This window comes from Numenius arquata, chromosome W (assembly GCF_964106895.1).
Source record: "Numenius arquata chromosome W, bNumArq3.hap1.1, whole genome shotgun sequence".
NCBI classification, from domain to species: domain Eukaryota; kingdom Metazoa; phylum Chordata; class Aves; order Charadriiformes; family Scolopacidae; genus Numenius; species Numenius arquata.
In genome coordinates, this window is record NC_133615.1 from 11,877,578 (window position 1) to 11,949,400 (window position 71,823).

The following is a 71,823-nucleotide window of genomic DNA, read 5'->3' on the forward strand; positions in this document are numbered from 1 at the left end:
GTACATGTGTACAATGTATGTGTTTCTCCCATAAACAGCCTAATTTTTGTTGTAAACGGTAGCAGTTGCAATTTCAGTCTGTGTTTTGTTAATATCTTATTACTGGCTGATGGATTTCCACAAACATATTTGTTAAATATTGTTGAATATTTGTGCTGCTTCTGCAAAAGCTAACATAAAGAAATTCAAGTTGCTCAATTTAGGTTTTTTATTTTTTTTCTCCGTTGTTTTTTTTTTTTATAGGGTGAATGCAATTATATGACATGGTGTTTTGCTTTCCACATGAACAATTTAAACTTTTATCTAGGTAGCTAAGGTACTATTAATAATATCCTTCAGGGTTCAATCACTTTACCATTATTTGTTAAACTTCACAGTTTCAAATTTATTTTGGATGTAAATGTGTCCCAGTTTGAAGTAAAACTGAACCAATTTTGTTCCGTAATTTTACATCCTAGCTAGGCCTCTTCTAACTCTCTGAAATTAACGGCATATTGTGGAGAAAACTGCTCGTTCTCAGAATGATAAGCCCAATGTTTGTGCTCCATGCCAAGGAATGGTATGCAGGGAGGCCCTTGCTTATACTTATTGCCATAACAACCAAGGGCAGCCAATTTCGTTATTTGCCCCCTTAGAGGGTCAGAAATGGAAAAAACGTAGAGGGGTCACATTGGTGGGAAGGAGTGGACAGGACAGGTGACCCAAACCTGACCAACTGGGCTATTCCATCCCATCTGCCCCATGCTCAGTATAAAAACTGAGGGATCAAAGGGTCAAGGCTCTTCCTGCGATGGCCGACGTCCAGAGAGGACTCTGTTCATCTGCCTTTGATCCCGATCCGTGTGTTCCTGACTCCAGAGCTGGAATCCAGTTCCCATTCGTCGCTGAGTCCAGTCTGGGACTTCCCCAGTGCCTGCCGGTGACGTGACTGTCATCCTGGGAGCTTGACACGGTTCTGTATATATTGTATCTATTTCATGATTTTCTTCTTTATTTTTATTTTAATATTAATTCTTCATTAAAGTAGTTTAGTTCATTCTAAACTTCTAAATCTCTTTATCTCTTTCTCTCCTCTCTCTCTCTTTTGAGGGGGGCGGAGAGGGGGGAAGGGCCATCTGTTGGTCTGGTTTTGGTAAATTCGGCCGAAACCATGACGAAATGACAACTCTCTGGTTGCACACTGTTGTAGGTTCAGTTAAAGTTCACTCACACAGCTAAGATTTATGTGCATCTGGAGCAACAGTGTGTGCCAGTAGCGACCTCGAGAGCAGGGGAGGATGAGAAACATAAGTTTCACATCCTGAAGCTCATCCTGACAAAAACAGAACACAGTCTGGGAACCAAAACTTGTCCTGGTAGCAGAGTACCTGTTATTGCGATAAGCTCAGTAGAAGGTAAAAAATATTTTTGTAAGTCCATGATTGGGCATTACGAGGGGAGTGGGTTTGTGTCTTAGTGTATATAAGTTTCTCTGTGTAGCAATAAAGGAGGGGATTTGGATTTGCTTACTGGATGACCTACGAGTCCATGATTTCTTCATACGCCACAAATGGCGCCCGAACAGGGTTAAAGATTCAGCAGGACGGTGATCAAGGACTGGTGGCGTACCCCCGTGAGCCAGACGGAAGACGTTGATCACCAAGGAGCTCCTATACACTCATCGCTGCACAATATAAGGTTAGCACAGCGAGGGGCCGGGGAAGGTATTATTATAATGGGGCAGTCTGCGCCGAAAGAGCAGCAGATACATAAAGCACTTTTAATGAGAATTGTTAAGGAACAAGGATTAAAGTTACAGCCTCTTAAGCTTGTACAGATTTTAGTATCGATTCGGGATCATTGTCCGTGGTATCCCTCCAATGGGTCTTATGATCCTTCTGACTGGCAGAAAGTGGGAGAATGCTTGCAAGTGTGACTAATTACTGATCATGATGTTAATCCCGATAATATCGTTACGTGGCATGTCATATATACAGCGTTAAGAACATTCCTCCCTACCGATAAAGTGTTTGCTAACTCAGATTTTCCGCCTCCGCCGGCTGATTTATTAACTTTAGAGGATACAGCTCCTGCTGGTTCAGACCCTGACGCTGAGCCTGTCTGTGATTCAGCTCAGCAGCCGCAATTGCCGGTAGCTGCTACAGTAGAAGCAGCCGACGACTCAGACTCACAGATACCTGAGGATCCCTTCGATCCAGGTCCTATTGACTCTGATCAAGAGCCTGATTTGTACCCGCCTTTAACTCCGGTTAAAGCTATGGTGGCTTCTGCGCCAACCGTGGAACAGATCTTACAAAATACTAAACGAATGACTATTAGTCGTGCCTCCGTTATGCGTCCGCCGCCTTATGCTCCTTCTCTAGACGTGCCTCGTAATGATTCTCACGATAAGGCAAGAAGGGAGTTCGTGGAAGAGTGTAGAAAAAGGGCTTTGCAAGAGGGTGATATTGAAATGCTTCAAGCTATGCCGGTCATCTATAGACCCCAACAGCTTCCTCACTATGAGACACTGACATATGAAGTTATCAAAGAGTTACGAAAATCCATTAAGGAAAATGGTTTACAAGCCTCCTTTACTATTAGTTTGCTGGAAGCGATATCGGAGTCGTATGTTATGGTTCCTGCAGATTGGAAAATGGTGTTAAAGTTGATGTTAACGGCAGGGCAATATTCCATCTGGTTAACAGAATATCATGAGTTGGTCGCTGCCCAAGCATTAGAAAATTTGACAGCTGGGCATCCTATTGGGGCTGATCACTTGATGGGAGAAGGGCAATACGCGACTTCAGCAGCGCAAGTTCAAATGAATAGATTAGCTTTCCAACAAGCATCTACGCTTGCCTTACGGGCTTTAAAGCGAGTTCCCGATGGTAAACGTACAGAACTGTCATTTGCGAGTATCCGACAGGGAGCGCAAGAGCCTTACATAGAATTCATAGACCGCTTGCAAACAGCTATTTCTCGACAGATTGAACTTCCAGCAGCTGCTGAACTTTTATTAATGCAATTAGCAGTGGAAAATGCTAACACTGAATGCCGCAGGGCTTTAGACCCTATACGTGGCAAGGCCACCACTTTGAATGAATTTATTAAAGCGTGTCAGCATGTAGGAACGGAAGAGCGCAGGTTTGAGATGTTAGTGACGGCATTGGCTCAACAACTAACCATGGCTCATGCTGCTATTAAATGTTTTTCGTGTGGGCAGGACGGACACATGAGAAAGGATTGCCCAAAACGAAGGGGAGAAAGGGATAAGACTCCGAATGAATTATGTCCTCGGTGCCAGAAAGGATATCATTGGAGCAATCAATGTCACTCTAAATATGATAAAAATGGTAATCCCTTACCCTCTCCGCGGTCGGGAAACGCCAGGAGGGGCGTGCGGTCCGGTGCCCCACGCAATCCCAACAGGGCCCAAGGGCAAACGCTGCAATTAGCACCACAGCAGGGGAATGGACAAGCAATGCAGGCATCATCCCCCGCTGTGCCACCCCCGGAAGTGCCGGGTTGGACGTGGCAACTGTCGCCACAACAAACGTAAATGATACTTCTGTGCACCTGATATCGACGGGACTGCAAGGGCCACTGCCTTTTAACGGACATGCTTTGTTACTGGGCCGGTCTTCTACTACAAAGATGGGTTTGTTTGTTTTACCTGGGATTATTGATAGTGACTATCGGGGAGAAATTAAAATCATGGTATGGACTCCGAATCCTCCCTGTACCATACCAGCAGGTGAACGCATTGCTCAATTAATGCCTCTCCCTGGTTTGTCTCCCTTAACAGACGACACTGCTGCATCGGCACCGATCCGTGGAGCTGGAGGTTTCGGGAGTACAGGATCCCCACAGATTTATTGGACTCAGCAGATCATGACCCAACAACCCTTTCTTACTTGTCGACTTAATGGTAAAGAATTTTCAGGGTTGGTAGATACTGGAGCGGATATTTCTATCATCCGTAAGTCTGACTGGCCGTCTGAATGGCCTGTTGTGGACACAGCTGCTTTAATTACTGGGGTGGGAGGAACTCAGCTTCCTCAAAAATCGCTACAATCCCTGCTGGTTGAAGGACCGGATGGGAAAATAGCTAAATTGAAACCATACATTCTACCAGTACCCTGTATGTTACGGGGCCGTGACTTGATTTCACAATGGGGTTTGCTTTTAACGACGCATTTTTGACTGGGGTTGCTGATGTCCAACCGCGGCTCAAACTTACGTGGTTAACCAATATCCCTGTTTGGGTTGATCAGTGGCCCCTCAGAGGTGAGCGGTTGGAGCGAGCACGAGAGCTGGTTGCAGAACAATTGCAGTTAGGACATATTGTCCCTTCTACAAGCCCATGGAATACTCCAATTTTTGTAATACCTAAGAAATCGGGCAAATGGCGATTATTGCAGGATTTACGGGCAGTTAATGCTGTTATGGCTCCAATGGGGGCACTGCAATCGGGACTGCCAAATCCTGCAATGATACCGCAATCTTGGAATCTTCTTGTCATTGATTTAAAGGATTGTTTCTTTATAATTTTTCTGCATCCTGATGATTGTCCACATTTTGCCTTTTCTGTACCTTCTATTAACAATGAAGGGCCTATGGAAAGATATCATTGGATGGTACTTCCTCAAGGCATGAAAAATAGTCCAACTATTTGTCAATTTGTTTTTTATTCTGCTTTGAAACCAGTGAAAACACAATTTCCTGCCCTGCTGTTTTATCATTATATCGATGATATTTTAATTGCTGCGCCTGATGAGTTTCAGTTACAATCTGCGTTTGCTGAGGTGAAATTGGCCATGGAACGCTACGGACTTTGAATTGCACCCGAGAAGGTACAGTCTATACCACCTTGGAAATATCTGGGTTGGCAAACCTTAGATAAAACCATTATTCCACAACCCATACGAATTGTCAATACAGTAACTACATTGAATGAGTTACAAAAATTATTGGGAACCATTAATTGGCTACAACCTTTGTTGGGGATTTCTACAGAATTATTATCTCCCCTGTTTGACCTTTTGAAAGGCGATTCTGATTTGTCATCCCCAAAGTTGATTACGGGGGAGGCTTTGCAAGCATTGCAGATTGTGGCAAACATGGTTAATACAGCCTTTGCATCCAGGTATGATGTAAATTTACCTTTCCGTCTGTTTTTAATCCCTAATTTTTTCCAGCCGTACACGCTTATTGGCCAATGGGATGAAAAGGAACAACAGCTATTTGTACTAGAATGGATTTTCCTTCCTCATTCATTTTCAAAAACTGTAACTACTTTGCTTGAGATGTTTGAGAGATTAATTTCTACAGGCCGATTGCGATGCCAGCAACTTCGAGGAACTGATCCGGATTTCATTCATATGTACATCACGAAGGAAGATTTTGCGGTAATGCTTCGTGAGAGTTTATCTCTACAGGCAGCCTTTGCAGATTACCTTGGCAAAATACTTTATACTCTGCCGAAGCACCGTCTGCTTAACTCCCTAAAAGATGTTCCTCTACAGCCTCTTTTTTTACAGCAATCTTCACCAATCCCTAATGCTCAAATGGCATTCATTGACGGCTCTGGAAGAACGGGCAAGGCTGCTGTTGTCTGGCAAGAGGCCACGTGGGTGGCAACACTGTTGTTTTTCAGTCGGGTTCTACTCAATTGGTTGAGCTTGCAGCTGCTATCCATGCATTCAGTTTATTTGCTGCTGGACCCCTTAATGTTGTCACTGACTCTGCCTATGTCTTCGGTATTATATGAAGATTAGAAAAATCCTTTTTAAAGGAAGTTGCAAATCAGGACTTGTTTGCTCTCCTCTCCAGACTGTATATATTGATTTCACGGAGAGCTCATTCTTATTTTGTGTCTCATTTACGCTCTCACACTACATTGCCTGGGCCTATGGTTGAAGGTAATGCTGTTGCCGATTCCTTTACTATGACTGTTGTGGTACCTAAGAAACTTCAACAGGCTCAACTCTCCCATGAATTTTATCATCAGAATGCCAAGGCACTCTCCAAGGATTTCCAGCTCACACTGCAGCAGGCACGAGAAATTGTCTCTGCCTGTCCAGATTGCCAGCGTCTCCTGCCGCTTCCTACACAGACTGGATCCAATCCTCGTGGATTGCAGCCCAATGAACTATGGCAAACTGATGTTACTCATATTTCTGCCTTTGGAGTTTTTCGCTTTGTACATGTTACTGTTGACACCTTTTCTGGGTTTATCGTTGCTTCTGCACACAGGGGCAAAAAGGCTAAAGATGTCTGTTGCCATTGGCTTTGTGCAATTGCTGTTTTAGGGATTCCACGGAAAATTAAGACTGATAATGGGCCAGGCTATGTCGCCAGATGGACAAAAACCTTTTTAGCTGAGTGGGGGATCTTGCACGTTATAGGTATTCCCCATTCTCCGACTGGTCAAGCAATTATAGAGCGTTCCCACCTTACTCTGAAAAACATGCTTCATAAACAAAAAAGGGGGAATCCCCTGGGTATCACACCTCAGGAACAATTAGATAAAGCCACTTATGTTCTAAATTTTTTGAATCTTACGCGTGCTGGCAATTTGACTGCTAATCGACGGCGATATGGTTTGCCGGACCAGACAAATATGAAGCCTACTGTATTTTATAAAGACTTACAATCAGGACAATGGATGGGTCCAGTACCCTTGTTGTCATGGGGATGTGGTTATGGTTGTGTTTCTTTATCCACAGGACCATACTGGTTACCTGCGAGAAATATCAAGCTTGCCAACACTATACAAAAAGACGCGGAATCTGTTGAAGACATCTCTCAAGGCGAAGATAAAAAGGAAGATTCTAATCTTCATCAGGTTTAATCATGTTGCATGTGTCTCGCATTATCATATGTATGTTGTGTAGCTCAGTAACTAGAGCTTATGTCTATTGGACGCATGTTTTAGACCTGCCTGTGTTTAGGCCTTTCACGTGGTGGGATCCAGTGCCACCTTTAAGTAATAATGACACGAGATGGATGGGAGGAATTTGGTTACCACCATCTTACGATGATCTTAACAATTCCTTTGAGACTAACCAGACATTTTATAGTGACTTACATGTGTGTCAAATGGGTCAATGTTACTAGGCCCGAGAATCAATCTCCTTATGTAAATTTTACTACTCAGTTACATCTTATTGGATTAAAACTAAATGGCAAAACTAATTACACTATGGTCACTCTGCCAAGTCCAAGCAATACCGACGAGGAAGGTATTATCCCATGTTTGTCCTCTTTTCCAGCATGCAACCTGCAAAATTGCAAGATCTACAACAATTGGCTCGGAGACTGTGTCTGAGGTTGTATCCTCAAAGACAAATTTTCTCATTTGGGTTCATTATTGACTGGGGTCCGCATGGCACCTTTTGGAATCAAAAATACAATTGTTTAGCATTATCTTTTAGTGAGGATAATGCGAGCCTAATTTGGCATGATGGGAAATGGCAGGACCTTTGATTCTAAGGACAGTCATTCTAGCATTAAAACAGATCTATGGAGATTAGTTTTGCCAGGTTTAACACGAACTGTATATCACTTGTATATGCAGAAAAATATTACCTTAATTAATCTGATGTGTTTTGCGTTGTGCTAACATAACTGTGTGCACTACTCACCCATATGTATTCGCATTAGCTTGTAATCTTAATGTAACCTTTAATGATAGTTTGTATTCATTAGAAGCACAATCCTTTTCTTTAAGAATTGTATTACACATGTTGATTTAGCATTAGGAAATTATATGACTATTGTTCTTTTAGAAGATGACCAGAAGTATGGATACCTGTTAATTTTACGCATGAATGGGAAGGGCAAGATGGTATAGGTTATTTAGTTAGACTTCTTAAGGATGAAGTTGAAAATACCAAAAAGAGGGTGTCCTGGGTCTGGCGGGGATAGGGTTAATTCTCCCCAGGACCTAGCAGGGACACAGGTATTCCATCCCATGTGAGCCATGCCCGGGGGTAACAGGAGCTAGCCGGGGAAGGGGAGGGGCAGGAAGTCGGGGGGGGGGGGGGGGAGGAAGTCATCCCCCAGGGGAGCGGAGCAGTCGGGGGGCGTCCCGGGTGCGATCGGCAAGCGGTGGTATCGTACTCGTGGCTGTGTATTCCTCTGTCGGTGTTATTATTGTTGTTGTTTCTTGCTCTCCTTGCTGTTCTGTTAAATTGCCTTTGTCTCAACCCACGAGTTTTTGCCTTTTTCTTCCGATTCTCCCCTCCCGGCCGCGCTGGCGGGGGGAGGGCCCCATCTGAGCGAGCGGCTGCCACGTGGTCCTTTGTTGCCGTCTGAGGCCAAACCACGACAGAGGGTTAAGTGCTTTCTTGAGTGATTAACTTTTGCTATAGTACATGATTACAGGCCCTTGAAGATGCTTTGCTTTTTTTGTTTAATTTTCTTTCTTTTTGGGTTCCTAGGTTCAGTTATTAATTAGACGCGTGGTATTCAGTGCCAGGTTGTGATGACCCTCGCTTTGATTTCTATTCTAACTAATAAAGGAGGGGGAGATGTAGGTTCAGTTAAAGTTCGCTCACACAGCTAAGATTTACATGCATCTGGAGCAACAGTGTGTGCCAGTAGCGACCTCGAGAGCAGGGGAGGATGAGAAACATAAGTTTCACATCCTGAAGCTCATCCTGACAAAAACAGAACACAGTCTGGGAACTGAAACTTGTCTTGGTAGCAGAGTACCTGTTGTTGTGATAAGCTCAGTAGAAGGTAAAAAATATTTTTGTAAGTCCATGATTGGGCATTACGAGGGGAGTGGGTTTGTGTCTTAGTGTATATAAGTTTCTCTGTGTAGCAATAAAGGAGGGGATTTGGATTCACTTACTGCATGACCTACGAGTCCATGATTTCTTCATACGCCACACACTGTCCCAGTTAAGATTACATGTACTTAATCATAACTGTCCCAGTTAATATTATACATACTTCACTTAAGCAGTGAAGCATTTTACTTGCAAATTTTACAGCACTGTACATGGAGTTTATGGTCATAGAGACAATAAAAAACTATCACCTCTGAAAAGATACCTCTATTGTGCTGAGAGGCAACCTTACAGAGAATGTTGATAGGATGTTAAGTATGGCTAATATTTTGCTATAATCTTGTAAAGTGGTTTTTTGAAGATATTTATGAATTAGCTGCTCATAAACCCATTTCAATGCCCTGTGTGCTTATGAGTGTAAGAGCCATTAGACCCTTTTTCACTTTTGTCTACTAGCCTTCTGTTAGCACATCCATCTTCACTTGCAAACTGTGACCAAATCGCCCTTGAAATTTGTATGATAAATTAAGGAGAATGAATATTAACCTTCCTTTTGTGGTATTTTACTGTTTCCCCAGTCTTTGTCATGTGCAAACTTGATCAGAAATTATTCTGTGGTTTGTTCCTTCACACAAGGTAGTTTGACAGTCTCTCTTTTCTCTACGTCCATAAATAGTAGAAATAAAATTTAAGTAATTTTTTCATGGTTCTTTGTTAATGGTTCTATTATTTTTGCTCAAGAACATTTTATCAATGTTAGGATTATAATTATCTGAGTTATATTTTCTCTTTATAAATAGTGATATAGCATTACGATTCCCCCCCTCCTCCTTTCTCCCTTACTTCTCTAGAATTTCCTTCCTGTTATTCACAACCAGTGTTCCCATGGTTCAGAAATCTCTTTAAGCTTCTTTTTAAAAATGTTTGGATGCAGATTGCCTAGCCCTGTTGCTTTTGGTTTTGGACTGCTTAATTTTTAGTAATCTTTCCACTTCGAGGGTAACTCAAGAAGACAGAAAAATATATCAACTTCAGACATCATATCTGGCTTTCTCAGAGAACAGAAAGAGCTATTGAATCTTTACAGCTATTTATTCTTTGTATTGCCCTGTACCTTGAATATAAAATTAAAGATGCTGGTAAAATCAAAGCATGAAGTATGTTTCTGTTGTATTCTAGTATGTTAAAAGGTAAAAAAAAAAAAGGTGTCTATAAATGAACACCTCACAGAAAACTGATTTTGTAAATTCACGTAGCTGCTGCTTCTTTTTCTGGTGAATACCATGATAAAATGGTCTTTGTCCCAAGCTACCCTTACTAATAACTAGACTAGGTACTGCCATCCTCTATAGAGAATGGCATGTTGTAGAGACTGCCTTTATTACCAAGAAAGTGTTAAAGGGATGGACTAATGCTACAGGATGGCTATCCAGTCAGCTTGTTACTCTCAGGGATATTAGGACATTAGAGCATCTCACATGAGGGAATGTGTTGGGTTGACCTTGGCTGGATGCCAGGTGCCCACTAAGCTGCTCTATCAGCTGGACAGGGGAGAGAAAAATATAATGAAAGGCTCATGGGTCGAGGTAAGGACAGGGACATCACTCAGCACTTACCGTCATGGACAAAAGAGACTTGCCTCAGGGAAATTAATTTAATTTATTGCCAATAAATCAGAGTAATGAGAAATAAAAACAAGTCTTAAAACATCTTCCCCCCCACCCTCCCTTTTTCCCAGGCTCGACTTCACTCCCAAATTCGCTACCTCCTCTCTCTGAGAGGCACAGGGGGATGGGGCATAGGGGTTGTAGTCAGTTCATCTCACATTGTCTCTGCTGCTCCTTCCTCCTCACACTCTTTCCCTGCTCCAGTGTGGGGTCCCTCCCATGGGAGACAGTCCTCCATGAACTTCTCCAATGTGGGTCCTTCCCACAGGCTGTAGTTCTTCATGAAGTGCTCCAGCGTGGCTCCTTTCCACGGGGTGCAGTCCTTCAGGAATAGACTGCTCCAGAATGGGTACCCCTGGGGGTCACCTCTCCCTGGGTTCACAGGTCCTGCCAGGAGCCTGCTCCAGCACAGGCTCTCCACAAGGTCACAGCTTCCTTTGGGTGCATCCACCTGCTCTGGTGTTGGGTCCTCCACAGGCTGTAGAGTGCGGTGCAGGGGGACAGCTTGCTTCACCACAAGCTGCAGGGGAATATCTGCTCTGGTGTCTGGAGCAGCTCAGAATCACAGAATATTTTTTTGGTTGGATGGGACCTTTGAGATCATTGAGTCCAACCAACACCAAAAAAAAAAAACCACAACACACACCCAAAAAAATCCCAGAACACCAACACCAAAACCAAACGCCCACAACCATACCCCACCCACAAACAGACACAATCAACAATCTCGGGCACTAGAGTATGCCCTGAAGTGCTATGTCTACATGTTTCTTAAATACCTTCTAGCCTTAATACCTTAAATACCTTCTAGCTCCTCCCCCTCCTTCTTCACTGACCTTGGTGTCTGCATCGGTTTTTCTCTCACATATTCTCACTCCTCTCTCCTGGCTGCTGTGGTGCAACAACATTTTCCCCTTCTTAAATATATTACCACCATTGCTGATGGGCTCAGTCTTGGCCAGCAGCAGGTCCGTCTTGGAGCTGGTTGGAACTGGCTCTATCTAAAATATATTTTATGCCAGCATTGATATTGACGCGCGGAAACAAACCTTACAACTCGCAGAGAGTTATAAAGCAGGTATGTTTATTGCAGCGCTGGGTGCAAGGGGAATCCAAACGTGCACAAACCGGTTTGTGAAGCAAGCGTCCATTTATGGTGAAAAGCATACATATTCATTAAGGTGGGCAGGTTATTATAATTAAAGGCGTTACTATTCTAATTATTTCTAAGAACTCATTATCATAAATCTCCTCCCCTTGCCGCATGCGCACTGCCTCCTGGTGGTCGTGGGCCGGGGTCTTCTGGAGGAAGGCTTGCAGTCTTCTTCACCGGGTACCTTCACCTTTGGCCCATATTTGCCGGGTTGGCCGGATCCCAAACCGCAAAGCCAGTCCTGACCAGATGGACACCTTTCCCAGACAGTTAGATTCCTCCTTAGCACCTCCTTAGCATGCAGCTGCTCCCGCTATCTTATACACAAGGCCATTTCTTTATCTTGGAATGCTGGGGCTCCAAGCTTTTGTTCTTTCCCAGGCTGTATTACATCCGCACTAACAATCTGTAACCGTTCGTTTTCTGAATCAATATAAAGAGTAAAAAAAAAACAAAACACACTTATTATTGCATTCTCAGGGATTTAGAATTAAATGAAGTAGGTTTTCCTTTGTATGAGAGGTTGTTTATATTTTTTGAAAAGAGAGGATTTTTTTTTTAAAAAAACCACACTTTTTTTTAAACATTAAAAATCAAGATGTAAAATACATGCAATTAAGTGAACTTCCCAATAGCATAAATGTCCTGGTTTGAGGTAAAACAGAACTAATTTTCTGTTAGGTAATTTTACCTTTTTAGCTGGGCCTCTTCTAACTAACTAAACTCTGAAATTAACAGCATGTTGTTCAGAAACTGTTCACTCTCACAGTGATAAGACCTGATAATACCAAGGGATGGTATGCAGAGAGGCCCTTGCTTATCCTTATTGCTATAACAACCAAGGTCAGCCCATTTTCGTTATTTGCCCCTTAGAAGGTCAGAAACAGAAAAGCGTAGAGGGTCACACCTGTAGGGAGGAGTGGACAGGACAGGTGACCCAAACCTGACCAACTGGGGTATTCCATCCCATCTGCCCCATGCTCAGTATAAAAGCTGAGGGATCAAAGGGTCAACCCCCTTCCTGCGATGGCTGACATCTGAGGAGGACCCTGTCTGTTCATCTGCCTTTGATCCTGATCCGAGCAATCCTGACTCCAGATCCGGAATCCAGCTCCTGTCCATCACCGAGTCCAGCCTGGGACTTTCCCCTGTGCCTGCTGGTGATGTGGTCATCACCCTGGGAGCTTGATACAGTTTTGTATATACTGTATACTTTTTCCCCCCTTTTTTTCCCCCCTTTTTAAATTTTTTATTATTTCATTATTTATTAATATTTTCATTAAAGTAGTTTAGTTTTTTCTAAACTCATAAATCTCTTTTATCTCTTCCTCTCCTCTCTTTTCCTTAGAGGGGGGAGGGAGGGGCCATCTGTCATTCTGATTGGTCAATCTGGTCAAAGCCACAACAATAAATTAATTATATAAGTATTAATCACATGTATTTTTTTATCTCTGACTTTTGTGGTTGTATGCTAAAAGGGTATGTTCCCTCAGTGTAGGTACACAGAAACAGATCAGGTAAAAAAATATGACAAATATCATAAACTAGCTATCTGGTGGTGAGGATTTAAACACTAACCCAAAAACCTAAACAATAGAGGGGTAACCAGATTACTCAGTGAATATGAAAATTTGTCAATTCCTTGTAAAATAAAGAGCAGGTCTGCAGTTTAATAGACAAGATTAATTTACCTAACTCTTTTTTAATTACTTTTTTCCCCTCTGTACTCCCAGGGAACAGTAGTGCAAGACCTTCCATTTTCAGTGTCAGCAGACTATTAAATCAGCTGAGCTGTTCATGAGACCTTCATCTATGCATATTGGTAAATCTCAAACAGTTTCTGTAGTATTTCATGATCTTGGTTTCCAGCTGTCAAATTGTATTGAAATGTATTCAATAATTTCCTATTTTCTTAACTTTAACTTTCCATTAAATCTTTGTTATAGTTACAGATGTAGATGTTATTTAACTGTGAGTGAGAAATGTGGACTGTTGTGATGTTATGACAGAAAATCTTTGTGGAAAAAATATGAAATAGTATAATTTCTGCAGAATTGTTTCTATTGGAACACTCACCCCAGAAAAGAGGAGGAATGCCAGGCAATTTATTTGATACAGAAATCCTGATTTAAGATCAGATATAGAATCATAGAATGGTTTGGGTTGGAAGGGACCTTAAAGATCATCGAGTTCCAACCCCCCTGCCATGGGCAGGGACACCTCCCACTAGAGCAGGTTGCTCAAAGCCCCATCCAACCTGGCTTTGAACACTGCCAGGGATGGGGCATCCACAACTTCCTGGGCAACCTGTTCCAGTGCCTCACCACCCTCACAATAAAGAATTTCTTCCTAATATCTAATCTAAATCTCCCTTCTTTCAATTTAAAACGGCTACCTCTCATCCTATCGCTACACTCCCTGATAAAGAGTCCCTCTCCACCTTTTTTTTGTAGGCTCCCTTTAAGTACTGAAAGGCTGCCATAAGGTCCTCCTCTGGACCCACTCCAACAGGTCCATGTCTTTCCTTCTTATGATGGGGACCCCAGAGCTGGATGCAGTACTCCAGGTGGGGTCTCACGAGAGCAGAGTAGAGGGGCAGAATCACCTCCCTCAACCTGCTGGCCATGCTTCTTTTGATGCAGCCCAGGATGCGGTTGGCTTTCTGGGCTGCCAGTGCACGTTGCCGGCTCATGTTGAGCTTCTCATCCACCAACACCCCCAAGTCCTTCTCCTTGGGGCTGCTTTCAATCCATTCTCCGCCCAGACTGTATTTGTGCCTGGGATTTCCCTGACACTCGTGCAGGACCTTGCACTTGGCCTGGTTGAACTTCATGAGGTTCACAGGGGTCTCACGTCTCGAGCCTATCAAGGTCCGTCTAGATGGCATCCCTTCCCTCCAGCATGTCAACTGCACCACATAGCTTAGTGTCATCATCAAACTTGCTCTCTGTGTGTGCCCAATCCCACTGTCCATGTCTTTGACAAAGATGTTAAACAGCGCCAGTTCAAATACCTACCCCTGAGGAACACCGTAGTTTTCTATCCCTACTACATCTGCCAGTCCTGCAATAGTAGGATGTAACTATGTCCAGGAGACCTCAGTTTATTAATAGAAGGGGGTGGGAGAATAGTATCTTTCATTTCTTTTAAAAATTATTTCTTTATTGTCATTAGAAATTGAGGGACGTTCTTGTAATAACCTGAGAGGCCTTTTATAACATGTTGCTGTCACCAAAATTTTCCAATTCAATACGAATGAAAGAGTACATCAGTGAAGCTTATATGGTCAAAGTTTTACCACTTCTGTACAGATCCTTTAATCCTTTTTTCATTAGTGAGGAGGATAGCCTGATGCAGAACAGCAAGTTTCTTCCCACTGCTTCCTCGGGAACTTCTTTTACTTGATTAATCCATCATGCTGAATTCAAATAAATCATCAGATGCTTTCTCTCCTTCAAATTTGTTTTCTAGGACTTACATGGTATTGGTTCTGCTCACTTTGTTGGGGTCAGGTAGACCCAAAATGAATTGAAGAGGGATCTCCCTCTCACCCCTAAAGTTTTTGAACAGAAAGCTAGACAATTTACTGATTACTTGAAAAGTGTTTTTTGCAGCATTACCTACTGCTGTAGTTTTGCTTTTTGTGCAATCTGCCACTGTGAGATCTTGTTATCTTGTTTTTCATATCTGCATAGTTCATTTCTCTGTCCCATTTTTTTCTCTTTCCTATTTAATTTTCGTTTGATTTACTTTGACCTCATGTTGAGCATTATCACAAATTAGATGATTTTTTTTTCTTTCTTTCTTCTGTTTCCTCCTGCTTCTGTCCAATTTGTGATAAGTTATATTATCCACTGTCTAGACTGATTTAAAAATTTAAATGTATGCTATCACAAATTCTAATTATTTTTTTGTTTTAATTTTATAGCTTTACTTTTTTATAGCAGGACATTTTAAAACCTGATTTCATATTGATTTCCTGAAAAATATGCCAAAATGGAATTCATGTAAATCCGATACTATTTTCAAGCTTTAAGTGCTTCTAACTAATAAAACAGAAAACATTTCCATGATGCAAAATGAACCATTCTATGCTCTCCAACTCACCCTCCACAGAAGAATCTAGGCTAAAGAACTATTTGCCGACCCATCAATAAAACTGCATTTTTGTCATGGCTGTCATAAGACTTATGGATTTCATGATTTTAATGTTTGTTTTAAAGTATCCATGACTCTTGACATTTTGGGGGTTTTGCATGTGTGTGGGAGGATGTGGTGGTAAACAGTTTGAACCATTTTCAGTGAGATCTTTCAGAGATGCCAAGTTAAGCTTTGAGCTCCATGGGAAGCAAGTGAAGAACAGGAGTTCAGCAGCAGTTCTGCAGTGACACACAGGATTAGGCACGCAAACTCTCAGTGAGAACTTCTAATTCTTCCAGAGGTAGTTATGCTTCCACTTCCTCAGGATGGTGGGTTTTTTTCATACTCTTACTTAGAAAGGTCAATAACTGTATAGTGATTTCTGTTTCAGATCAGGCTGTGGTTCTCGGAGCAAGCTCCACGTTGTTTTTTGGGTTTGGGGTGCAGTTTTTGTGTTGGGGGGGGCAGGAGGTGGTTGTTGGGGGGGTTTTTTTGGTGGAGTCAAGTACTTGAACTTCTTGGTATAAGAAACAATGGCTTACCACACTTTGCACTTTTTTTATCCTTTTACTCCAGCTTATAGTCTTAGTGTTTTAGCTTTTAAAAAATATCTAAGGAAGAGCCCTCACACATTTGTTGATTATAAATGCTTGAATCAATTTCAGTAAATGCTATTGTCTGTTCTGCTTTGAAAATATGATAAATTAAAATATCAAAACCACTCAGATTGTGGGTTTTGTGGTTCCTGAATTGGGCTGGAACTAAGGTTTGCAGATAACTTCAGGGACATAAATTAAAACTGTATTGGATTAAATAATGGTTTAGAAATTTAATCTGTTTTTACTTTAAATGCCTCCATCTTTCCCACTTATCTATATACATGTGACAGTGCTTCATAATTTGAAATCTAACAGATGTTTTGGATGACAGATTGGCTTTCAAAAGTGCACAAAAATAATATGCAATGAAGCTTTGTATTACAGATTGGTACTGAAGAGAGATATTTACATCCATGTATGAAATGCTTATGTTAAACTCTGCTCTTGATAATCTGTGGCATTTTGTGATCTCCGTCTCAAACGGTCACCCTTATGATTGAAGAGAGATTCAAAACTATTTATTCTTAATCAGGAAGTATTTTAACCCACCCATACCTTCTCTTATGAAGGTGTCTGTTTTAGTAGTTTTTCTGTCTGTCTAGGTGTATTGGGTTTGCGTGGCAAGCGGGGGCCAAAGGGGTGGTCTCTGTGAGAAGCTGCTAGAAGCTTCCCCTATGTTCAATAGAGCCAAGGGGTCACAAGTCCTGCCAGGAAACCTGCTCCAGAGTGGGCTCCTCTCTCCACGAGGCCACAGGTCCTGCCAGGAGCCTGCTCCAGCGTGGGCTCTCCACAGTGTCACAGCCTCCTTCAGGCATATCCACCTGCTCCAACGTGAAGTGTGGGACAGGATTTGGCTGGTCTCAGCAAAACCCCCAGCACTGCTCAGTTGATAAAAGAAAATGTGCTGGAACTTGTTGGCCACAGGCCCTGGGAAGGATAAGATAAAAACTTTCAGAATAGGGAGTACTGACTTCCTACAAGGACAGCTGATGAGACTGTAAAACAATTATCCTGTAAAAGAGAAACTATTGTCCTTGCTCAAGATAGATTGATACAATTAGAAGAAATAAGTGTTTAGAAAAATACTTTTCGCATTAGCATCAGCATTAGCCAATCTGTGAATGCCTAATGTGGAATGTGAACCAATTAGCTTAGAACACGCTACCTTAGGACTAGTATAAATGTATGTAAAGAATTATAATAAAATCGACATCTTGCTTGCATCAAGCTGTGTCCCGTCTCTCAATCGCGGCAAATTGGTGACCCCGACGTGATTCCAGGGCTCAGGAACTACCTATCCGCGTAGCATGCTGCGAGTCCCACAGAACTTTGAATGAGCTGCTGAAAGGAAGCAGGAGCCGGCCGGCCTGAAATCCCTCCGGAGTAGAGAGGTGAGCTGTGGGAAACATGGGAAATCAAGCGTCTTCCCCTGAAAGAGACGTATATGAGCTTATGAAAGCTCTCCTTCAAAAGCATGGAAAGAATATCTCTGGGCATGATCTTAAAACGATACTTAAATGGGTGCAAGTGAAAATACCCACTGTAACTGCATCTACTATTTTTACGCAGGAACTTTGGGATGATGTGGGGGTGAAACTATGGGATGCGGTGACTACGGGGAATGCTGAAGCACAGCATATGCTTCCGTGGTGGAGAGGTATTTTTGAGACTTTAAAAGCCCAGGAAAAAAGTCACAAAGATGAAGCAGAGAGAGAGGAAGACTCTCCTGCGATACCTCCGTTATCATCGGAGGGTAAAAAATCCATTGCACCACTAGAGGTGTGTGCCGCGGGGTATCCCCCAGAAGAGGATCACTTTGATCCGGGATCAGTGGACCCTGAAAAGGAGCCAGACCTCTACTCCCCCCGACCCACATGACGTGTGGGTTAACATAAGGCGCCAAGCCTTAAAGGAAGGAGAACTGGAAATTGCTAAAACGATAGTAGCCCCCGTGATTTATCAAGGTCGGGGGGCACAGTGGGAAGCTCTATCTTTTCCAGTAGTTAAGGAGTTGCGCCGTACTGTCACTGAACATGGACTTTCCTCGCCGTATTTTGCAAGCTTGTTATCCTCTGTTTTTGATACATATGTTATGACTCCGCATGATTTAAAATCCTTAGCGCGATTGCTATTGACGCCGACACAATACACTTTGTGGGAGGCTCATTGGAGAGGGGGACTCCAAGCACTCCTCTTAACTTACGTAGGTCACGGCGGCGCAGCTATCGCCGCGCTGACTATAGAGCACCTCACAGGTACAGGTCAGCACACCAATCCTGTGGATCAGGCTCGAATTCCACGGGAAGCCCTTGAGGCAACTCGTGAAGAAGCAAAAAAGGCCTTTTTTAAGGTTCCCGACTCTCAGAAGCCACAAAAGGCTTTTACTACTATTACCCAGGAACCCCGAGAGCCTTATATGCAGTTTATCACAGAATCACAGAATCACAGAATCACAGAGGTTGGAAGGGACCTTTTAAGATCATCTAGTCCAACCAATGAAAAAAAAAAAAAAAAAAAAAAAAAAAAAACCACAAAAAACCAAAAACAAAACCACCACACACGCAACCCACACACACACCACCACACCACCCAACACTAATCCATATTCCCAAGCACTATGTCAACTCCTCTCTTGAATACCTCCAGGGATGGTGCCTCAACCACCTCCCTGGGCAGCCCATTCCAATGCCTGACAACCCTTTCAGTAAAGAAATATTTCCTAATATCTAACCTGAACTTCCCCTGGCGCAACTTGAGGCCATTGCCTCTTGTCCTATCATCTGTAACTTGGGAGAAGAGACCGACCCCCGCCTCTCTACAGCCTCCTTTCAGGTAGTTGTAGAGAGCGATAAGGTCTCCCCTCAGTCTCCTTTTCCCCAGACTGAACAACCCCAGCTCCCTCAGCCTCTCTTCGTAAGACTTGTGCTCCAGACCCCTCACCAGCTTCGTTGCCCTTCTCTGGACCTGCTCCAGCACCTCAATGTCTTTCCTGTGGTAGGGGGCCCAAAACTGGACGCAGTACTTGAGGTGGGGTCTCACCAGTGCCGAGTACAGGGGGACGATCACCTCTCGGGTCCTACTCACTACACTGTTCTTGATACAGGCCAGGATGCTGTTGGCCTTTTTGGCCACCTGGGCACACTGCTGGCTCATGTTCAGCCGGCTGTCCACCAACACCCCCAGGTCCTTTTCTGCCAGGCAGCTCTCCAGCCATTCTTCCCCAAGCCTGTAGCGCTGCCTGGGGTTGCTGTGACCCAAGTGCAGGACCCGGCACTTGGCCTTATTGAACCTCATCCCGTTGGTCTCAGCCCATCGATCCAGCCTGTCTAGATCCCTCTGCAAAGCCTCTCTACCCTCCAGCAGATCAACACTGCCACCCAGCTTGGTGTCGTCTGCAAATTTGCTGAGGGTGCTTTCGATCCCCTCGTCCAGATCATTGATAAAGATGTTGAAGAGATGTTAAAGATGTTGTTATCGATAGACTAAAACAAGCTTTGGAGCGCCAAATAGATAATACAGAGGCATGGGAAATTTTGTTGCTAAAATTAGCCGTCGAGAATGCTAATGTGGATTGTAAAAAGTTGTTAAAGTCTCTCCCGAATCCGAACCCTACATTGGTTGAAATGGTGGAGGCTTGTAATAGAATTGGTACTATGGATCATGAATTTGAGGCCATGGCTGCTGCTTTCGCGGCCATGCGTGGTCCAACAGGACCGGGGAACTGTTATGGTTGTGGCAAACCCGGCCATCTGAAGAAAAATTGTCTAAATGCCAATGCCAGTGCTAGACCCCAAGCCCCTGGGATTTGTCCCAGGTGCCGAAAAGGGCATCATTATGCTAATCAATGTCGGTCTAAGTATGATTTTCAGGGACAACTGATACAGGGAAACCGATCACGGAGTGCGGGGCAGCGACGCGTGCAGACACAAATAGCGCAGCCGATGTTCCAACCCCCTCAGAGGGAAGCAGCAGTGCCTCAAGTCTTCGCCCAGCAACAACAGGCAGCGCCGGACTGGACCTGGCAACCTCTCACACAGTAACGTTACTTGATTCCTCGGTTCACCTATTGTCAACAAATGTCTCGGGACCTTTACCCCCTAGGACACAAGCGTTATTGTTAGGAAGATCATCTACAACATTGTCAGGACTTTTTGTGTTACCAGGGGTCATTGACTCTGACAGCATTGATGGAATTAAGATTATGGCATGGACCCCGTTTTCTCCCTGCACTGTACCGAAAGATAGCCGTATAGCGCAATTGATACTGATTCCCACGGGGATGGACTCCCCGGTTTCTAGTCAGCTCCAACAAAGGCGGGGAGGGTTCGGATCTACGGGGAACCCACAAATCTTATGGGTACAGTCTATCTCCCAGAAACGACCTATATGTCAATGCACCCTTATTCGCGGGGGACAGCAAGTAGTGTTAAATGGAATTATTGATACCGGAGCTGATGTTACAGTAATATCTCAGGCTAAATGGCCCCCACAGTGGCCTCTGGCTAACATTTCCCAGACGTTGGCAGGAATCGGTGGAACTGGCAGCAGTCACCAAAGTCTGGAATTAATCCAAATTCAAGGTCCAGAGGGGCATATAGCCTCTGTTAAGCCTTTTGTGCTGCCTGTTCCCATGATTTTGTGGGGGTGTGATGTGCTGTCCCAGTGGGGAATGTCCATTCGGACCCATTTTTAGGCAGGGCCATTGAAGTGCGCGACACCCTAAAATTAACCTGGAAAACCAATACCCCTATTTGGGTAGATCAATGGCCCCTACCACTGGAAAAGCTTCACGCCCTCCAAGAATTAGTTACGGAACAGTTAATGAAAGGACACATTGTGCCTTCTACTAGCCCCTGGAATTCACCTGTTTTTGTTATTAAAAAACAGGCTGGCAAGTGGCGCTTGCTCCATGACCTTAGAAAAATTAATGATGCTATGGAAGACATGGGAGCCCTACAACCCGGACTCCCGTCCCCTACTATGATTCCTCGAGATTGGCATTTGACTGTTATTGACCTCAAAGACTGTTTTTTTAATATCCCCCTGCATCCAAATGACGCTCCTAAATTTGCTTTTTCAGTTCCAAGCGTCAACATGCAAGCTCCGTTGCAAAGATACCAGTGGGTTGTGCTGCCACAAGGAATGAAAAATAGCCCCACGATATGCCAATGGTATGTAGCCAAAGTGCTTAGTCCTGTTAGGACTGCAATGTCTAGTGTCTTACTGTACCACTATATGGATGATATCCTGGTGGCTGTGCAACATCACGAGGTCATGGAGGAAGCTGTAGCCCTTGTCACGGCTGCCGTTAATTCGGCAGGCCTCTGTATCGCGCCGGAAAAAATTCAGAAAACACCGCCGTGGAAATATTTAGGCTGGCGCATAAGGGCTCAAACTATAGTTCCTCAACCTTTACAGATACAGACAGATATAAAAAACTTGCATGATGTGCAAAAATTGCTGGGAACAATCAATTGGGTCCGACCGCTGTTGGGAATTTCTAATGCAGACTTAGGTCCTTTATTCGAACTGCTTAAAGGAGATACTGACTTGCGTTCCCACCGCAGTCTTGATCCTGAGGCCATTGACTCTTTGCAAAAGGTTGCTACAGCAATCATTCTCAGACAAGTACACCGGTGGGCTCCCGAATTACCTTTTTATCTAATTATTTTAAACCCCGCTCGACAGCCTCATGCACTAATATTTCAATGGGACTCTCAAAAATCAGACCCACTGCTGATTATCGAATGGGTTTTCTTGCCGAATCAATCTACAAAAACCATTTCGACGCAGCATGAGATGTTTGCTTCTTTGATAATTAAGGCCCGGCAATGCTTATTAACATTATCAGGAGTAGACTTTGCTTGTATTTGCTTACCTGTGACGAACATGTATCTACAATGGCTTTATCAGCAGTCAGACACCTTTATTATGGCATTGGCAGACTATACAGGTCAACTCACATCCCACCCACCTTCGCATAAGCTGCTTAATGTTGATTTTCGCTTGATACCCAGGCCAAAAAGGAGTGATCAGCCATTACAAGCCCTTACTGTATTTACGGACGGGTCTGGAAAATCGCACAAATCAGTCATCTTATGGTGGGACGACCAGCATGGACGATGGGACTCGGACATAGAGACCGTTCCTGGTTCTCCCCAGATAGTGGAGCTAACTGCGGTTGTTCGAGTTTTTCGAAGGTGGTCCACACCGCTTAACCTCATCACTGATTCAGCCTATGTTGCAGGGATTGTTGAGCGAGCTGAAGCATCTGTATTACGTAACGTCTCACATTCTGACCTATTTGCTTTATTACAGGAACTTATCTTTCTCTTGGACTCTCGCTCTCACCCCTATTTTGTTATGCATGTCAGGTCACACACTTCTCTACCTGGTTTTATTGCAGAAGGGAACCAACGAGCTGATTTGTTGACGTTACCGGTACAGGTATTGCCGGATCGCGTAGCACAGGCTAAACTCAGCCATTCTTTTTTTCACCAGAATGCTGGAGGTCTCAAAAGGCAGTTTGGGCTTACCTCCCAACAAGCATCTAACATTATCGCTGTATGTCCTGACTGCCAAAGGCATTCTTTCCCGTCAATAGCAGGAGGGGTTAATCCCAGAGGGCTACAGAGCTTACAGCTATGGCAAACAGACGTTACGCATTATCCGGAGTTTGGTAAATTGAAATATGTCCATTCCTCTATTGACACCTTTTCAGGTGCTTTGTTTGCTTCTTGCCACACGGGGGAGAAGGCACGTGACGTCCGCAAACATTTGATGCGTGCTTTTGCCACCTTGGGCATACCCTCTCAAATAAAAACGGACAACGGCCCTGCATATGTCTCCACTGCAATGAAAGCATTTTTTGACTCCTGGGGTGTGACCCACATTACCGGTATTCCTTATTCCCCTACAGGTCAATCCCTGATTGAACGCTCTCACCAATCTTTGAAGCGTTTGTTACAACAACAAAAAGGGGGAGTAGGAACTGCTACTCCTGAGGAACGTCTGCGGAAAGCTTTGTATGTTTTTAATTTTTTGAATTGCTCTTTGTTAGATAGCAACCCTCCGATAGTCCGACATTTTAACACGAATGCTTCACTTGAGGTGCGAGTCAAAGCCCCCATGTTGGTTCGTGATCCGGAAACAGGTAAAGTCATGGGACCGTATCCCCTTATCACATGGGGCAGAGGCTATGCTTGTGTCTCCACAGAGAAAGGCCCCCAATGGATCCCGGCAAAGAGTGTACGACCTTTCCGTGAATCCCTACCACAATCATCCGGTGAAAACTCTAATCACCCTCAGGACCAGTCTTTCGAGCAACAAACTGGTGAATCTCCCGAGGAGGACCAGGATAACAGGGACTGAAAGCCGTAAGCGAGGAAGAACTGTATGAACCGGTGTAAAGAAACACCAGTCGCAAGAATCGCTTGTGCCTTATGTAAAATCTGTGAACCTAGTGCCCACTATATGGACTGTTCTTAAGCAGGATTGGAATCAAACGAAAGAGAAATGCAGAAAACGGTTCGCTTGGAAACTGGAGAAGGGTGGAAAGTTGCTTTTAAAATAATCTCTCTTATCATGATTACGTTAGAGGGCGTGCGAAGTCACCCACTTTTACCTGTGCTACCCAAGGTCAATGTATGGGTAACACTAGCAAATCTCACTGGGCAAGACACGTTGTGTCTTGCCACCGCCTCTCCTAGTAACCCCTTTTCTACATGCCTTGTGGGCTTGCCGCTGGACGAGCGGCCGATACCTACAGATCTCCGAGGTAACCCCCTATTCAAAAACGTGTCCCGGAATGTAACAGACTATTGGGACGCGTGGACCCCCCACCTTCCACTTGCTACCCTAGAACCACAAGAGATTGAACTCCTCGGATCAGTAAAAATGGATTTATGTGTCAGGTTTAACTATACAGGAAAAAATCAGTCTAAGGCATGGGATGTCTCTCCTGTTCATCCCGTTTTTAGAAATGCTACTGCTTGGTGCAATTACACAGCAACAAACTCGTCTAAACCTAGCAATGCTCCCCTTTTATTACCGTCAGGGATATTTCTTATTTGCGGGGACAGAGCATGGCCCATTATCCCTTCTCATATAAAAGGAGGCTCATGTAGCCTTGGACGCCTTTCTGTCCTGACTCCTAATACATCCATGATTTTACAACACCGTCTCTCTCACAGAGCGAGGCGTGGCGTCCATACATATACCCCCGATTCTGATGATAACGTGGAGTTTTGGTCTTTTAGCCAACGCTTTGCTGCCTCTCTCTTATTACCCGGGGTTGCTGCTGGAAGAGCATTAGCAACTTTGGATAAACTTGGCTGTTGGCTTGCTAAACAAACGAATGCTACTAGTGATGCGCTGTCTGGTCTTTTATTAGATGTAGATAGTGTGCGCCATGCTACCTTGCAAAATAGAGCTGCTATAGATTTTTTGCTTTTGGCACAAGGACATGGCTGTGAGGATTTTGAAGGTATGTGTTGCATGAATCTCTCAGACCATTCAGAATCTATTCATGCTAGCATCCAGCAGCTCAAAGCTGGGGTCTCTAAGCTTCGACAAAGCGACAGTTGGGATTGGTTAGATAAACTTTTTGAAGGATGGGGATTGTCAGGGTGGTTAAGGAGTCTTGTGAAAATGATTATGTATGCTTTGGCTGTCTTTGTTTTCTTGTTACTTTTTTTGCCGTGTTTGTTGCAATGCTTACAAGGATTGATAGCACGCTCCATAAAAAGAGTTCTTACTGTGCAACAAGAAGGGGGAGATGTGGGACAGGATTTGGCTGGTCTCAGCAAAACCCCCAGCACTGCTCAGTTGATAAAAGAAAATGTGCTGGAACTTGTTGGCCACAGGCCCTGGGAAGGATAAGATAAAAACTTTCAGAATAGGGAGTACTGACTTCCTACAAGGACAGCTGATGAGACTGTAAAACAATTATCCTGTAAAAGAGAAACTATTGTCCTTGCTCAAGATAGATTGATACAATTAGAAGAAATAAGTGTTTAGAAAAATACTTTTCGCATTAGCATCAGCATTAGCCAATCTGTGAATGCCTAATGTGGAATGTGAACCAATTAGCTTAGAACACGCTACCTTAGGACTAGTATAAATGTATGTAAAGAATTATAATAAAATCGACATCTTGCTTGCATCAAGCTGTGTCCCGTCTCTCAATCGCGGCAGTGGAGTCCTCCACGGACTGCAGGTGGATATCTACTCCATTGTGGACCTCCATGGGCTGCAGGAGGACAACCTGTCTCACCATGGTCTTTACCATGGGCTGCAGGAGAATCTCTGCTCCAGTGCCTGGAGCACCTCCTCCCCCTCCTTCTTCACTGACCTTGGTGTCTGCAGAGTTGTTTCTCTCACATATTCTCACTCCTGTCTTCTGGCTGCTGTTGCGCAGCAGTTTTTTCCCCTTCTTAAATATGTTTTCACTGAAGTGATACCACTGTCGCTGATTGGCTTCAGCTTTGACCAGCGGCAGGTCTGTCTTGGAGCTGGCTGGCATTGGCTCTATCGGACATGGGGGAAGCTTCTAGCAGCTTCTCACAGAAGCCACCCCATAGCCTCCCCGCTACCAAAACCTTGCCACACAAACCCAATATACTAGGTAAACTGAGTTTTGTAACCGTGTTGCACAGCAATGTACAGGGAGCTTAGGCCAGGCAAGCTTCTACTTGATGAATAGACCCAATATCATTGAGGCACCATGTCTATTCAGAGAAGACCACTGTTTTTGAATTTTAATTTTGGAAGTTCATCTTTTTCTGTTTGTTGTAATAAATTCATGGGTTTTTTTGCAACTTTCTATCAGTATATCATATATAGATAACATATGGGACTGTATTGTGCTAGCGTCAGAAAAATGGGAGATCCTCAGATACTAGTCACTTTTTATAAAGGGACATGAATTAATGTTTTTTTTCTTAGGTTTTGAGGGCCAGAATTATTAGATTATGTAATTTGACTTCTTTCATACCACTCATTTACTTTCACAGTTATCCCATACTGAAACTAATTATTTCCTGTTTTAGTCATTAAGCATTTTTTGTTAGTAAATTGTTACATCCAAAAATTGTTATATACCACAGCTAGAAGTTTCTAGTGAAAGATGTATCACCAGTACTCAAGCACATATTGTACTAGAGAAAATATTAAGATTTGCCTAATTTGGTGGGCAATCTGTAGCAAGGAGGACTGCCAAAATTTCATGTCAGTTGGACCGGTGGAGAAATTCCCTTATGATACCCAGTTAGACATTTTGAATCTTTATCTCAAGATTTGACAAAAATATGTTGGTTTTTTTTTTAATGCTGAGAAGAGTGACATAACCCCTCTGATACTTTTTCCTCCTTCTTTTTCAATCACTGATTGTATAAAGGAAAGAAAAGAACTCCAACAAAATGTATATAAGTGGGATAAAAATATTTCTTGTCCTTGTTTGTGTAGTATGATATTTGATTATTATTACTGTCTGTCCTGGTTCCAGCAGGGATAGGGTTAATTCTCCCCAGGCTCTGGCAGGGACACAGATATTCCATACCATGTGACACCATGCCCACTCTATAGCAGAGCTGGCCTGGGGAGAGGGCAGGAAGACACTGCTGCTTGGGAGAGGGCTGGGGCATCCCGGGTCCGGTCGGTGAGCGGTGGTGGTATCATAATCGTGTTTGTACATTCCTCTAACAGTGTTATTGTTGTTGTTTTCTTGTTCCCTTTGCTGTGCTGTTAAATTGCCTTTGTCTCAACCCACGAGTTTTGCCTTTTTCTTCCAATTCTCCCCTCACGGCGTGGGGGGGAGGTGCTGAGAGAGTGGCCGTGGTTCTTTGTCGCCATCTGAGGTCAAACCATGGACACTGTCTTAATTAAGAATTGCTAATGACATGACCATGTTAGAACTGCTTTTCATCATCGACTGTAAAACACGTGCAGGGAAAAGGGGGGACGTTTGTTTGTTAATGAGTAGTAAAAATAGATCAGAGGCAAATATTATATTCTTAAGATAGCAAAGTTTGTGCTTATTCTTTTGTCACGTGGGAAGTGTTTGTAATAAATATATGCTTACTGCCAGGAAATTCTTGTGTGAACAAAGGCCTATTTTATTCTGCTTGCAGGGGAGCATTTAGGAATCTAGGAACAGAGGTATAAAAGCGACCTTCAAGCGCACTCAGAACAGGCCCCTGCTATTGCAGGTACCAAATTATACTATCCCTTTCATGAATTTATCAAGATTTATTTTAAGTAAGACTGTGCTGAGTTTTTTCTTAATTTAGACAGGTACTGCCACATACATGTATTTTCACTGTTCTATCTGGATATTATTTGTCACGTCAGTTTTACCTGGATGTGATTTTTTTGGAAAACTGTTAGACTACTCTCAGAACCTAGGAAGGAGTGTTAGTCTCTGGTTTTTATCTGGGAATTTCAACCCAGACAAAACAGGCAGTAAAAGAGAAAGCAAAATACTATTTAGGGGAGGAGCTGACAAGTATTTATGTTCAGAGCTTGATACAGCTATTATGGGAAGTCTGAGAGAAAGGGGTTAACTGTATAATTTTAATACCATAGTAGGTACATGAAAGGCAATTGCCTGAAGTCATTTTACTTGTCTGCTAAAGCCCACTTAGAATTAAATCGGACCAGGGACATCAAGGATAACAAGAAAAACTTCTATAGGTATGTCAGGGATAAAGGCAAGCCTAGGGAAGATGTGAGCCCTCTCGGGAAGGAAACGGGAGACCTGGTCACCCAGGATATGGAAAAGGCTGAGTTACTGAATGATTTTTTTGCCTTAGTCTTCACTGGCAAGGGCTCTAACCACACCGCCCAACTTGCAGAAGGCAAAAACAGAGGCTATGAGAAAGAAGAACCGCCCACTGTAGGAGAAGACCAGGTTCGAGACCATCTAAGGAACCTGAAGGTGCATAAGTCCATGGACCTGATGAAATCCATCCATGGGTCCTGAGGGAGCTGGTGGATGAAGTTGCTAAGGGACTTGCCATTATATTTGAAAAGTTGTGGCAATCTGGTGCAGTAGTTCCCGCTGACTGGAAAAGGGGAAACATAACCCCCATTTTCAAAAAGGGAAAAACGGAAGACCCAGGGAACTACAGGCCGGTCAGTCTCACCTCTGTGCTTGGCATGATCATGGAGAAGATCCTCCTGGAACCTCTGCTAAGGCACATGGAAAATAAGGAGGTGACTGGTGACAGACAATATGGCTTCACCAAGGGCAAGTCATGCCTGACAAATTTGGTGGCCTTTTATGATATTGCCACAGCATTGGTAGATAAGGCCAAAGCAACAGACATCATCTACCTGGACTTATGCAAAGCATTTGACACTGTCCCACATGACATCCTGGACTCAAAATTGGAAAGTAATGGATTTGATGGATGGACCACTCGGTGGATAAGGAACTGGCTGAATGGCCGCACTCAAAGGGTTGCGGTCAACGGCTCAATGTCCAAGTGGAGAACAGTGACGAGTGGTGTTCCTCTGGGTTCAGTACTGGAACTGGCGCTGTTTAACATCTTTGTCGAAGACATGGACAGTGGGATAGAGTGCACCCTCAGCAAGTTTGATGATAACACCAAGCTATGTGGTGCAGTTGACATGCTGGAGGGAAGGGATGCCATCTAGAGGGACCTTGATAGGCTCGAGATGTGAGACCCCTGTGAACCTCATGAAGTTCAACCAGGCCAAGTGCAAGGTCCTGCACGAGTGTCAGGGAAATCCCAGGCACAAATACAGTCTGGGCGGAGAATGGATTGAAAGCAGCCCCAAGGAGAAGGACTTGGGGGTGTTGGTGGATGAGAAGCTCAACATGAGCCGGCAATGTGCACTGGCAGCCCAGAAAGCCAACCGCATCCTGGGCTGCATCAAAAGAAGCATGGCCAGCAGGTTGAGGGAGGTGATTCTGCCCCTCTACTCTGCTCTCGTGAGACCCCACCTGGAGTACTGCATCCAGCTCTGGGGTCCCCATCATAAGAAGGAAAGACATGGACCTGTTGGAACGGGTCCAGAGGAGGGTCGTGAAGATGATCAGATGGCTGGATTACCTCTCCTATGAGGACAGGCTGAGAGAGTTGGGGTTGTTCAGCCTGGAGAAGAGAAGGCTCTGGGGAGACCTTATAACAGCCTTCCAGTACCTGAAGGGGGTCTACAGGAGAGATGGGGAGGGACTCTGCCAGGAAGTGTAGCGATAGGACAAGGGGTAACGGTTTTAAATTGAAAGAAGGGAGATTTAGATTAGATATTAGGAAGAAATTCTTTATTGTGAGGATGGTGAGGCACTGGAACAGGTTGCCCAGGAAGTTGTGGATGCCCCATCACTGGAGGTGTTCAAGGCCAAGCTGGATGGGGCTTTGAGCAACCTGGTCTAGTGGGAGGTGTCCCTGCCCATGGCAGGGGGGGTGGAACTAGATGATCTTTAAGGTCCCTTCCAACTCTAACCATTCTATGATTCTATAAACCCAAATTTTCATCTTCTCGGTACTCATATGGTCTGATTTGAGCCAAAACACTGCAGTTGTGTAGGACTGATCTCCCATTGTACAAATGTAATCAACAGTGAACGTGTGCTGTTGCTATATTCAATTTGAGCACTGAAAAACTGCCAGGGCAGCATTTTGAGTTAGTGGTTTATATCACCTTGTTGCGTCAAGAGGCAAAATAGTTTTGGCAGAAAATAACCCCCCCGAGGTGGGAGGCTAGGGGCGGCTAGGTTTAAATTGAGTGATGCCCAATTCACCACGATCAGTCCAGTCGCGTTTAATATATTAAACTGTCATGATTCTGGATACACTAATAGTGGACTGCACCTTCAGTCTAGTCATGCTCACAAACTAGCACGGCCGCACTCTAGTGTTTGGTCGCGTTCAATGAGAAACCGAAATGGCTAGCTACTTAAGCAGTGCAGTTTATTTAAGCAACAGATATAAGGGTTCTTATGGTTTGCCGGTGATAAATACACTGTCTGCAAAGCACGTGCAAGTAAAAATATTGTTAATGGTACAAAGCGCATGACAAAGTTCCAAACAATACAGCCTGGCTATAAATGTAACAGGTAACCCTCTAGAGAGATTTCTAAGTTCCCCACGGAAGCACTCGATATAGTCTAAGTCTTACCCACAGGCGTCCCTATGGGGGAGAAGAAAGGCTCAGCCCCTCGACTGGTCCCGGGAGTCAAAGGCAGTCCGTGATGGGGTCCTCCCTGACTTGTTTACGATGGTGTCTTCCCCAGCATCCCCCCTTTCTCGGGCTATTTTTATATTATTTTTTTACCTTCAAGGTGGAGTTTGAGTGACTCTAGTCATAAATACCTTTATTATGATTGGTGTAAAATTCTCTCGCCTCGCATTTAAAGGTATAGTTTACGAAAAATTCAGGGCGCAGACTCAAGGAGGAGTGGTCGCACCTTGGAGGCGGGTAGCCTTCGGGCTGGAGGTGTGTTTTGGTATTATAATGACATTATAATGAGCAAAGTTCGCACAAAGGACAGCATTTCATCAAAATTTGACAGACTGTTGGCTCAGGGTAGCAAGCATGCCGCTTATCACTTCCATAGGATCACCTTGTTCCCATATCTGCTGTGTAATCACAGAGCTTGGCCGTGGAATCTTCACTCCACTCCATCCTCCGTGTTGCTTTTGCAAGCAATATTGTTCAGGGAGTCATAGATGTAGCGGATTCCTTGCATACCAGCTGCTGCTGTGTTCCACCCTGGAAACATTTCGATTTTATACCTTTCCTTAATGTGTGAACAATGCTATATTTTTAATATTCTTATTTTAGGAATTATTCCACACACCTATATCCAAGGCAACCTCTGTCTGTTTCTGTGATACCAGTTAGCACTTCCTCAGGAAGAACAGTAAGAACTGGCATTGTTTTCTCATTTCATATGTTGTCCTTTTTAAGGCAAAGATGACAAGATTTTAACACTTAGTGTAAACTTTCTTCTGCAATTGTTTTACTTCTTTCAAAACTAATTTCCGTATATCTCTGTAACTTAAAGGCATCAGTCCTCTTCAGAAGCAGTAAATTCCATTACTTCAAAAATACGATTGAAATCAATTTTCTGTTTTAAGAAGGCATCCCTGAATCTTACGTTACAAAAAAAAAAAAAAAATCAAATTCTAACATACCCACTCATCTGTGCTTTCCTAAATGCTTGAGAACATGTTTCTGGAGCGCTATGAACCTAGGCCCTATTTCTGCAGCAGATTATAAATAAAAATTCTACCGAACCTGAAGGTAGCACCTTACTGTATACTATCAGAGGTGTGAGATGCAATTAATACTTATGCATCTTTCCAAATGCATTCTCTGGCTTGTTTTGATTTTTCGATAGATTTGATACCTTATTTTAGTAGGATTTATATGACATCTGTTCTGGGTTTAGCCCTCACTAACTTCCTTTACTTGCTAGAGAAGCAAATAATATTTTTTTTCCTAAATGTTAAGTCAGTGTTCTCTGTTACTATTGAATCCTTTATCTAGAATCATAGAATGGTTAGAGTTGGAAGTGACCCCCCGGCTCCTGCTCGGGCCTGGGCCATCATGGCTATCACGGCCATCACATCAGTTCTGATAACTTGCACCTGGACTTTGGGGGATGGCTGCCAACACAGCCAAAACACTGTCTGGAGTGGGGACCTAAATATTGTGTTCCCATGAGAATATGACTATAGGTCAATTATCTTACTGTATAAATAGTGGACAGCCCAAGAGCCCTTTGAGCTCTCCTCTATGGCAGCGGGCTCCATGTCAGTACCTCCCCTTGAGTGGAGACGCCTCCTTAAGGTTCTACTCCTCGAGGTTGAGGGATTCCTTGCCACAACAGATTCTCGGCAAGTGACTAATAGCATGCTAAACTTTGAAATCTTAGCTAAGTAATATAAAGGGTTGATTGCACATATATAATTCTTTACACATAAACCGTTGACCAAGTCTGGGACTAGGATTGGATCCAGCCGCACCTAGACTCCTCTCTGAGAAGGAGTTTAGAAAGCAAGGGGGTCCTTTCTGAACCTTGTGACTCAATGGGAGGGTCTCCCTGACAGCTTGTCTGACCCTGTCCTCTGTGCAGTAAATAACAGAATGTACCTTGACATCGAAACTCTATCGCATTTACTACTGGTTTTATCACACTTAGTACTGATTTTGTTAAATCACTGTTTCACCTTAATAAATATTTCACTACTTCACTCTAACTAGTGAAGTTGATCACTCAGTCCGCGACATCATCGCACAGCCGTTGATAAAGCGCTCCAACGGGAGTTGGATGCTTCCAACACATTGCACTGTGCCGAAAGCACCCTTGTACGGCATGCCTGTAGCGTCACATACGGTATTTTCTACAGTTGTTGCAGCAGCAGCCTCCACTGGCTTTATGTACGTTTGCGTACCGCTCCCAAAGAGCGAAGAGTTTGCTTCCTACAAGAGGCAGGAGACTGCTAAGCGGTTCCAGCGTCACGCTTCAAATGACTGGCCAAATCACCGTCTATCTATAGAACGCTGCTAACAGACTGAAACACTCCACATACTTACACTCCGGGGAGACACCGTTTTAACTTGCAGAACTATTTCCCCTCAGTAAGACGCGCACAAGACAGAGATGATATCCCCATGATAAATCTTTATTTGTGCAACTGCTGCTCACAGCTTTTATTACCTTCCACAGACACACGTCACAAAAAATTCGACATCAACAGTGGCTAGATCGACGGGCAACAGGCGAGATCCATTCAGCGGCGATTTGTACACGTGCAGCAACTCTTGCGGTGCACAAATCTTAGCCAGGCGGCCAGCCCAACTGACGGCCACCCAGAATACGTAGATGTACGCGACACACAGGCTGCCCACCCTCGGGCCCTTCATCCACAACCATCCGGAATCCATTGGCCAGGCCCAGGTGAGCAGCACGCTTCTTGCCAACAGTCATTAAATGCCCAAGCAGCTGGAGAAGGAAGCACAAAACCATAAATAACTACAATAAAAAGCCACACACAAAGAGGGGAGAGGGCAGGGAGGGAAGGAATGAGAGCAGAGCGCCACCCAGAGAAACCAGTTAGCCAATTCCTAGCAATTCAACCACTGCGCTTCAAATTACTGTCTGTCCGCCTGCAACTGACATTTTCCAAGCAAAGCCACAAAGACCGATTACGCACACTATAGGGGGCAAAAAAAGGGCTATGCAATTGCTTGCAAGCTAGACGGGTAACGGACTACAAAACAGCCACAGAAGCTAAGTTTGTCTCCGGGTTAAAGCCCCCCATTACCTCTTCAGGCAACATAAGCAACTCGGGTGGAAAATAAGCTTCAGGCTGCCTTTTGCGTGGGTTTACAAAGTCTCCGAACTTGACTTTTATAGCTAAAAGTGAAGCACCCAGCACCCCTCAACCAGCTTCGCCCTTCCTCACCCCTGACCTGCCAAGAACCCCAAGCCCTCTTCTCCGTATTAGAAGAACTACTACTACTCTTACTCTAAACCGTGACAATAGGCATCAGACTGCGCTCCAAAACAACACTGCATTTTGCACCACAAGTACGTACCCAGGGGTGAGCATTGCTTTACGTCACTACTTTCAGTCAAAAAAGCTCAACTCCGTTACAAGCTAGAGGCAAAAGATTACAGCGCCAGAAAACCCAAAACAGCCTACCGCGCCCTATCGAGAGGAAAAGGGGGGATGGGAAAGAGTCTAGTAAATGAGGAACTAACGACAGGTACAGTCTAGCGTACAGAAAGCTCCCACAGTACTTACACATTCACCAGAATCTTCTGCTTCAGATAACCTGATAACTGGCTCCTTAGGCATGACTAGGAGAAGCGTCGGAGCTTGGGGGGAAAGATCACGGAACGCAAGGCACTGGAGGAAGAGTAAACAGTTAAAACGTAATTGGCTTCGGAGAAAGGTAATAACGGCTTAAGCAAATCAATGTGCCCCACTGAACTCCTACAGAAGCAGATTACCAGATCCCCCAAACACAAGCCGAAACGTTGAGTTTTCCTTACGCGACATTAAAGCTATCTGTACAAAAACACGCAACGTATTTACAGAGCCCCCTCCAGAGGTGGGATTCAGCACGCAGGACGACGGGGGCAAGGAGACGGGCCAGTACTTCAGATTAGCGACCTCCAGTATGTTTTAATCTGGGTCGATCGCTTCCTAAGCGGTTTGTCTCTTCGATGTGGTCCACACAGAGGCAGGAGACAAACGGCTTAACCGAACGGGCAAAGAATTTAGCAAAGTGGAACATCAGCGGCCATTCATTTTCCATGGTACAGGGAGCTCGAGCATTGAACAAAAGCATAAGCGCAGGCAGGAAGCCTGCAAGCGCGTAGTACGAGTCTGTCTTCTACATTGCACGTAAACCCTACCTTCAAAAGCAGAAGACATCCCTCACTGCTAGTCTTCGGCACTTGAACAACAAAATTATACGGGGTACTAACTGAAAGTTAACATCGTGTAGGCAAGGGCTGCATTCTTCCCCCCACAGGCCTAAGCGGCTCGCTCGAGTTCCTAGCACGTTGTGGAGCACCAGCATCCGTGAACCTCGCAAGCATGCTGTTATCACCGTCCCACTTCACCACAGAAACAAGATCTGGGAAGCTTTGGCAGCCTGCAGGATGACGGGTTTCTAGATTTTTATATTTACTTTTTTTTTTTTTTTTTGGAGAAAAATAAGAAGAGCTGTAATTCTTTGCTCCAATAATCCCGTTTGGGGGCTCAGCACCAAAGCCTAGCACAGCAGAGCTGCGAAATCTCGATAATGCTACTAGGAGGCGCATCAAGACCCGCATTTCTCCTGCGCGGAACTAACTCATTACGGTCACTACTCGGACGTTCACCGTTTACATACGTGCGCCTGGAATCCCCGAGGAGACTGACTGCGTGCGCTTAATCTAAGGTTTCAAGACTATCGTCCTACACGAGGTAGGACCGCTCCCATCCCTCGGCAGCAAACTTTGCACGACTTGCAGTGCCAAAGGGATATCACGCGGCAAACGTCTGCGGCTGCCACCAAGTGCGTTACCGTCAGAGGCCCTCCTCTACGCACGCGCGCACACGGCACGGCGAGGCTGGGAACCGAGGCGAGCCGGCCAGCTCCAGCAACCCAGTACGCGCCGCGGCAGCCGCGGGGGCACCGAAGAAGCGCGATGTTATAGGGATCGTGCAGTAGAGAGCGCCACAACCCAGAGAGGCCCCGTCCGTCCCCCGTCCCTCCACCCGCCCTGCCGCGCTCCCGGGCACCGCGTCCTCGGCTCAGGGTGCCTGCGAGCGCGGGGGGAGGGGAGGGGAGGGGGGAAGGGAAGAGGAACCGCGCACAGAGCAAAGCCGCGGCTACCTCCTCGTCCTCGTAGGCGACGTTGGCGGGGAAGCGCCTTGCCGATGATCTTTCCGAAGACAGCAGTGGCGCCACCGGGCCAGGCGGCCCGCGCCCCAATAAGCTCGTCAGCCACGACAACGCCCGTTGTCGCCCCCGCGCTTCCTCCGCTCGGCCAGGCCCTCCGCGGCGCCCATTGGGCCGCCAGATCGCCGCCGGCCGACCCCGCGTCTCGATTGGCTGTCTCGTCTGTCGTTTTCGCTTGTTCCCGTCCCCTTGGCGGGTCCGCCCTCGTCGACCCGGTGCTTACCGGGGCTCAGGGAGCTTGCGTGCCCTCGGGGCGCGGAGGGATCCGACCTGGGGGTGGAGGGAGAAGACGTTGGCGAGTCCGCGGAGGGATCCGCGCCGTGTAGTGCTGCGACCCTGTGGGCGGGCAACGAGGTCTCAGAAGAGGCTGTCGTAGCTAGAAGTACTATTGGTTGTTACTTATTACCGCATCAAGTCTACCCCAAACGTGCTTGTGGCTTTTTGGTGCAGTCAAAGGACTGCTTTTGCCAGGGCAGGCCAGGCCTTAACTTTTCAGAACACTCCGCAGAACCAACAGAAGTCGCTCTAAATTGTTCCCTGAAAGCCCCACTTTGATTGCAGACGTTTCTAAGCTGCACGCCTCCTGGGACAAAATAAAATACAAAGCGTGTCTTCAGCACTGGTGGCTTGAGGGCTGGGGGGCAGATCGAGATAGGATTTGCGCTAAGCTGGGTAGGAGGCTCGTAGAAAAACAGGCAGCGCCCCCAAAGCTGCCCAAGGGTGGTCTCTGGTGCCCTGCACCCCCGGGGATAGCGAGCAATTTGATTGGTCTACACAACTGTATCGTAACACACATAACCCCTGCTTTCCTCTGTATCGGGCTCAGGGTATCCTTAGCCTTCTTTGCGGCAAGGGCACGTTGTCGGCTCACGTTCAACTTGGTGTCCGCCAGGAGCCCCCCCCACATCCTTTTCTGCAAAGCTGCTTTCCAGCCAGTCGGCCTCCGGCATCTACTGGTGCATGGGGTTGTTCCTCCCCAGGTGCAGGACTTGCGTGTGTTCAGGTTCCTCGGGTGGTCTCGAACCGGTTCGTTTCCTACGATGGGAGGGACTTTGTTCCCCCAGTCCCTGCCTTGAGGTTCGGGGACTTGAGAGCTGTGGGAACAGTGATTGCCAGTGAAAACGGAGGAGAAAAATCGTTGAGTACCTCGGCCTTCTCCATGTCGGTTGGCGCTAGATCTCCTGTCTTATTTATCGGAGGGGGGGTGGTGTAGGTTTTCTTTAGTCTTCCTTTTCTGACCAACGCAACTGTAGAAGCCCTTCTTCTGATTCTTCACATCCCTTGCCAAATTCAGCTCCAGCTGTGCCTTACCTTTCCCGATCCCATCCCTACACACCCGGGCAGCATGCCTATATTCTTCCCAGGATGCGTGTCTCTGCTTCCACTGCCTATGCATTTCCTTCTTGCGCTTCAGCTCGACCAGAAGGTCCTTGCTCAGCCGTGCTGGGCTCCTGCCTTCCTTGCCCGATTTCATAGAATCATAGAATCGTCTAGGTTGGCAGGGACCTTGCAGATCATCGAGTCCAACCATTAACCTAACGCTACCCAAACCACCACGCCTACCCGTCTTTTAAATACCCCCAGGGATGGCGATTCAACCGCTTCCCCGGGCAGCCTGTTCCAATGTTTGGTAACCCTTTCTGCGAGGGAAATTTTCCTAATATCCGTCCTAAACCTGCCCTGGCGCAACTGGAGGCCGTTTCCTCTTGTCCTATCGCTTGTTGCTTGGGAGAAGAGACCAACCCCTGCCTCGCTACAGCCTCCTTGCAGGTAGTTGTAGAGGGCGATAAGGTCTCCCCTCAGCCTCCTTTTCTCCAGGCTAAACAACCCCAGTTCCCTCAGCCCCTCCTCATAAGACTTGTGCTCTAGACTCCTCACCAGCTTGGTTGCCCTTCTCTGGACACACTCCGGAATCTCAATGTCTTTCTTGTAGCGAGGGGCCCAAAACTGAACACAGTACTCAAAGTGGGGCCTCACCAGCGCCGAGTACAGCGGGACGATCGCTTCCCTAGTCCTGCTCACCACACTATTCCTGACACAGGCCAGGATGCCGTTGGCCGCCTTGGCCACCTGGGCACGCTGCTGGCTCATATTCAGCCGGCTGTCCACCAACACCCCCAGGTCCTTTTCTGCCGGGCAGCTTTCCGGCCACTCTTCCCCAAGCCTGTAGCATTGCCTGGGGTCGTTGTGACCCAAGTGCAGGACCCGGCACTTGGCCTTGTTGAACCTCATACCGCTGGCCTCGGCCCATCGATCCAGCCTGTCCAGATCCCTCTGTAGAGCCAGCCTACCCTCAAGCAGATCGACGCTCCCGCCCAACTTGGTGTCGGCTGCAAACTTACCGAGGGTGCACTCGATTCCCTCGTCCAGGTCGTTGATAAAGATATTAAACAGAACCGGCCCCAGTACTGAGCCCTGGGGAACACCGCTCGTGACCGGCCGCCAACTGGATTTAACTCCATTCACCACAACTCTTTGGGCCCGGCCATCCAGCCAGTTTTTTTACCCGGCGAAGAGTACGCCCGTCCAAACCATGGGCAGCCAGTTTCTCCAGGAGGATGCTGTGGGAAACGGTGTCAAAGGCTTTACTAAAGTCTAGGTAGACAAATTTCTATTTTCCCATGTCTTACGCATGGGAATCCAGAGCTCTTGTGCTCTAAGAAAAAAACGTGCTTAAAGAGCTGCCAGCTCCCTTCTGCTCCTTCTGCACAGGGGCTTCCAACTCCTCCTGTTTGTCGCCCGTGCTGCGCGCACTGGTATAGAGGCACTTCAGTTGGGCTGTCGACCGCGTCACCTTTTTGGAGGATCAAGCCCCAATTCCTTTGCGGCATTTCTCGGGTGTTCCCCTGTTGGTTCCTAACGCATCAGCAGCCCCTGGCTCTTCCCTGTTGCTCAGAACTCCATCCCCTTCTCCCGCTGAGTCTAGTTTAAAGCCCTCCTTGTAAGTCTGGCCGGCTTGTTGGCAAAGACCCTCTTGCCCTGCTTGGTCAGGTGAATCCCATCAGCTCCCAACAGACCCGGCTTCTCAAAGGTACATCCGTGATCATAGAAGCCAAAACCTTGAGTATGGCAGCAGCTACGCAGCCAGGCAGTCACCTGTTCAATTCGTCTCCTCTTTCCTGGACCCCTTCCTCTGACTGGGAGGATAGAGGAGACCACCACCTGTGCTCCTGATCCTTTCAACATCGCTCCGAGGGACATCACATAGTCTCTTTGGAGGGTTCTAAGTTGCCTCGTCAGACCCTACACGGAATAGTAGGAGCGGATGATAATCTGTAGGGATCACCAGGCTCGGCAGCCTCTCGGTGATGCCACGAATGCGAGCTCCTGGCAGGCAGCAGACTTCTCTAGAGAAATTGTCTGGACGGCAAACGGGTGCTTCGGTGCCTCTCAGTAGGGAATCTCCAATTGCTAATACCTTACGTGCTTTTCTGGTGGCACTGGTTCCCATGCGGGTGGATGGGTCCGCTTTGCGTGGTTGGCTTGGCCAAGTTAACCAAGCTCACACCTACTCCATGACCTCTTTACAGCTGTTCCAGTTCCTCGTCACTTTTATTACCAAGTGAGAAAAAAAATGGAGACTAGAGCCTTTTTCTCACGAGAGCCTCTTATTGCTCAGAAAGAAGGCTTTTTCCCTTGAAATTTCCCCCCCTCAAAGTGACTGGATCCCCAGCTATTTCCCGACTTTCCTATCTCCAAAGCGTCCTGTTCCTAGCCCAGTCACTATCATTCCTCAAACCACCAACCCCCTTCACTTCTACACGGAGGAACCTGCCTTTCAGGCTTTGTGATGGGTTCACCTTGGCCGGCTGCCAGGGGCCCGCCCAGCTGCTCTCTCACTGCCCCTCCTCAACAGGGCAGGGGGAGAAAACAGGATGACAAAGTTCCTTCCTTCAGGAAACATCCACCTGCCGGATCCACGGGCAGCAGGGAAATACCTGCCCCGGGCAGCGCTTTGCCCCTTCTTAGTTAAAAACTGGCTGGAGGGCCGGGCCCAGAGAGTGGTGGTGAATGGAGTTAAATCCAGTTGGCGGCCGGTCACGAGTGGTGTCCCCCAGGGCGCGGTACTGGGACCCGTTCTCTTTAACATCTTTATCAATGATCTGGACGAGGGGATTGAGTGCACCCTCAGTAAGTTCGCAGACGACACTAAGTTGGGTGGCAGTGTCGACCTGCTGGAGGGTAGAAAGGCTTTGCAGAGGGATCCGGACAGGTTGGATCGATGGGCTGAGACCAATGGGATGAGGTTCAACAAGGCGAAGTGCCGGGTCCTCCACTTGGGTCACAACGACCCCAGGCAGCGCTACAGGCTTGGGGAAGAGTGGCTGGAGAGCTGCCTGGCAGAAAAGGACCTGGGGGTGTTGGTGGACAGCCGGCTGAACATGAGCCAGCAGTGTGCCCAGGTGGCCAAGGCGGCCAACAGCATCCTGGCCTGTATCAGGAACAGTGTGGCGAGTAGGACTCGGGAGGTGATCGTCCCCCTGTACTCGGCATTGGTGAGGCCCCACCTCAAGTACTGTGTCCAGTTTTGGGCCCCCTACCACAAAAAAGACATCGAGGTGCTGGAGCGGGTCCAGAGAAGAGCAACAAGGCTGGTGAGGGGTCTGGAGCACAAGTCTTATGAGGAGAGGCTGAGGGAACTAGGGTTATTCAGCCTGGAGAAAAGGAGGCTGAGGGGAGACCTTATTGCTCTCTACAACTACCTGCAAGGAGGGTGTAGAGAGGCGGGGGTCGGTCTCTTCTCCCAAGTCACGGGCGACAGGACTAGAGGAAACGGCCTCAAGTTGCGCGGGGGGAGGTACAGGCTGGATATTAGGAAATTTTTTTTCACTGAAAGGGTTATCAGACATTGGAATGGGCTGCCCAGGGAGGTGGTTGAAGCACCATCCCTGGAAGTGTTCAAAAGACAGGTTGACGTGGTGCTGGGAGACATGGTTTAGTGATGGTGTTGCATTTTGTTGTTTTGTGGGTGTTTATTTTTGTCAGTTAGGTTGATGGTTGGACAAGATGATCTTGAAGGTCCCTTCCAACCTAGAAGATTCTGTGATTCTGTGAAATATGTTTGCACAGGGGCGCCACCAGCTTCGCTGAGCTGCTCGGCTTTGGCCCGCGGCGAGTCCGGTGCCTAGCTGGCTGGAACCAGCTGTGTCCGGCGCAGGGCAGACCCTGGCCTCTTCTCACGGAGGCCACCCCCGCAGGCCGCACCTGGAGCACCGCGTCCAGTTCTTGTCCCCACAATTCAAAAAAAGGTGCAGACAGACTGGAGAGGGTCCCAAGGAGGGCCACGAAGATGATCAAAGGGCTGGAGAACCTCCCCTACCAGGAAACACTGAAGGAGTTGGGTCTTTTCTCCCTTGGAAAAGAGAAGGCTCGGGGAGAGGGGGGGGACGGGGACCTCATCACAGTATTGCAGTACTGAAGGGGTGGCTACAAAGAAGAGGACGGAGGCTTTGCCACAAAAGGTCCGACCAGATGATCTTTCGAGGTCCCTTCCCACCTGGGCTGCTCTAGGATTCTACGATTCTTCGGTGGATCACTGTTCAATAACCCTTTGCTCTCTCGGGTCTGGAGCAAAGCATGGGCAGCGTCGCCTGCGAGGCGAGACATAAATCCCACCGGGCGCCAGAGACTTCCAAAACCTACGGTAATCACCCCATGCCTAGCTGCTTCAAAACTCCCCTGCCCCCAGAAGCGGGAACACCTTCTAGATACCTCGGGGAGTTTACACAGGCGGAACAAGGGATGTTACCTAGCTCAGTCATCCAGTAAGCAAACACTGCACCAGTGCAGTTTCAAGGAAACACCACATGTCAGTTTCCATAAACTGCAGGCAAATCATTTCCATCTCCTCCCTGGGAAGATTAAATAAAGGCAAAGTCCTCGGGTTACTTACACGCCCGTGTCACCAAACTTCACCTGATCGCTTGGGGATATAGAAGAGATGAAGACGCCTTCCAGTGGGCGTCTCGGATGTCTCAGCAACACAGCGTTCAAGGGCAACGAAGGATGGCCCCGCTTTCCCCTGCCCATCTCCCTTTTTTTAATAGCTGTTAAAGAAAGGTGGAGTTTGCCATCTCCCTGCGATGTACTTTTGGTTTGGGTCTGGCTGGGATGGAGGTAACTTTCCCCATAGCAGCCCTCATAGTGCTGTGCTTTGTAGTTGTAGCTAGGAGGGTGTTGATAGCGCACCAAGGTTTTGGCTACTTGTCCTGGGTTGAGAGACACAGGACTATCTTTTCTTCTAATGCTGGGGAAAATTACACTTTTAGAAGACTCTAGTGTCTGAATTTGTGAAAATATTTACTTTATAGCCAGCCAGGCTCTGTGGGATTCAAGGCTAGTGTTTTCGAGCCTTGCCAGGTGCAGGGACAAGGAGGAGCAAGGCCTGGGCATTTGACCCAGGCTGGCCAACAGGAGTATTTCATACCATGAACGTCACATCCAATATAAGTTAGAAAAGTTTGCTGCGTAGCTCGCTCTCTCCCTGATGGCGGCGGTCCAGACAACTCCTTGCCCCGGTGCCGGAGCCCTGAGGCCTTCCCTTCCTCCTGAAGCCATTGCGCTCGCAGTGTCCGATACTTGCTATCCACTGCTGGGAGTGCACCGCTTCCTACTGATATAGATGGCTGAGTATAATTTCTGTATATCTTATATCAGTATCGGGATTAATACTGGTTCTTTAGTATTATTGTTAATTATTTAGTCTTAGCCTATTAAATCTATTTATACTTCAACCCTTGTGTTTTCTTTGTGTTCCCCGATTCCCCTTTCCGGGTGGGGAGGGGTCATCGGGTGATAGAATAATTGTCTAACGACAATAGGTTGTTATGGGTTCTCTCAAACCATAACACTACTGCTGAGCAGCGCTCCCACAGCATGGAGGCTGTCTCTCCAACCACCCCCACCCCCCCAGTCCAGTAAGCTGGGGGTGGGCAAGAGGTTGGGAGGGGACAGAGCCAGGACAGCTGACCCAAATCGACAAAAAGAGATATTCCACTGTGCTATGGAAGCACCACAGCTGCCATTGGGACCGATTGTTTTCTCCCACCATATCCCTCCTCGGCAGAAAAGGGATATCAACGGGGCCTTATCATCGCACAGCCGTTGATAAAGCGCTCCAACGGGAGTTGGATGCTTCCAACACATTGCACTGTGCCGAAAGCACCCTTGTACGGCATGCCTGTAGCGTCACATACGGTATTTTCTACAGTTGTTGCAGCAGCAGCCTCCACTGGCTTTATGTACGTTTGCGTACCGCTCCCAAAGAGCGAAGAGTTTGCTTCCTACAAGAGGCAGGAGACTGCTAAGCGGTTCCAGCGTCACGCTTCAAATGACTGGCCAAATCACCGTCTATCTATAGAACGCTGCTAACAGACTGAAACACTCCACATACTTACACTCCGGGGAGACACCGTTTTAACTTGCAGAACTATTTCCCCTCAGTAAGACGCGCACAAGACAGAGATGATATCCCCATGATAAATCTTTATTTGTGCAACTGCTGCTCGCAGCTTTTATTACCTTCCACAGACACACGTCACAAAAAATTCGACATCAACAGTGGCTAGATCGACGGGCAACAGGCGAGATCCATTCAGCGGCGATTTGTACACGTGCAGCAACTCTTGCGGTGCACAAATCTTAGCCAGGCGGCCAGCCCAACTGACGGCCACCCAGAATACGTAGATGTACGCGACACACAGGCTGCCCACCCTCGGGCCCTTCATCCACAACCATCCGGAATCCATTGGCCAGGCCCAGGTGAGCAGCACGCTTCTTGCCAACAGTCATTAAATGCCCAAGCAGCTGGAGAAGGAAGCACAAAACCATAAATAACTACAATAAAAAGCCACACACAAAGAGGGGAGAGGGCAGGGAGGGAAGGAATGAGAGCAGAGCGCCACCCAGAGAAACCAGTTAGCCAATTCCTAGCAATTCAACCACTGCGCTTCAAATTACTGTCTGTCCGCCTGCAACTGACATTTTCCAAGCAAAGCCACAAAGACCGATTACGCACACTATAGGGGGCAAAAAAAGGGCTATGCAATTGCTTGCAAGCTAGACGGGTAACGGACTACAAAACAGCCACAGAAGCTAAGTTTGTCTCCGGGTTAAAGCCCCCCATTACCTCTTCAGGCAACATAAGCAACTCGGGTGGAAAATAAGCTTCAGGCTGCCTTTTGCGTGGGTTTACAAAGTCTCCGAACTTGACTTTTATAGCTAAAAGTGAAGCACCCAGCACCCCTCAACCAGCTTCGCCCTTCCTCACCCCTGACCTGCCAAGAACCCCAAGCCCTCTTCTCCGTATTAGAAGAACTACTACTACTCTTACTCTAAACCGTGACAATAGGCATCAGACTGCGCTCCAAAACAACACTGCATTTTGCACCACAAGTACGTACCCAGGGGTGAGCATTGCTTTACGTCACTACTTTCAGTCAAAAAAGCTCAACTCCGTTACAAGCTAGAGGCAAAAGATTACAGCGCCAGAAAACCCAAAACAGCCTACCGTGCCCTATCGAGAGGAAAAGGGGGGATGGGAAAGAGTCTAGTAAATGAGGAACTAACGACAGGTACAGTCTAGCGTACAGAAAGCTCCCACAGTACTTACGCATTCACCAGAATCTTCTGCTTCAGATAACCTGATAACTGGCTCCTTAGGCATGACTAGGAGAAGCGTCGGAGCTTGGGGGGAAAGATCACGGAACGCAAGGCACTGGAGGAAGAGTAAACAGTTAAAACGTAATTGGCTTCGGAGAAAGGTAATAACGGCTTAAGCAAATCAATGTGCCCCACTGAACTCCTACAGAAGCAGATTACCAGATCCCCCAAACACAAGCCGAAACGTTGAGTTTTCCTTATGCGACATTAAAGCTATCTGTACAAAAACACGCAACGTATTTACAGAGCCCCCTCCAGAGGTGGGATTCAGCACGCAGGACGACGGGGGCAAGGAGACGGGCCAGTACTTCAGATTAGCGACCTCCAGTATGTTTTAATCTGGGTCGATCGCTTCCTAAGCGGTTTGTCTCTTCGATGTGGTCCACACAGAGGCAGGAGACAAACGGCTTAACCGAACGGGCAAAGAATTTAGCAAAGTGGAACATCAGCGGCCATTCATTTTCCATGGTACAGGGAGCTCGAGCATTGAACAAAAGCATAAGCGCAGGCAGGAAGCCTGCAAGCGCGTAGTACGAGTCTGTCTTCTACATTGCACGTAAACCCTACCTTCAAAAGCAGAAGACATCCCTCACTGCTAGTCTTCGGCACTTGAACAACAAAATTATACGGGGTACTAACTGAAAGTTAACATCGTGTAGGCAAGGGCTGCATTCTTCCCCCCACAGGCCTAAGCGGCTCGCTCGAGTTCCTAGCACGTTGTGGAGCACCAGCATCCGTGAACCTCGCAAGCATGCTGTTATCACCGTCCCACTTCACCACAGAAACAAGATCTGGGAAGCTTTGGCAGCCTGCAGGATGACGGGTTTCTAGATTTTTATATTTACTTTTTTTTTTTTTTTTTGGAGAAAAATAAGAAGAGCTGTAATTCTTTGCTCCAATAATCCCGTTTGGGGGCTCAGCACCAAAGCCTAGCACAGCAGAGCTGCGAAATCTCGATAATGCTACTAGGAGGCGCATCAAGACCCGCATTTCTCCTGCGCGGAACTAACTCATTACGGTCACTACTCGGACGTTCACCGTTTACATACGTGCGCCTGGAATCCCCGAGGAGACTGACTGCGTGCGCTTAATCTAAGGTTTCAAGACTATCGTCCTACACGAGGTAGGACCGCTCCCATCCCTCGGCAGCAAACTTTGCACGACTTGCAGTGCCAAAGGGATATCACGCGGCAAACGTCTGCGGCTGCCACCAAGTGCGTTACCGTCAGAGGCCCTCCTCTACGCACGCGCGCACACGGCACGGCGAGGCTGGGAACCGAGGCGAGCCGGCCAGCTCCAGCAACCCAGTACGCGCCGCGGCAGCCGCGGGGGCACCGAAGAAGCGCGATGTTATAGGGATCGTGCAGTAGAGAGCGCCACAACCCAGAGAGGCCCCGTCCGTCCCCCGTCCCTCCACCCGCCCTGCCGCGCTCCCGGGCACCGCGTCCTCGGCTCAGGGTGCCTGCGAGCGCGGGGGGAGGGGAGGGGAGGGGGGAAGGGAAGAGGAACCGCGCACAGAGCAAAGCCGCGGCTACCTCCTCGTCCTCGTAGGCGACGTTGGCGGGGAAGCGCCTTGCCGATGATCTTTCCGAAGACAGCAGTGGCGCCACCGGGCCAGGCGGCCCGCGCCCCAATAAGCTCGTCAGCCACGACAACGCCCGTTGTCGCCCCCGCGCTTCCTCCGCTCGGCCAGGCCCTCCGCGGCGCCCATTGGGCCGCCAGATCGCCGCCGGCCGACCCCGCGTCTCGATTGGCTGTCTCGTCTGTCGTTTTCGCTTGTTCCCGTCCCCTTGGCGGGTCCGCCCTCGTCGACCCGGTGCTTACCGGGGCTCAGGGAGCTTGCGTGCCCTCGGGGCGCGGAGGGATCCGACCTGGGGGTGGAGGGAGAAGACGTTGGCGAGTCCGCGGAGGGATCCGCGCCGTGTAGTGCTGCGACCCTGTGGGCGGGCAACGAGGTCTCAGAAGAGGCTGTCGTAGCTAGAAGTACTATTGGTTGTTACTTATTACCGCATCAAGTCTACCCCAAACGTGCTTGTGGCTTTTTGGTGCAGTCAAAGGACTGCTTTTGCCAGGGCAGGCCAGGCCTTAACTTTTCAGAACACTCCGCAGAACCAACAGAAGTCGCTCTAAATTGTTCCCTGAAAGCCCCACTTTGATTGCAGACGTTTCTAAGCTGCACGCCTCCTGGGACAAAATAAAATACAAAGCGTGTCTTCAGCACTGGTGGCTTGAGGGCTGGGGGGCAGATCGAGATAGGATTTGCGCTAAGCTGGGTAGGAGGCTCGTAGAAAAACAGGCAGCGCCCCCAAAGCTGCCCAAGGGTGGTCTCTGGTGCCCTGCACCCCCGGGGATAGCGAGCAATTTGATTGGTCTACACAACTGTATCGTAACACACATAACCCCTGCTTTCCTCTGTATCGGGCTCAGGGTATCCTTAGCCTTCTTTGCGGCAAGGGCACGTTGTCGGCTCACGTTCAACTTGGTGTCCGCCAGGAGCCCCCCCCACATCCTTTTCTGCAAAGCTGCTTTCCAGCCAGTCGGCCTCCGGCATCTACTGGTGCATGGGGTTGTTCCTCCCCAGGTGCAGGACTTGCGTGTGTTCAGGTTCCTCGGGTGGTCTCGAACCGGTTCGTTTCCTACGATGGGAGGGACTTTGTTCCCCCAGTCCCTGCCTTGAGGTTCGGGGACTTGAGAGCTGTGGGAACAGTGATTGCCAGTGAAAACGGAGGAGAAAAATCGTTGAGTACCTCGGCCTTCTCCATGTCGGTTGGCGCTAGATCTCCTGTCTTATTTATCGGAGGGGGGGTGGTGTAGGTTTTCTTTAGTCTTCCTTTTCTGACCAACGCAACTGTAGAAGCCCTTCTGATTCTTCACATCCCTTGCCAAATTCAGCTCCAGCTGTGCCTTACCTTTCCCGATCCCATCCCTACACACCCGGGCAGCATGCCTATATTCTTCCCAGGATGCGTGTCTCTGCTTCCACTGCCTATGCATTTCCTTCTTGCGCTTCAGCTCGACCAGAAGGTCCTTGCTCAGCCGTGCTGGGCTCCTGCCTTCCTTGCCCGATTTCATAGAATCATAGAATCGTCTAGGTTGGCAGGGACCTTGCAGATCATCGAGTCCAACCATTAACCTAACGCTACCCAAACCACCACGCCTACCCGTCTTTTAAATACCCCCAGGGATGGCGATTCAACCGCTTCCCCGGGCAGCCTGTTCCAATGTTTGGTAACCCTTTCTGCGAGGGAAATTTTCCTAATATCCGTCCTAAACCTGCCCTGGCGCAACTGGAGGCCGTTTCCTCTTGTCCTATCGCTTGTTGCTTGGGAGAAGAGACCAACCCCTGCCTCGCTACAGCCTCCTTGCAGGTAGTTGTAGAGGGCGATAAGGTCTCCCCTCAGCCTCCTTTTCTCCAGGCTAAACAACCCCAGTTCCCTCAGCCCCTCCTCATAAGACTTGTGCTCTAGACTCCTCACCAGCTTGGTTGCCCTTCTCTGGACACACTCCGGAATCTCAATGTCTTTCTTGTAGCGAGGGGCCCAAAACTGAACACAGTACTCAAAGTGGGGCCTCACCAGCGCCGAGTACAGCGGGACGATCGCTTCCCTAGTCCTGCTCACCACACTATTCCTGACACAGGCCAGGATGCCGTTGGCCGCCTTGGCCACCTGGGCACGCTGCTGGCTCATATTCAGCCGGCTGTCCACCAACACCCCCAGGTCCTTTTCTGCCGGGCAGCTTTCCGGCCACTCTTCCCCAAGCCTGTAGCATTGCCTGGGGTCGTTGTGACCCAAGTGCAGGACCCGGCACTTGGCCTTGTTGAACCTCATACCGCTGGCCTCGGCCCATCGATCCAGCCTGTCCAGATCCCTCTGTAGAGCCAGCCTACCCTCAAGCAGATCGACGCTCCCGCCCAACTTGGTGTCGGCTGCAAACTTACCGAGGGTGCACTCGATTCCCTCGTCCAGGTCGTTGATAAAGATATTAAACAGAACCGGCCCCAGTACTGAGCCCTGGGGAACACCGCTCGTGACCGGCCGCCAACTGGATTTAACTCCATTCACCACAACTCTTTGGGCCCGGCCATCCAGCCAGTTTTTTTACCCGGCGAAGAGTACGCCCGTCCAAACCATGGGCAGCCAGTTTCTCCAGGAGGATGCTGTGGGAAACGGTGTCAAAGGCTTTACTAAAGTCTAGGTAGACAAATTTCTATTTTCCCATGTCTTACGCATGGGAATCCAGAGCTCTTGTGCTCTAAGAAAAAAACGTGCTTAAAGAGCTGCCAGCTCCCTTCTGCTCCTTCTGCACAGGGGCTTCCAACTCCTCCTGTTTGTCGCCCGTGCTGCGCGCACTGGTATAGAGGCACTTCAGTTGGGCTGTCGACCGCGTCACCTTTTTGGAGGATCAAGCCCCAATTCCTTTGCGGCATTTCTCGGGTGTTCCCCTGTTGGTTCCTAACGCATCAGCAGCCCCTGGCTCTTCCCTGTTGCTCAGAACTCCATCCCCTTCTCCCGCTGAGTCTAGTTTAAAGCCCTCCTTGTAAGTCTGGCCGGCTTGTTGGCAAAGACCCTCTTGCCCTGCTTGGTCAGGTGAATCCCATCAGCTCCCAACAGACCCGGCTTCTCAAAGGTACATCCGTGATCATAGAAGCCAAAACCTTGAGTATGGCAGCAGCTACGCAGCCAGGCAGTCACCTGTTCAATTCGTCTCCTCTTTCCTGGACCCCTTCCTCTGACTGGGAGGATAGAGGAGACCACCACCTGTGCTCCTGATCCTTTCAACATCGCTCCGAGGGACATCACATAGTCTCTTTGGAGGGTTCTAAGTTGCCTCGTCAGACCCTACACGGAATAGTAGGAGCGGATGATAATCTGTAGGGATCACCAGGCTCGGCAGCCTCTCGGTGATGCCACGAATGCGAGCTCCTGGCAGGCAGCAGACTTCTCTAGAGAAATTGTCTGGACGGCAAACGGGTGCTTCGGTGCCTCTCAGTAGGGAATCTCCAATTGCTAATACCTTACGTGCTTTTCTGGTGGCACTGGTTCCCATGTGGGTGGATGGGTCCGCTTTGCGTGGTTGGCTTGGCCAAGTTAACCAAGCTCACACCTACTCCATGACCTCTTTACAGCTGTTCCAGTTCCTCGTCACTTTTATTACCAAGTGAGAAAAAAAATGGAGACTAGAGCCTTTTTCTCACGAGAGCCTCTTATTGCTCAGAAAGAAGGCTTTTTCCCTTGAAATTTCCCCCCCTCAAAGTGACTGGATCCCCAGCTATTTCCCGACTTTCCTATCTCCAAAGCGTCCTGTTCCTAGCCCAGTCACTATCATTCCTCAAACCACCAACCCCCTTCACTTCTACACGGAGGAACCTGCCTTTCAGGCTTTGTGATGGGTTCACCTTGGCCGGCTGCCAGGGGCCCGCCCAGCTGCTCTCTCACTGCCCCTCCTCAACAGGGCAGGGGGAGAAAACAGGATGACAAAGTTCCTTCCTTCAGGAAACATCCACCTGCTGGATCCACGGGCAGCAGGGAAATACCTGCCCCGGGCAGCGCTTTGCCCCTTCTTAGTTAAAAACTGGCTGGAGGGCCGGGCCCAGAGAGTGGTGGTGAATGGAGTTAAATCCAGTTGGCGGCCGGTCACGAGTGGTGTCCCCCAGGGCGCGGTACTGGGACCCGTTCTCTTTAACATCTTTATCAATGATCTGGACGAGGGGATTGAGTGCACCCTCAGTAAGTTCGCAGACGACACTAAGTTGGGTGGCAGTGTCGACCTGCTGGAGGGTAGAAAGGCTTTGCAGAGGGATCCGGACAGGTTGGATCGATGGGCTGAGACCAATGGGATGAGGTTCAACAAGGCGAAGTGCCGGGTCCTCCACTTGGGTCACAACGACCCCAGGCAGCGCTACAGGCTTGGGGAAGAGTGGCTGGAGAGCTGCCCGGCAGAAAAGGACCTGGGGGTGTTGGTGGACAGCCGGCTGAACATGAGCCAGCAGTGTGCCCAGGTGGCCAAGGCGGCCAACAGCATCCTGGCCTGTATCAGGAACAGTGTGGCGAGTAGGACTCGGGAGGTGATCGTCCCCCTGTACTCGGCATTGGTGAGGCCCCACCTCAAGTACTGTGTCCAGTTTTGGGCCCCCTACCACAAAAAAGACATCGAGGTGCTGGAGCGGGTCCAGAGAAGAGCAACAAGGCTGGTGAGGGGTCTGGAGCACAAGTCTTATGAGGAGAGGCTGAGGGAACTAGGGTTATTCAGCCTGGAGAAAAGGAGGCTGAGGGGAGACCTTATTGCTCTCTACAACTACCTGCAAGGAGGGTGTAGAGAGGCGGGGGTCGGTCTCTTCTCCCAAGTCACGGGCGACAGGACTAGAGGAAACGGCCTCAAGTTGCGCGGGGGGAGGTACAGGCTGGATATTAGGAAATTTTTTTTCACTGAAAGGGTTATCAGACATTGGAATGGGCTGCCCAGGGAGGTGGTTGAAGCACCATCCCTGGAAGTGTTCAAAAGACAGGTTGACGTGGTGCTGGGAGACATGGTTTAGTGATGGTGTTGCATTTTGTTGTTTTGTGGGTGTTTATTTTTGTCAGTTAGGTTGATGGTTGGACAAGATGATCTTGAAGGTCCCTTCCAACCTAGAAGATTCTGTGATTCTGTGAAATATGTTTGCACAGGGGCGCCACCAGCTTCGCTGAGCTGCTCGGCTTTGGCCCGCGGCGAGTCCGGTGCCTAGCTGGCTGGAACCAGCTGTGTCCGGCGCAGGGCAGACCCTGGCCTCTTCTCACGGAGGCCACCCCCGCAGGCCGCACCTGGAGCACCGCGTCCAGTTCTTGTCCCCACAATTCAAAAAAAGGTGCAGACAGACTGGAGAGGGTCCCAAGGAGGGCCACGAAGATGATCAAAGGGCTGGAGAACCTCCCCTACCAGGAAACACTGAAGGAGTTGGGTCTTTTCTCCCTTGGAAAAGAGAAGGCTCGGGGAGAGGGGGGGGACGGGGACCTCATCACAGTATTGCAGTACTGAAAGGGTGGCTACAAAGAAGAGGACGGAGGCTTTGCCACAAAAGGTCCGACCAGATGATCTTTCGAGGTCCCTTCCCACCTGGGCTGCTCTAGGATTCTACGATTCTTCGGTGGATCACTGTTCAATAACCCTTTGCTCTCTCGGGTCTGGAGCAAAGCATGGGCAGCGTCGCCTGCGAGGCGAGACATAAATCCCACCGGGCGCCAGAGACTTCCAAAACCTACGGTAATCACCCCATGCCTAGCTGCTTCAAAACTCCCCTGCCCCCAGAAGCGGGAACACCTTCTAGATACCTCGGGGAGTTTACACAGGCGGAACAAGGGATGTTACCTAGCTCAGTCATCCAGTAAGCAAACACTGCACCAGTGCAGTTTCAAGGAAACACCACATGTCAGTTTCCATAAACTGCAGGCAAATCATTTCCATCTCCTCCCTGGGAAGATTAAATAAAGGCAAAGTCCTCGGGTTACTTACACGCCCGTGTCACCAAACTTCACCTGATCGCTTGGGGATATAGAAGAGATGAAGACGCCTTCCAGTGGGCGTCTCGGATGTCTCAGCAACACAGCGTTCAAGGGCAACGAAGGATGGCCCCGCTTTCCCCTGCCCATCTCCCTTTTTTTAATAGCTGTTAAAGAAAGGTGGAGTTTGCCATCTCCCTGCGATGTACTTTTGGTTTGGGTCTGGCTGGGATGGAGGTAACTTTCCCCATAGCAGCCCTCATAGTGCTGTGCTTTGTAGTTGTAGCTAGGAGGGTGTTGATAGCGCACCAAGGTTTTGGCTACTTGTCCTGGGTTGAGAGACACAGGACTATCTTTTCTTCTAATGCTGGGGAAAATTACACTTTTAGAAGACTCTAGTGTCTGAATTTGTGAAAATATTTACTTTATAGCCAGCCAGGCTCTGTGGGATTCAAGGCTAGTGTTTTCGAGCCTTGCCAGGTGCAGGGACAAGGAGGAGCAAGGCCTGGGCATTTGACCCAGGCTGGCCAACAGGAGTATTTCATACCATGAACGTCACATCCAATATAAGTTAGAAAAGTTTGCTGCGTAGCTCGCTCTCTCCCTGATGGCGGCGGTCCAGACAACTCCTTGCCCCGGTGCCGGAGCCCTGAGGCCTTCCCTTCCTCCTGAAGCCATTGCGCTCGCAGTGTCCGATACTTGCTATCCACTGCTGGGAGTGCACCGCTTCCTACTGATATAGATGGCTGAGTATAATTTCTGTATATCTTATATCAGTATCGGGATTAATACTGGTTCTTTAGTATTATTGTTAATTATTTAGTCTTAGCCTATTAAATCTATTTATACTTCAACCCTTGTGTTTTCTTTGTGTTCCCCGATTCCCCTTTCCGGGTGGGGAGGGGTCATCGGGTGATAGAATAATTGTCTAACGACAATAGGTTGTTATGGGTTCTCTCAAACCATAACACTACTGCTGAGCAGCGCTCCCACAGCATGGAGGCTGTCTCTCCAACCACCCCCACCCCCCCAGTCCAGTAAGCTGGGGGTGGGCAAGAGGTTGGGAGGGGACAGAGCCAGGACAGCTGACCCAAATCGACAAAAAGAGATATTCCACTGTGCTATGGAAGCACCACAGCTGCCATTGGGACCGATTGTTTTCTCCCACCATATCCCTCCTCGGCAGAAAAGGGATATCAACGGGGCCTTATCATCGCACAGCCGTTGATAAAGCGCTCCAACGGGAGTTGGATGCTTCCAACACATTGCACTGTGCCGAAAGCACCCTTGTACGGCATGCCTGTAGCGTCACATACGGTATTTTCTACAGTTGTTGCAGCAGCAGCCTCCACTGGCTTTATGTACGTTTGCGTACCGCTCCCAAAGAGCGAAGAGTTTGCTTCCTACAAGAGGCAGGAGACTGCTAAGCGGTTCCAGCGTCACGCTTCAAATGACTGGCCAAATCACCGTCTATCTATAGAACGCTGCTAACAGACTGAAACACTCCACATACTTACACTCCGGGGAGACACCGTTTTAACTTGCAGAACTATTTCCCCTCAGTAAGACGCGCACAAGACAGAGATGATATCCCCATGATAAATCTTTATTTGTGCAACTGCTGCTCACAGCTTTTATTACCTTCCACAGACACACGTCACAAAAAATTCGACATCAACAGTGGCTAGATCGACGGGCAACAGGCGAGATCCATTCAGCGGCGATTTGTACACGTGCAGCAACTCTTGCGGTGCACAAATCTTAGCCAGGCGGCCAGCCCAACTGACGGCCACCCAGAATACGTAGATGTACGCGACACACAGGCTGCCCACCCTCGGGCCCTTCATCCACAACCATCCGGAATCCATTGGCCAGGCCCAGGTGAGCAGCACGCTTCTTGCCAACAGTCATTAAATGCCCAAGCAGCTGGAGAAGGAAGCACAAAACCATAAATAACTACAATAAAAAGCCACACACAAAGAGGGGAGAGGGCAGGGAGGGAAGGAATGAGAGCAGAGCGCCACCCAGAGAAACCAGTTAGCCAATTCCTAGCAATTCAACCACTGCGCTTCAAATTACTGTCTGTCCGCCTGCAACTGACATTTTCCAAGCAAAGCCACAAAGACCGATTACGCACACTATAGGGGGCAAAAAAAGGGCTATGCAATTGCTTGCAAGCTAGACGGGTAACGGACTACAAAACAGCCACAGAAGCTAAGTTTGTCTCCGGGTTAAAGCCCCCCATTACCTCTTCAGGCAACATAAGCAACTCGGGTGGAAAATAAGCTTCAGGCTGCCTTTTGCGTGGGTTTACAAAGTCTCCGAACTTGACTTTTATAGCTAAAAGTGAAGCACCCAGCACCCCTCAACCAGCTTCGCCCTTCCTCACCCCTGACCTGCCAAGAACCCCAAGCCCTCTTCTCCGTATTAGAAGAACTACTACTACTCTTACTCTAAACCGTGACAATAGGCATCAGACTGCGCTCCAAAACAACACTGCATTTTGCACCACAAGTACGTACCCAGGGGTGAGCATTGCTTTACGTCACTACTTTCAGTCAAAAAAGCTCAACTCCGTTACAAGCTAGAGGCAAAAGATTACAGCGCCAGAAAACCCAAAACAGCCTACCGCGCCCTATCGAGAGGAAAAGGGGGGATGGGAAAGAGTCTAGTAAATGAGGAACTAACGACAGGTACAGTCTAGCGTACAGAAAGCTCCCACAGTACTTACGCATTCACCAGAATCTTCTGCTTCAGATAACCTGATAACTGGCTCCTTAGGCATGACTAGGAGAAGCGTCGGAGCTTGGGGGGAAAGATCACGGAACGCAAGGCACTGGAGGAAGAGTAAACAGTTAAAACGTAATTGGCTTCGGAGAAAGGTAATAACGGCTTAAGCAAATCAATGTGCCCCACTGAACTCCTACAGAAGCAGATTACCAGATCCCCCAAACACAAGCCGAAACGTTGAGTTTTCCTTACGCGACATTAAAGCTATCTGTACAAAAACACGCAACGTATTTACAGAGCCCCCTCCAGAGGTGGGATTCAGCACGCAGGACGACGGGGGCAAGGAGACGGGCCAGTACTTCAGATTAGCGACCTCCAGTATGTTTTAATCTGGGTCGATCGCTTCCTAAGCGGTTTGTCTCTTCGATGTGGTCCACACAGAGGCAGGAGACAAACGGCTTAACCGAACGGGCAAAGAATTTAGCAAAGTGGAACATCAGCGGCCATTCATTTTCCATGGTACAGGGAGCTCGAGCATTGAACAAAAGCATAAGCGCAGGCAGGAAGCCTGCAAGCGCGTAGTACGAGTCTGTCTTCTACATTGCACGTAAACCCTACCTTCAAAAGCAGAAGACATCCCTCACTGCTAGTCTTCGGCACTTGAACAACAAAATTATACGGGGTACTAACTGAAAGTTAACATCGTGTAGGCAAGGGCTGCATTCTTCCCCCCACAGGCCTAAGCGGCTCGCTCGAGTTCCTAGCACGTTGTGGAGCACCAGCATCCGTGAACCTCGCAAGCATGCTGTTATCACCGTCCCACTTCACCACAGAAACAAGATCTGGGAAGCTTTGGCAGCCTGCAGGATGACGGGTTTCTAGATTTTTATATTTACTTTTTTTTTTTTTTTTTGGAGAAAAATAAGAAGAGCTGTAATTCTTTGCTCCAATAATCCCGTTTGGGGGCTCAGCACCAAAGCCTAGCACAGCAGAGCTGCGAAATCTCGATAATGCTACTAGGAGGCGCATCAAGACCCGCATTTCTCCTGCGCGGAACTAACTCATTACGGTCACTACTCGGACGTTCACCGTTTACATACGTGCGCCTGGAATCCCCGAGGAGACTGACTGCGTGCGCTTAATCTAAGGTTTCAAGACTATCGTCCTACACGAGGTAGGACCGCTCCCATCCCTCGGCAGCAAACTTTGCACGACTTGCAGTGCCAAAGGGATATCACGCGGCAAACGTCTGCGGCTGCCACCAAGTGCGTTACCGTCAGAGGCCCTCCTCTACGCACGCGCGCACACGGCACGGCGAGGCTGGGAACCGAGGCGAGCCGGCCAGCTCCAGCAACCCAGTACGCGCCGCGGCAGCCGCGGGGGCACCGAAGAAGCGCGATGTTATAGGGATCGTGCAGTAGAGAGCGCCACAACCCAGAGAGGCCCCGTCCGTCCCCCGTCCCTCCACCCGCCCTGCCGCGCTCCCGGGCACCGCGTCCTCGGCTCAGGGTGCCTGCGAGCGCGGGGGGAGGGGAGGGGAGGGGGGAAGGGAAGAGGAACCGCGCACAGAGCAAAGCCGCGGCTACCTCCTCGTCCTCGTAGGCGACGTTGGCGGGGAAGCGCCTTGCCGATGATCTTTCCGAAGACAGCAGTGGCGCCACCGGGCCAGGCGGCCCGCGCCCCAATAAGCTCGTCAGCCACGACAATGCCCGTTGTCGCCCCCGCGCTTCCTCCGCTCGGCCAGGCCCTCCGCGGCGCCCATTGGGCCGCCAGATCGCCGCCGGCCGACCCCGCGTCTCGATTGGCTGTCTCGTCTGTCGTTTTCGCTTGTTCCCGTCCCCTTGGCGGGTCCGCCCTCGTCGACCCGGTGCTTACCGGGGCTCAGGGAGCTTGCGTGCCCTCGGGGCGCGGAGGGATCCGACCTGGGGGTGGAGGGAGAAGACGTTGGCGAGTCCGCGGAGGGATCCGCGCCGTGTAGTGCTGCGACCCTGTGGGCGGGCAACGAGGTCTCAGAAGAGGCTGTCGTAGCTAGAAGTACTATTGGTTGTTACTTATTACCGCATCAAGTCTACCCCAAACGTGCTTGTGGCTTTTTGGTGCAGTCAAAGGACTGCTTTTGCCAGGGCAGGCCAGGCCTTAACTTTTCAGAACACTCCGCAGAACCAACAGAAGTCGCTCTAAATTGTTCCCTGAAAGCCCCACTTTGATTGCAGACGTTTCTAAGCTGCACGCCTCCTGGGACAAAATAAAATACAAAGCGTGTCTTCAGCACTGGTGGCTTGAGGGCTGGGGGGCAGATCGAGATAGGATTTGCGCTAAGCTGGGTAGGAGGCTCGTAGAAAAACAGGCAGCGCCCCCAAAGCTGCCCAAGGGTGGTCTCTGGTGCCCTGCACCCCCGGGGATAGCGAGCAATTTGATTGGTCTACACAACTGTATCGTAACACACATAACCCCTGCTTTCCTCTGTATCGGGCTCAGGGTATCCTTAGCCTTCTTTGCGGCAAGGGCACGTTGTCGGCTCACGTTCAACTTGGTGTCCGCCAGGAGCCCCCCCCACATCCTTTTCTGCAAAGCTGCTTTCCAGCCAGTCGGCCTCCGGCATCTACTGGTGCATGGGGTTGTTCCTCCCCAGGTGCAGGACTTGCGTGTGTTCAGGTTCCTCGGGTGGTCTCGAACCGGTTCGTTTCCTACGATGGGAGGGACTTTGTTCCCCCAGTCCCTGCCTTGAGGTTCGGGGACTTGAGAGCTGTGGGAACAGTGATTGCCAGTGAAAACGGAGGAGAAAAATCGTTGAGTACCTCGGCCTTCTCCATGTCGGTTGGCGCTAGATCTCCTGTCTTATTTATCGGAGGGGGGGTGGTGTAGGTTTTCTTTAGTCTTCCTTTTCTGACCAACGCAACTGTAGAAGCCCTTCTGATTCTTCACATCCCTTGCCAAATTCAGCTCCAGCTGTGCCTTACCTTTCCCGATCCCATCCCTACACACCCGGGCAGCATGCCTATATTCTTCCCAGGATGCGTGTCTCTGCTTCCACTGCCTATGCATTTCCTTCTTGCGCTTCAGCTCGACCAGAAGGTCCTTGCTCAGCCGTGCTGGGCTCCTGCCTTCCTTGCCCGATTTCATAGAATCATAGAATCGTCTAGGTTGGCAGGGACCTTGCAGATCATCGAGTCCAACCATTAACCTAACGCTACCCAAACCACCACGCCTACCCGTCTTTTAAATACCCCCAGGGATGGCGATTCAACCGCTTCCCCGGGCAGCCTGTTCCAATGTTTGGTAACCCTTTCTGCGAGGGAAATTTTCCTAATATCCGTCCTAAACCTGCCCTGGCGCAACTGGAGGCCGTTTCCTCTTGTCCTATCGCTTGTTGCTTGGGAGAAGAGACCAACCCCTGCCTCGCTACAGCCTCCTTGCAGGTAGTTGTAGAGGGCGATAAGGTCTCCCCTCAGCCTCCTTTTCTCCAGGCTAAACAACCCCAGTTCCCTCAGCCCCTCCTCATAAGACTTGTGCTCTAGACTCCTCACCAGCTTGGTTGCCCTTCTCTGGACACACTCCGGAATCTCAATGTCTTTCTTGTAGCGAGGGGCCCAAAACTGAACACAGTACTCAAAGTGGGGCCTCACCAGCGCCGAGTACAGCGGGACGATCGCTTCCCTAGTCCTGCTCACCACACTATTCCTGACACAGGCCAGGATGCCGTTGGCCGCCTTGGCCACCTGGGCACGCTGCTGGCTCATATTCAGCCGGCTGTCCACCAACACCCCCAGGTCCTTTTCTGCCGGGCAGCTTTCCGGCCACTCTTCCCCAAGCCTGTAGCATTGCCTGGGGTCGTTGTGACCCAAGTGCAGGACCCGGCACTTGGCCTTGTTGAACCTCATACCGCTGGCCTCGGCCCATCGATCCAGCCTGTCCAGATCCCTCTGTAGAGCCAGCCTACCCTCAAGCAGATCGACGCTCCCGCCCAACTTGGTGTCGGCTGCAAACTTACCGAGGGTGCACTCGATTCCCTCGTCCAGGTCGTTGATAAAGATATTAAACAGAACCGGCCCCAGTACTGAGCCCTGGGGAACACCGCTCGTGACCGGCCGCCAACTGGATTTAACTCCATTCACCACAACTCTTTGGGCCCGGCCATCCAGCCAGTTTTTTTACCCGGCGAGGAGTACGCCCGTCCAAACCATGGGCAGCCAGTTTCTCCAGGAGGATGCTGTGGGAAACGGTGTCAAAGGCTTTACTAAAGTCTAGGTAGACAAATTTCTATTTTCCCATGTCTTACGCATGGGAATCCAGAGCTCTTGTGCTCTAAGAAAAAAACGTGCTTAAAGAGCTGCCAGCTCCCTTCTGCTCCTTCTGCACAGGGGCTTCCAACTCCTCCTGTTTGTCGCCCGTGCTGCGCGCACTGGTATAGAGGCACTTCAGTTGGGCTGTCGACCGCGTCACCTTTTTGGAGGATCAAGCCCCAATTCCTTTGCGGCATTTCTCGGGTGTTCCCCTGTTGGTTCCTAACGCATCAGCAGCCCCTGGCTCTTCCCTGTTGCTCAGAACTCCATCCCCTTCTCCCGCTGAGTCTAGTTTAAAGCCCTCCTTGTAAGTCTGGCCGGCTTGTTGGCAAAGACCCTCTTGCCCTGCTTGGTCAGGTGAATCCCATCAGCTCCCAACAGACCCGGCTTCTCAAAGGTACATCCGTGATCATAGAAGCCAAAACCTTGAGTATGGCAGCAGCTACGCAGCCAGGCAGTCACCTGTTCAATTCGTCTCCTCTTTCCTGGACCCCTTCCTCTGACTGGGAGGATAGAGGAGACCACCACCTGTGCTCCTGATCCTTTCAACATCGCTCCGAGGGACATCACATAGTCTCTTTGGAGGGTTCTAAGTTGCCTCGTCAGACCCTACACGGAATAGTAGGAGCGGATGATAATCTGTAGGGATCACCAGGCTCGGCAGCCTCTCGGTGATGCCACGAATGCGAGCTCCTGGCAGGCAGCAGACTTCTCTAGAGAAATTGTCTGGACGGCAAACGGGTGCTTCGGTGCCTCTCAGTAGGGAATCTCCAATTGCTAATACCTTACGTGCTTTTCTGGTGGCACTGGTTCCCATGCGGGTGGATGGGTCCGCTTTGCGTGGTTGGCTTGGCCAAGTTAACCAAGCTCACACCTACCCCATGACCTCTTTACAGCTGTTCCAGTTCCTCGTCACTTTTATTACCAAGTGAGAAAAAAAATGGAGACTAGAGCCTTTTTCTCACGAGAGCCTCTTATTGCTCAGAAAGAAGGCTTTTTCCCTTGAAATTTCCCCCCCTCAAAGTGACTGGATCCCCAGCTATTTCCCGACTTTCCTATCTCCAAAGCGTCCTGTTCCTAGCCCAGTCACTATCATTCCTTAAACCACCAACCCCCTTCACTTCTACACGGAGGAACCTGCCTTTCAGGCTTTGTGATGGGTTCACCTTGGCCGGCTGCCAGGGGCCCGCCCAGCTGCTCTCTCACTGCCCCTCCTCAACAGGGCAGGGGGAGAAAACAGGATGACAAAGTTCCTTCCTTCAGGAAACATTCACCTGCCGGATCCACGGGCAGCAGGGAAATACCTGCCCCGGGCAGCGCTTTGCCCCTTCTTAGTTAAAAACTGGCTGGAGGGCCGGGCCCAGAGAGTGGTGGTGAATGGAGTTAAATCCAGTTGGCGGCCGGTCACGAGTGGTGTCCCCCAGGGCGCGGTACTGGGACCCGTTCTCTTTAACATCTTTATCAATGATCTGGACGAGGGGATTGAGTGCACCCTCAGTAAGTTCGCAGACGACACTAAGTTGGGTGGCAGTGTCGACCTGCTGGAGGGTAGAAAGGCTTTGCAGAGGGATCCGGACAGGTTGGATCGATGGGCTGAGACCAATGGGATGAGGTTCAACAAGGCGAAGTGCCGGGTCCTCCACTTGGGTCACAACGACCCCAGGCAGCGCTACAGGCTTGGGGAAGAGTGGCTGGAGAGCTGCCCGGCAGAAAAGGACCTGGGGGTGTTGGTGGACAGCCGGCTGAACATGAGCCAGCAGTGTGCCCAGGTGGCCAAGGCGGCCAACAGCATCCTGGCCTGTATCAGGAACAGTGTGGCGAGTAGGACTCGGGAGGTGATCGTCCCCCTGTACTCGGCATTGGTGAGGCCCCACCTCAAGTACTGTGTCCAGTTTTGGGCCCCCTACCACAAAAAAGACATCGAGGTGCTGGAGCGGGTCCAGAGAAGAGCAACAAGGCTGGTGAGGGGTCTGGAGCACAAGTCTTATGAGGAGAGGCTGAGGGAACTAGGGTTATTCAGCCTGGAGAAAAGGAGGCTGAGGGGAGACCTTATTGCTCTCTACAACTACCTGCAAGGAGGGTGTAGAGAGGCGGGGGTCGGTCTCTTCTCCCAAGTCACGGGCGACAGGACTAGAGGAAACGGCCTCAAGTTGCGCGGGGGGAGGTACAGGCTGGATATTAGGAAATTTTTTTTCACTGAAAGGGTTATCAGACATTGGAATGGGCTGCCCAGGGAGGTGGTTGAAGCACCATCCCTGGAAGTGTTCAAAAGACAGGTTGACGTGGTGCTGGGAGACATGGTTTAGTGATGGTGTTGCATTTTGTTGTTTTGTGGGTGTTTATTTTTGTCAGTTAGGTTGATGGTTGGACAAGATGATCTTGAAGGTCCCTTCCAACCTAGAAGATTCTGTGATTCTGTGAAATATGTTTGCACAGGGGCGCCACCAGCTTCGCTGAGCTGCTCGGCTTTGGCCCGCGGCGAGTCCGGTGCCTAGCTGGCTGGAACCAGCTGTGTCCGGCGCAGGGCAGACCCTGGCCTCTTCTCACGGAGGCCACCCCCGCAGGCCGCACCTGGAGCACCGCGTCCAGTTCTTGTCCCCACAATTCAAAAAAAGGTGCAGACAGACTGGAGAGGGTCCCAAGGAGGGCCACGAAGATGATCAAAGGGCTGGAGAACCTCCCCTACCAGGAAACACTGAAGGAGTTGGGTCTTTTCTCCCTTGGAAAAGAGAAGGCTCGGGGAGAGGGGGGGGACGGGGACCTCATCACAGTATTGCAGTACTGAAGGGGTGGCTACAAAGAAGAGGACGGAGGCTTTGCCACAAAAGGTCCGACCAGATGATCTTTCGAGGTCCCTTCCCACCTGGGCTGCTCTAGGATTCTACGATTCTTCGGTGGATCACTGTTCAATAACCCTTTGCTCTCTCGGGTCTGGAGCAAAGCATGGGCAGCGTCGCCTGCGAGGCGAGACATAAATCCCACCGGGCGCCAGAGACTTCCAAAACCTACGGTAATCACCCCATGCCTAGCTGCTTCAAAACTCCCCTGCCCCCAGAAGCGGGAACACCTTCTAGATACCTCGGGGAGTTTACACAGGCGGAACAAGGGATGTTACCTAGCTCAGTCATCCAGTAAGCAAACACTGCACCAGTGCAGTTTCAAGGAAACACCACATGTCAGTTTCCATAAACTGCAGGCAAATCATTTCCATCTCCTCCCTGGGAAGATTAAATAAAGGCAAAGTCCTCGGGTTACTTACACGCCCGTGTCACCAAACTTCACCTGATCGCTTGGGGATATAGAAGAGATGAAGACGCCTTCCAGTGGGCGTCTCGGATGTCTCAGCAACACAGCGTTCAAGGGCAACGAAGGATGGCCCCGCTTTCCCCTGCCCATCTCCCTTTTTTTAATAGCTGTTAAAGAAAGGTGGAGTTTGCCATCTCCCTGCGATGTACTTTTGGTTTGGGTCTGGCTGGGATGGAGGTAACTTTCCCCATAGCAGCCCTCATAGTGCTGTGCTTTGTAGTTGTAGCTAGGAGGGTGTTGATAGCGCACCAAGGTTTTGGCTACTTGTCCTGGGTTGAGAGACACAGGACTATCTTTTCTTCTAATGCTGGGGAAAATTACACTTTTAGAAGACTCTAGTGTCTGAATTTGTGAAAATATTTACTTTATAGCCAGCCAGGCTCTGTGGGATTCAAGGCTAGTGTTTTCGAGCCTTGCCAGGTGCAGGGACAAGGAGGAGCAAGGCCTGGGCATTTGACCCAGGCTGGCCAACAGGAGTATTTCATACCATGAACGTCACATCCAATATAAGTTAGAAAAGTTTGCTGCGTAGCTCGCTCTCTCCCTGATGGCGGCGGTCCAGACAACTCCTTGCCCCGGTGCCGGAGCCCTGAGGCCTTCCCTTCCTCCTGAAGCCATTGCGCTCGCAGTGTCCGATACTTGCTATCCACTGCTGGGAGTGCACCGCTTCCTACTGATATAGATGGCTGAGTATAATTTCTGTATATCTTATATCAGTATCGGGATTAATACTGGTTCTTTAGTATTATTGTTAATTATTTAGTCTTAGCCTATTAAATCTATTTATACTTCAACCCTTGTGTTTTCTTTGTGTTCCCCGATTCCCCTTTCCGGGTGGGGAGGGGTCATCGGGTGATAGAATAATTGTCTAAACGACAATAGGTTGTTATGGGTTCTCTCAAACCATAACACTACTGCTGAGCAGCGCTCCCACAGCATGGAGGCTGTCTCTCCAACCACCCCCACCCCCCCAGTCCAGTAAGCTGGGGGTGGGCAAGAGGTTGGGAGGGGACAGAGCCAGGACAGCTGACCCAAATCGACAAAAAGAGATATTCCACTGTGCTATGGAAGCACCACAGCTGCCATTGGGACCGATTGTTTTCTCCCACCATATCCCTCCTCGGCAGAAAAGGGATATCAACGGGGCCTTATCATCGCACAGCCGTTGATAAAGCGCTCCAACGGGAGTTGGATGCTTCCAACACATTGCACTGTGCCGAAAGCACCCTTGTACGGCATGCCTGTAGCGTCACATACGGTATTTTCTACAGTTGTTGCAGCAGCAGCCTCCACTGGCTTTATGTACGTTTGCGTACCGCTCCCAAAGAGCGAAGAGTTTGCTTCCTACAAGAGGCAGGAGACTGCTAAGCGGTTCCAGCGTCACGCTTCAAATGACTGGCCAAATCACCGTCTATCTATAGAACGCTGCTAACAGACTGAAACACTCCACATACTTACACTCCGGGGAGACACCGTTTTAACTTGCAGAACTATTTCCCCTCAGTAAGACGCGCACAAGACAGAGATGATATCCCCATGCTAAATCTTTATTTGTGCAACTGCTGCTCGCAGCTTTTATTACCTTCCACAGACACACGTCACAAAAAATTCGACATCAACAGTGGCTAGATCGACGGGCAACAGGCGAGATCCATTCAGCGGCGATTTGTACACGTGCAGCAACTCTTGCGGTGCACAAATCTTAGCCAGGCGGCCAGCCCAACTGACGGCCACCCAGAATACGTAGATGTACGCGACACACAGGCTGCCCACCCTCGGGCCCTTCATCCACAACCATCCGGAATCCATTGGCCAGGCCCAGGTGAGCAGCACGCTTCTTGCCAACAGTCATTAAATGCCCAAGCAGCTGGAGAAGGAAGCACAAAACCATAAATAACTACAATAAAAAGCCACACACAAAGAGGGGAGAGGGCAGGGAGGGAAGGAATGAGAGCAGAGCGCCACCCAGAGAAACCAGTTAGCCAATTCCTAGCAATTCAACCACTGCGCTTCAAATTACTGTCTGTCCGCCTGCAACTGACATTTTCCAAGCAAAGCCACAAAGACCGATTACGCACACTATAGGGGGCAAAAAAAGGGCTATGCAATTGCTTGCAAGCTAGACGGGTAACGGACTACAAAACAGCCACAGAAGCTAAGTTTGTCTCCGGGTTAAAGCCCCCCATTACCTCTTCAGGCAACATAAGCAACTCGGGTGGAAAATAAGCTTCAGGCTGCCTTTTGCGTGGGTTTACAAAGTCTCCGAACTTGACTTTTATAGCTAAAAGTGAAGCACCCAGCACCCCTCAACCAGCTTCGCCCTTCCTCACCCCTGACCTGCCAAGAACCCCAAGCCCTCTTCTCCGTATTAGAAGAACTACTACTACTCTTACTCTAAACCGTGACAATAGGCATCAGACTGCGCTCCAAAACAACACTGCATTTTGCACCACAAGTACGTACCCAGGGGTGAGCATTGCTTTACGTCACTACTTTCAGTCAAAAAAGCTCAACTCCGTTACAAGCTAGAGGCAAAAGATTACAGCGCCAGAAAACCCAAAACAGCCTACCGCGCCCTATCGAGAGGAAAAGGGGGGATGGGAAAGAGTCTAGTAAATGAGGAACTAACGACAGGTACAGTCTAGCGTACAGAAAGCTCCCACAGTACTTACACATTCACCAGAATCTTCTGCTTCAGATAACCTGATAACTGGCTCCTTAGGCATGACTAGGAGAAGCGTCGGAGCTTGGGGGGAAAGATCACGGAACGCAAGGCACTGGAGGAAGATCACTGTTCAAGTGATCACTGTTCAATAACCCTTTGCTCTCTCAGGTGTGGAGCAAAGCATTATCAGCATCACCTGCGAGGTGAGACATTGTCATGGTTTGGCCTGAGACGGCAACAAAGAACCACGTGGCAGCCGCTCTCTCAGACATGCCCCCCCCCCCCCCCCAAGCTGTGAGGGGAGAATCAGAAGAAAAAAGGCAAAACTGGTGGGTTGAGACAAAGGCACTTTAGCAGAACAGCAGAAGGAACCATAAAACAACAACAGTAACACTGAGGGAGGAATATACAATCACGGTTATGATGCCACTGCTTGCTGACCGGACCTGGGACCTCCCAGCCTGCTCCTCTGTGGTGACTTCCGTCCCCCTCCCCTAGCCAATTCCGGGCTACCCCCTGGGAAAGGCTCACATGGGATGGAATACCTGTGTCCCTGCTAGATCCTGGGGAGAATTAATGCTGAGTGGGTCTCGGGGCCGAGGAAAGAGCTTTGAGAATTGTAACGGAAATAATTGTGCCATTCCTCTGGGACCGAATCAGTGTGCATATTTTAGGCAAGAGGGACACTGGAAGAGAGAGTGCCCACGCCTTTTGAATAATCAGGAAAGAAAGATCGGAGAAGTCATGGGGTTATGGCAGAGATTGGATTGGACTGAAGGGGACTGGAGGAATTTATTAAAGTTTCCCCAGCCGATCTTCTGGTTCCAGTTAAGCTGGGGAATGAAATAATAGATTTTTTAATTGATAGGGGAGCCACATACTCTGTCGTAACTAGCTGTAAGGAACCCTTGAGTAAAACTAAGACAAGTGTTGTTGGTGCAACAGGGAGAAAGACTTTAAGGCTGTTTTTACAGCCTATGGAGCGTTCAGTTGGAGATACTAAATTATTTCACTAATTCCTCTATATGCCAGAATGCTCCCTCCCCTTGCTTGGACGGGTTTTACTTTGTAAACTGAATGCACAACTAACCTTTTCTGAAGACTCTGTTCAGTTACATATTCCTCCAGAAACCACTTGGAAAGCCCAGATATGTCTGGTAACCAAAAAGGAGCCTAATGAAGAAATGGATATTCCCGAGGAAATATTGAATGCAGTTGTACCCCTGGTGTGGGTATCGAAGATACCCGGACGAGCGAAGAATGTGACTCTGGTAAAAACTGAACTGAAACCAGGAGCTCTTTCCGTAAGAAAAAAAAACAGTATCCCATTAAGTTAGAGGCCTGGAAAGGATTAGAACCTATAATAAGCTCCTTTTTAAAGCATGGACTGTTATGGGAGTGTCAATCAGAATTTAATACTCCAATTTTACCTGTAAAGAAGCCTCATTCTTCAGAATATGGATTGGTACAGGACTTACAAGAAATTAATGTAAGGACAGTAGATGTCCATCCTGTGGTTCCGAATCCATATAACCTCCTTGCTACAATCCCTAACAGTAACACTTATTTTATAGTATTAGATTTAAAGGACGCCTTCTTCTGCGTACCTGTGGATGAACAGAGCCAGACAATCTTTGCCTTTGAGTGGGAAAATCCTACCGTACGGAAGACACAACTCTGCTGGACTGTCCTTCCCCAAGGATTTAAGAACAGCCCCACCTTGTTTGGTAACGTACTAGCCAAAGAGCTAGAACAATGGCAAAATGATCATGATACTGTAACACTGTTACAATATGTAGATGATTTACTGTTTGGTTCTGACCATTATGAGGCATGTTTGGAGGCTACCATCAGTTTGCTTAACTTTCTGGGCCTGGCAGGATATCTAGTTTCTAAGAAGAAAGCTCAGATTGGGAAGGAAAAGGTCCAATACATGGGGTTTGAAATTACCAAAGGACAGAGAGAATTAAGTACAGAGAGAAAAGAGGCAATTTGTAGAATTGCTGTACCTACATCAAAGCAGCAATTAAGAGGGTTTCTGAGGATGGCCGGATGGTGTCATGTATGGATTCCCGATTTTGGACTGATTGCAAAACCACTGTACGATGCTATAAAGGGCCTGGGGGAGTCCTTGAATTGACACCCAAGTGCAGGAAAAGCTTTGATGAAATTAAAAGAAAGCTCATGGAAGCACCTGCTTTGGGACTCCCGAATCTGAGGAAGCCTTTTCAATTATATGTACATGAACAACAAGTGACATTAGGAGTTCTGACAAACATTGGGAAGCTGGAAAAGACCAGTGGGATATTTTTCCAAACAATTAGATGAAGTCTGCTTGTTTAAGAGCTGTAGCAGCTACTGTAACTTTGATTGAAGAATCCTGGAAATTGACCTTAGGTCAACTAATTACTGTGTTTGTGCCTCACACTGTTTCTTCTCTCCTTGAAAATAAAGGGCATCATTGGATCTCCCCAAGCAGGTTAGCTAAATATCAGGCTGTGCTGTTGGAAAAAGATGATGTTACAATCTCAATGACTTCTTGTGGGAGACTGGCTAGCTGAGAAGGGTCTCGTAGACATGGTCCAGCTGGCCGAGCAAGAACTTGAGAAACATCGGATTCAGCCCCCGTAACTGCTGAGCTGGCAAGGACACCCTGTCCTTGACTGTAACTGTTGTATGATAACAGGGAGATTGCAACTGCTCAGGCATGGGAAAAGAGGATGAAAGTAACTGTAAAGAAGGAACTAAGGGCGGGGTTGAAGTTTGGAGGACAGGCCAATCAGAAAGATGTGTTGCAGAATATGTATTAGCTAATTATAACGAAGCATAAAAGACGGCTGTACTATTCAATAAACGAAGCTTGCTGATCACTCATATTGAGTGACCCTGTCTTCCCTCCGTCGCGACAACTTCTACTCAAAACCCTGCCACCCTGCTTCTGATTTCTGAATCTGATTAATCATAGAATCATAGAATATAATGTGTTGGGTTGGAAGGGACCTTTAAAGGTCATCTAGTCCAACCCCACTGCAGTAAGCAGGGACATCTTTAACTAGATCAGATTGCTCAGAGCCTCATCAAGCCTGACCTTGAATGTCTCCAGGGATGGGGCCTCCACCACCTCTCTGGGCAACCTGTTCAAGTGTCTCACTACCATCATTGTAAAGAACTTCTTCCTAATGTCTAATCTAAACCTACCATGCTCTAGTTTAAAACCATTGCCCCTTGTCCTATCGCTACACGCCCTTGCAAACAGTCCCTCCCCAGCTTTCTTGTAGACCCCCTTTAGGTACTAGAAGGTTGCTATAAGGTCTCCCCAGAGCCTTCTCTTCTCCAGGCTGAACAACCCCAACTGTTGCTGTATGGAATGTTGGGAATGCTGTATGGAATATGTCCTTTCCTACAACATTCATGCCCAACTGAATTCAGATTTCAGAGTTTTGATAGGACTGGAAACTCAGGCATTAAATAGCTCCAAATCCAAAGTGCTGAAAGGTGACCCTCCCTGTTCTGCAGCTTGACCTAAATCACACTGAAAACAAGCCCTGTCAGACTAGCCGCAGCTTAAAAATCATTAAGCAGATATTCTTTGAAATGCATTATATGAATTGGAACTTCCTTGAATCTCATTTTAACTACAGAATAAACCACATAAGAACAAAATTACTTTATTCATTTTACCCCATTCTTAAATCAAATTATTTTGAAAAATTATGTTATTTTGCTGTTTCTTTAAAGACTGTTTTGAATACACCTGTGTCGTGGTTTTGGCTGAATTTACCAAAACCAGACCGACAGATGGCCCTTCCCCCCGTCTTTCCCCCCCAAAAGAGAGGAGAGAAAGAGATAAGGAGATTTAGAAGTTTAGAATGAACTAAACTACTTTAATGAAGAATTAATATTAAAATTAAAAAAAAAAAAAGAAGAAAATAATGAAATAGATACAATATATAAAAAAACGTGTCAAGCTCCCAGGATGAGAGTCACATCACCGGCAGGCACTGGGGAAGTCCCAGACTGGACTCAGCGACGAATGGGAACTGGATTCCAGCTCTGGAGTCAGGAACACATAGATCGGGATCAAAGGCAGATGAACAGACAGGGTCCTCTTCAGACATCGGCCATTGAAGAAAGAGAGTTGACCCTTTGATCCCTCAGCTTTTATACTGAGCATGGGGCAGATGGGATGGAATACCCCAGTTGGTCAGGTTTGGGTCACCTGTCCCGTCCGCTCCTCCCCACCGAGGTGACCCCTCTACGTTTTTCCGTTTCTGACCCCCTAAGGGGGCAAATAACGAAATTGGCTGACCTTGGTTGTTATAGCAATAAGTATAAGCAAGGGCCTCCCTGCACACCATTCCTTGGCATGGAGCACAAACATTGGGCTTATCATTCTGAGAACGAGCAGTTTTCTCCACAATATGCCGTTAATTTCAGAGAGTTAGAGGAGGCCTAGCTAGGATGTAAAGTTACAGAACAGAAAATTGGTTCGGTTTTACTTCAAACCGGGACAACCTGAGCTTGCCTATTCCACTGTTCAAAAAATTGTTGCTGACTTTAGACTAAGCATGGGAGTTTTCAGCTGAAAAGGAACTTATCTGAGATACTCAAAAGGAAGATTATAATGAAAGTTGTAAATTGTTCTAGCAGTAGCATATGCAATAATTTCAGTGTAAGATGACATGAAAAGTAATAATAAGATGAGAACTAGCTATCCTTAGAATTATGAAAGACTATTAAGAGATGAAAGATATTTGAGAATTAGAAAATACTAAGGTTTTATTAAAAAATATACTTTATAAAGTCAGTAGCTTCCTTTTGGTATATTTATATCTTTAGTAACCAAATGGATATACCATTTAAAATTTAAAGCTGCGGCTTTAAATTTGAACTAGATCGAGACGGAGAGGGGGCTTCCCGGAGACGCAGAAGCCGAGGGAGAGCGGAGAGACCCGAAACGAGTCGGGAATCTCGCGAGGCAGCCGAGAGGTTGACGTGACTGGGGCGGGCCGGGCGAGCCGCGGCAAATTTAAAAGCGGCTCCAGCCGCAGCAGGGGCAGAGCGCGTGCCGGGCGCGCGTGCGTGAGCGCAAGGGCAGGCGTATCAGCGCGCAGAGCGTGAGGGAAGCAGCCATCAGTGGTCGGTCCCCTCCCGGCGCCAGGCAAGAACATGGCCCCAACACGTGCAAAATGCACCACAAGGAGGAATGTGGGAACTCACACCGAGCTCCTGCAAAAACACGTCTGTGCAGGTCTCCGGCTGCAGTGAATGCCTGAGCCTGGCACTTGTTCCCAAGGGAGCCAGTGACACTGCCTGTGCGCGCTGTGATCAAATAAACTACCTTCTCAGGCAGGTGGTGGAACTGAAGGAAGAGGTAGAAAGACTTAAAAGCATCAGAGACAGTGAAAGTGAAATAGATCGGTGGAGCCGTACCCTGAGGCACAGGCATCGGGCAGAGGCTCTACAGGAGGTGGATGATCTCCCTTCCACCTGTCACCAGGCAGAAGAGAGGGACTTAAGGGACAATGGAGAATGGAGGCGGGTCCCTCCTCGGAGGGGCAAGCAAAACCCCTCCCGGCCCCCCTCACCTTCCCAGTTGCATTTACAAAATAGGTACAGGGCTTTGGAAATCGAGGGCCAGGCATATGAGGATGGAGATGAGGATCTATGCAGTGAGCTGCCCAGAGCCTGCCACCCACCCCCACGCCTTAGGACTTCTGCAACAAAACAAAAAAGGAAGGTAATTGTGGTGGGTGACTCCGTTCTGCGAGGAACAGAAGGCCCCATTTGTAGACCGGATCCATCCCACAGAGAAGTCTGCTGCCTCCCTGGGGCCAGGATTAAGGATATACAGAAAAATCTCCCTACCCTGCTCCGGCCCTCGGATTACTGTTACTAGTATTTCAAGTAGGCAGCGATGAGGTAGCTACCAGTAGTCCAAGGGCACTGAAGAGAGACTTTAGGGCCCTTGGACGGCTGGTTAAAAGATCAGGAGCACAAGTAGTGTTCTCCTCTATCCCACCACTTGCAGGAATTGATGAGAGGATAAACAGGAAGAGCCAGCAGATTAACTCCTGGCTCCGAGGCTGGTGTAACCGGCAGAACTTTGGTTTCTTTGATCATGGGATGATCTACAGGACACCAGGCCTGCTGGCAACTGGTGGGGCAAGCCATACCCAAAGGGGAAGAAGAATACTGGGGCAAGAATTAGCAGGGCTCATTGAAAGGGCTTTAAACTAGGTTCGAAGGGGGATGGGGATGAAACCAGGATTACTAAAGAGGAGCCTGGGAGCAAATTACCAGTGCTGATGGGTAAAAGCACTAGTAAGGTCTTGCGGCCTGTTGTCTCAGTAGAGGTGGGGGATGGTAACCCATGTGGTGTTGACATCAAGGATGGTGATAGGCTGGCAACCACAGAAGGGTCTGGGCATGGTCAGGGGGGTGTTGGGGCTCGGCCCCCCATAAAAGTGGCAGGAAAATTAGCCCAGCTAAAGTGCATCTACACAAATGCACGCAGTATGGGCAAAAAACAGGAGGAGCTGCAGGCCATTGTACATCAGGAAAACTATGATATAGTTGCCATCACAGAAATGTGGTGGGAAGACTTACACAACTGGAGTGCTGCAATCGATGGCTACCAACTCTTCAGAAGGGATAGACAAGGAAGGAGAGGCGGCGGGGTGGCCCTCTATGTTAAAGACACATTTGAATGCCTAGAACTTAATAATGGGAATGACAGTGTAGAGTGTTTATGGGTTAGAATCAAGGGGAAGGTCAACAAGGCGGATATCGTGGTGGGAGTTTATTACAGACCCCCAAACCAGGATGTAGAAATCGATGAAATATTCTATCAGCAACTAGCAGAGCTCTCGCAATCACCCGCCCTTGTTCTCGTGGGGGACTTCAACTTCCCAGATATCTCCTGGG

The 71,823-nt window shown here is 48.4% G+C and overlaps 3 protein-coding genes across 3 annotated transcripts; all 3 read right to left on the reverse strand.

Annotated features, from left to right (window-relative positions):
• Window positions 1-32,977: 32,977 nt before the first annotated feature.
• Window positions 32,978-36,934, reverse strand: LOC141476773 (adenosine 5'-monophosphoramidase HINT1-like). The gene is given in 6 exon segments (XM_074165575.1): window positions 32,978-33,317; window positions 34,123-34,227; window positions 35,708-35,737; window positions 35,739-35,961; window positions 35,997-36,109; window positions 36,920-36,934. Coding segments are annotated over 6 exon segments (651 nt in total). The 3' UTR covers window positions 32,978-33,152.
• A 6,480-nt stretch (window positions 36,935-43,414) lies between these two features.
• Window positions 43,415-47,196, reverse strand: LOC141476774 (adenosine 5'-monophosphoramidase HINT1-like). The gene is given in 6 exon segments (XM_074165576.1): window positions 43,415-43,579; window positions 44,385-44,489; window positions 45,970-45,999; window positions 46,001-46,223; window positions 46,259-46,371; window positions 47,182-47,196. Coding segments are annotated over 6 exon segments (651 nt in total).
• A 6,308-nt stretch (window positions 47,197-53,504) lies between these two features.
• LOC141476775 (adenosine 5'-monophosphoramidase HINT1-like) lies at window positions 53,505-57,455 on the reverse strand. The gene is given in 6 exon segments (XM_074165577.1): window positions 53,505-53,838; window positions 54,644-54,748; window positions 56,229-56,258; window positions 56,260-56,482; window positions 56,518-56,630; window positions 57,441-57,455. Coding segments are annotated over 6 exon segments (651 nt in total). The 3' UTR covers window positions 53,505-53,673.
• Window positions 57,456-71,823: the final 14,368 nt, after the last annotated feature.